This window comes from Mytilus edulis, chromosome 3 (genome assembly GCF_963676685.1).
Source record: "Mytilus edulis chromosome 3, xbMytEdul2.2, whole genome shotgun sequence".
Classification (NCBI taxonomy): Eukaryota; Metazoa; Mollusca; class Bivalvia; order Mytilida; family Mytilidae; genus Mytilus; species Mytilus edulis.
Window position 1 is genome coordinate 32,219,294 of NC_092346.1, and position 58,477 is coordinate 32,277,770.

The following is a 58,477-nucleotide window of genomic DNA, read 5'->3' on the forward strand; positions in this document are numbered from 1 at the left end:
CAACGGTGAAGTTTTATAAGTAGATATGGTAGAAAATGTCGAACAAAAAAGACAGACCGTGCGTGGCAGGGACATTGGTCATCCCAACAAAAAAAGAAACACACTAAGTACAGATCAATCTGAGTGTACCCGCAGTTACTGACCACTAGTTCAAAGCCAAACACAACTCTGACTGTTTATGACGTCTTACACTAAATCCACTGGATGTACTGATTGATAATTTTGTCTTAGATGCATGATTTTTTTATAAGTTGTTAGTGGGTCTGAATTAGCTGTCAGTAACTGCGACTGAGTACTCTCAGATCTGTATTTAGTGTCTTTTTGTTGTTTGGATGTACAAGTATCCGCGGCCACGTCCACTTATATTTGTAGTATTTGTATTTTTGTCTATCTGATGAGTAAAGTCCTTTTCAACTGATTTTTATAGTTCCGTCCTTGTGTTGTACTGTTACACCACTATTACAGGTTTAGGGAGAAAAGGGGCGTGTGTGCCTGCTATAACATGTTAAACCACCGCCACATTCTGTATGTATGTGCCTGTCCAAAATCAGGAGCCTGTAATTCAGTAGTTGTCGTTTGTTTATGTGTTACATATTTGTTTTTCGTTTATTTTTTGTACATAAATTAGGCCGCTAATTTTCTCGTTTGAATTGTTTTATATTGTTATTCCGATGCCTTTTATAGCTAATTATACGGTTTTGTTCATTGTTGAAGGCCGTACGGTGACCAATAGTTGTTAATTTCTGTGTCATTTGGTCTCTTATGGAGAGTTGTCTCATTGGCAATCATACCACATCTTCTTCTTTTTTTAAATAAAAAGTAATGCACCTAAGAATAATATGTAGATGTATGTTTTTGTATCTTTCAATAAATACATGGTTTTGTCTTCATTATCTTTATACAGTACTAAAATAAAGAAAAGTCAGCGGATAGTCTATGATAACATTGAACCCTTTTGAACCCTGGAAAAATCTGTGTTTTTTTTAATTTTTAAAACAATATGAATGTTGTTGTTTGAACAATTATATGAATGTTGTTGTTTGAACAATATGAATGTTGTTGTTTGAACAATATGAAAGTTGTTGTTTGAACAATATGAATGTTGTTGTCTACTAAAAAAAGTTGGACCTTTAATGAAAAAGATGACAATAAGTTAATGCTAATAAAATTTATTTAATTTTATACTTAAATTTCTGGATGAAGAAAAAAATGAAACCAGATAGGCAAGTGAGAAATTGTCCTATGAAATCAGTTCAATATAACAGACTTTCATTTCAAAAGGATGTTTTTTTTTTGTTCGTAAACAAATATGGCACCTTAGTTTTTGATAGTTTAACCTCTAAACTATCGGTTTTGGATATTTCTGTTGTACTCATGTCAAATGGTGCTTGGAAAATATTTTAAAACCAAACTGAAAAAGGTAATTTATTTAGAACAAGCCAAAACGAGATGCTCAGAGAGGCACCCAGTCATAGATCATGCAGTGCAATAAACATTTTTGCTTGCTTAACGAGTTGATAAAGGGATAAACTACCGTAATAAGACGCGACTTCGCCGTCTTTTTTTTTAATGAGGTAAGAGGTCGGGATTGGTTAGTAGTTTTTAGCTTCTCGTGTGGGTTTCCGGTTCCGATGAACTGATGATGAAACGTTAAAAATGTAAACAACTCATATTTTCAGTGCTATCGTATCCTGTAAGATAAAATGCCGTTGAAAGCAGTAGTATGCGAGTATAATAGGAGTCCGTGCTATTTATGAAATGGCAGACGACTCTCTTCTTCAGCGACAAGAAGAGGAATGGCAAGTTTTGCAAGCGGTTTACATGGACGATGTTGTCGATCTTAGAAAGAAGGTCGCATGGAAGGTATATTGTACACGACATGGGCTAAGCCTATGCATTATAATTCATAAAAGTATTTACTTATTGCAATTTAAAGTAGTTTACTTACACACAAGCCTCTCCTGTGTCTGTCTAGGTAATATATGCCGTTAAAGTATTAAAACTCCAAATTATAGAAAAATGCATATTAGTTCAAAAAATTATTATTGTAATACATGTATCTCTATGACATGATTGATAACTATGTAACTGTGACCTGTTGGTTATTATACAAGGCAATATGTGTCCTCAAGGTATTCTGTAATGTTTATCTTAACGCACAGGTTGCTGTGAATGGAATGGCTGAACAGGGTCTGCAGGCAAATCGTGTTGTCTTCTTTTTCCCGCAACAGATATTCGGGAAGAACCATCTATAAATAGCTCACTGAATCCCCAGATTAGTGTCCAATTTCACCACATTATGCATGATCTTCAAAATGACCACCAAACTGATTGAGTGAATATATACAATGTGAAGGATGGTTCATACATGTATTTGAAAATTTCAGCCAAAATATGAGTTATATAAATACATGAAGGTTGTCATAGATGTAACTGCTGGTTGGGTATATGTATGATATATGAATGTATGACGTAAGGAATATACGAAGGGGTATTTCAGAGTGAATCATCACAAAAAGAGTAAATTTTAACCAAATCAATGTACCGGTACTGTAACAGAAAGTTCCCTTTTGTTGTCCAGTATTGAATAAATATATTTATATGTTGTTCTGTATTTTAGGTTGAGAGACCTTTGCATATATGTTTGATACTGAAACAGCAGCAGTCTGAAAGTGTAGCAGGGACGACTGACAGTGATAGCATGATCCATATGGTTATTAAATGTCCAAATAAATATCCTGATTTGTAAGTTTAAAAAACAAAATGATACAGATAAATATATACATGTACATGTATTAGGACTATTAATTAAGACATGCATTTATATGATACAAATGTACCAAGGGGAGGACTCTTTCAAAATAGAGTGACCACACATACAAGCAATTTATGAGACTTTCACACATTTGATGGTGTTCAACATAATATTTCGTACCTATCTATCTTTGTAAATTATAGTTTCCTTTCATGAAAACAGCTGCAGATGTGACTGTGCCATCATTTAGACAGCAATGCAAAAACAAGCTAACCAATTTGTCCATAAAGTGTTCAGTATTCAAAATCATGAAAATCAAATTCAATTGCATATTTTGAGTCAAAAGGACAGCAACCCAACAAAGGAATTAATAAAAACAAAACATTGTATTGTATGGTCTTCAGTGTCAGAGCACAACTTTTTTCAGCACCTCCAAGTTAAAAATTTGACTAAGAGGATTAAATGATAAAGGTTAACACAGCAGGAGAGACAAAATAATAGCTCTACAAATTTTACACTTCAAAAGATTTGTTAAGTACATGTATTTGTTTTAATTTATTGTGCTATAGGTATTTTCATTACATGTGTATATAAGGGAGATAATTGCTTGAGTAATAAAATACATTTAAAGATTTAATACTGTTAAAGGTATTTTTTTAAAGGGTACCAGAAATAAGTCTAGAAAATGCCAAAGGACTGTCCAATGAACAAATAGCTGTGTTGAATACAGAACTTATAGAACTAGCCAAATCAATGGTTGGAGAGGTAATTTATGTGCAACCTAAAATAACTTACATTAAATGATTTTGTATAATAGATAGTCATGTGACTTTACTATTATTGAAATTTTATTAACTGAAGAGATAGAATATTTTTAAGTTTATACAATACTCAAACATACATCACAAGCAATCTACATTTAACATTACATACATTCTGAGAAAAAATTGAGAACAAGTATATAAATGTAGAAGAGGAGAGAACCAGTACAAAGAAGGATAACTCTGTTTGTTCACTTCAACGTTTATCTCTTTCTCCTTTCTCATCTAAATATTTTTATTTAGATACAGACTAAATACTGTACTAAATAAAATTGAGAATGGAAATGGGGAATGTGTCAAAGAGAAAACAACCCGACCACAGAGCAGACAACAGCCGAAGGCCACCAATGGGTCTTCAATGCACATCTTCCTATAACTTGAACCAGATACCAAGCTTTTATGAATGGATGTTTGCCAGGTTAAATTCTCTTAAATTCAAATCTAAGGGAAATATAAAAAGGCAAAAAAGGCAGTACATACTTTTTCTATTAAATCATGTAAATAGTGTTGACAGAGCCTTTCACATCTGTGTAGGAGATAAAGTTTTCTGAAATAATTTTTTTCTTGTTCCTGTCCCTTAATTTTTAAACTTAAACTTTCCTCAATGCCTGTCACAGGGGATATTTTAATGATTTTATCTTTAATACATGATTCTTTATTGAATTTTTCATATTCGTATTGTATGGCATAGAATTAATGTAAATTCCATGGTAGCTCTTTTGTATATATACATGTATTGTATGGCATAGAATTAATGTAAAATCCATGGTAGCTCTTTTGTATATATATTGTAGATAAACCGCAGGGAAATGTTGTTAATTTTCTTATATTCTGTAGCTGTTTACCATCAGTATAAAAAGATTATATGACCAATTGCAACAAATTCAAAACATCTTATTAATTCATATAAAAGCCTATTATTTCAACTTGGAACTATTTTTGGGATACGATTGCTTTTAAGCAATCTGTAGACTTATACCATTGACTCAGGGCCATGCCCTCACGTCAACCGTTTTATTCTAAACATCAAGGAACATTTCAGATTCTTGAGATTGTCTTGCTTTAAATGGTATAAAAACAAAAGGATTGAATTTAAACAACTGTCCTATAATGTTCTTCTCGTAATCTTCATGTTTCGATATTTCCCTTGACTTGTATGCATGTTTTTAACAACACGGAAAATAAGAATTAAGCAGTATTTATATTTAGTGTATAAATTTAGAAACACGTCAGAGGGAATTCCCCAGTTTTGAGTTCTCTGAATTTCGATCAGTAAATCTTATTTCTGTTATATAAGAACTGAAGTGGAGTTTTCTTATTTGTCACCGTTATGAAACTGATATTTGATATTGTACTTCCATAAAGAAATGTAGGTCGTTTAATTAACATTTAATATATACGTCCTTTCTACAAATCACAAGTCTAGGGTTTGTTTATGTAATTATGCGCATGCGTATAGTTTTCTTGACTTTAAGGGGTATCAGATTGAATGGTTGCTCTGGATTCCCCACTCCATTGATTAATTTGAAACTCACGAGATCCTTTCTATGTCTGTCTGCTATTGAGGGTTATTGTTGTTGCAATTTTAAATCATATGCATCATTTAAATTGAAATTAAAATAAATGTAGTCCACAACGTAAAGGTGTAAATAGAACACCACTTCAGCCAAAAAAGAGTCTTTCATATTATCGCTTCCGAACAACGAAACGTAAAAATAATTTAACTCGTTCTGTGGATAGACATCGTATTATATAAAAATCGATCGCAATTAAAACAGAGGAATGTGTACGGAAAGGAGTCATGTCCACTGACTCAAAGGAAATTAAATAGTTCAAGAGTTAGGAATGGGGTTCCACCTAGAATTCACATAGGAAAATAGGTGATAAGGTACAAAGTGAAATACCATCTCTCACTCTCAGTGACTGCTGTGGAAGTAAACTTGGAATTGATTGTACAAAATAAAACACAACAAGTACATTGTTCATACACTTGTATCGAGGATTGGCTATTTTTAAAGTTGAATAACTATTCAGATTACGTAAATTACATTTTACGAGTATTTTACACGTGCAGTTGAATTATTTTTGAAAATAATACTAATACATGTATCAATAAAAACAATGGCAATCCTATCCCTCAGAGCAATCTGCTCTTTGATTAATTATGGAATTTGCATAATTTCTTGTGCTTGAAATTTTTAAATAAATAATAAATTTAATATATTCCATGTTTGTTCTTTATTTTAATGTTCTGTGCGGCACACACCACTTTCTATTACAAAGAAGAATGCACATTTTCAATAGAATGTACTGTGCAGCGCACAACTGTGAACATTATCTACACGAAATACATTGTATGGAAGTGTTATGCAATGCTAAATGACAATATAATGCAAAATAAGTTGAAATACTAGCTTGTTACAGTGTATATACAAATATTTTAAAATGTTGCAGAATTTGTTTTTTATACCTTTTTCAGGTTATGGTTCTAGAACTAGCTCAACATGTACAGACATTTCTTATTTTATACCCTTTTCAGGTTATGGTTCTAGAACTAGCTCAACATGTACAGACATTTCTTATTTTATACCCTTTTCAGGTTATGGTTCTAGAACTAGCTCAACATGTACAGACATTTCTTCTTTATACCTTTTTCAGGTTATGGTTCTAGAACTAGCTCAACATGTACAGACATTTCTTCGTGATAACTACAAAGGTCCACAGAAATCTTTTTATGAAGAAATGTTAAGTAACCAATTGAAACAACAAGAAAAACTAAAACTAGAACAACAGAAAAGACTTGATTTTCTGAAACGAAAGGAAGAAAAAGAGGTATTCAGTGTTTTTGTCTGATTATTTCAGTGATTTGCCTTTGACCTTAAACCATATTATTTAAAACCATGAAGTTATTCTTAAATGAATTAGCACTAGGATTGTCAGTTTTCCTATCGAAGCTCAGTGGTTTTTTCTGGGCACTCAGGCTTCCTTCACAAATAAAAACTGGCTGCCATGAAATAGCCCAAAAGCAGTTATTAAAAGTTGGGTTCAAACACATAAAATCAAAACAAATCAAATGAATTAGCAATTGAAAAAAAGATTAAGTGACCAATTGCAACAAATTAAAACATCTATTTACTTTGTATTAAATTGTTTAAAATGATGTTACAAAATTGAGAACAACAGAAAAGACTTGATTTTCTGAAAAGAAAAGAAGAAAAAGATGTATTTGATGTTTTTGTTTGATTAAAACATTGATTTACCCTTGGCCTTTGACCTTACATCATGTATTTCAAACCATGGAGTTATCCTCTTTTCAAAAGAATCAGAAATTAATAATATACCGGTATTCTGGAAAGACAGTGTTATCAAATATCACAATGGGATCATGGAAATAGTGATATCACAATGGGATCATGGAAATAGCGATATTTCCCTTAAATCATAGTTGATTTTATTATTAATTTTGCTTTTAAATCTATACAGAAAACTGCATGGTACATGTATATGTACCATTTGAGTGATCTTTTAATTTCAACTATTATTATTACTTTATTTAGATAAATAAAGTATATAAAATTCAAGGGAAATAACTCTAGCACAAAACTACAATATTTGCATTGGTGAGATCTTTTCCCCACTGACCGTCTAGATAAGAGTTCCAAATGAACTAATTAATAAGTATTATCAAAACTGTAAATAATACTTACCGCTACAGCTTTAACTGTAAGGTACCCTGATATTGTAAGTATCTATAAGAACAGGGTTTCATATAGATAAGTATTATTTTCTTTTATTTCATGTTAGAATAGTATAATTAAATACAATGTTCAATAATAATATAATACACTGATCTGAAATTAATTATATACTTTTTTTTTACAATTAAATACAATGTTCAATAATACTTATTAACATAGACTTAATATCCCTTTTAGCATTTTATATTCTGCAATTTCTGCTAGACAACTGAGAATTTCATTGTGACATTCTAAGAATTTTTTCAATAACAACATTGTGCAACTCCTATAAATTTTGGATTGATTTAGTTAAATGTAGGACTTTTACATAAATTTGTTACAACTTCTAGATCAATAAAATAGATTTTAGATATAGTTGTGAAAGATATTTGAGATTAGGGAGGGGATGGTAGTAAGTATCAATTTGCTAAAAAATAGATTTTCATGTTCTTTTATTTTGAGTTAATGTGAACATAGAAGTTGTTTACATGATGTTCAAGTATCTTCTGTTTATTGTGAGAACAAAACTTTCCAGCAGTGTTGATTAAAGCAAGTTTGTAACATTTTGTGTACCTCATAAGATAAATAACTAACAAGACTTAGAAACAAAGATGAATTAATATATTATATGGGTATTCAATTGTTAAACTATTTGATCATTTAAGGAATGACTGTAATATTTTTTCTGTCTATGAAGAAATAACATGAAAAATTTGGTGCACACTGAATAACGCGTGTAGCGGGTTATTTAACAGTGTGCATCACATTTTTATGTTATTTCGAATAGACAGAAAAAATATTAGTCATTTCTTATAATTTAATTCTAAATTCCATTTTAAATCGTCGAAAACCATGAAAAAATGTTGATGACGTCACGGTCACATGACTAAATTATGTCTATGGGCTGATAACAAAATAACGTCAGCCAATCAAAAAACGCGTTACATCCAAAATTAAATTATTGCAAAATAATTGTAAAATAATGTGTAAAATACTGAAAGTTCTATATTAAGAATAAATCAAATATCTCAATGATATGTCATATATTTATTGAAAGTAAAAGAATGGTACTGTATAAAAATAAGAAGATGTGGTATGATTGCCAATGAGATAAATATCAAACAGAGTTCAAGTGAAGTGGATGTAAGCCATTATAGGCAACTGTAAGACCTTCAACAATTAGAAAATCACTGTACAGCTGGCTATAAAAAGCTTAGAGATGAAAAAATTTATGGAGAAAGTTAACAGCCTAATTTATTTATAAGAAAACAGTTTACAAAAACAAATATTACAGACATGAACTAACAACAACCACTAAAATACAAGCACCTGACATGGGACAGGTGCATAAAGCATGTGACAGGGTTAAAAAGGTTTGATGCACCAAATTCCATGTTCATTTTTAACCGGATTTTTGTGACAAAAATGTCGGTTATTGATTTGGGGATGTACGGCGGGCGGTCAGTCGGGCGGGCGGCAATCAAATGTTGTCCGTGCATTAACTCATGAACCGTTCAACCAAAGCTTTTAAAATTTTAATATGTTGTTACTGACAACTAAATGAAAGTCAAGTTCAATAATGGCGATTTTGACTTTTACCGTTCAGGAGTTATGGTTCTTGAAAGATTGAAAAATGGAGTTTCCAGTCGTGTCCGTGCATTAACTCATGAACCGTTGAACCAAAGCTTTTAAAATTTTAATATGTTGTTACTGACAACTAAATGAAGGTCAAGTTCAATAATGACGATTTTGACTTTTACCGTTCAGGAGTTATGGTTCTTAAAAGATTGAAAAATGATGTTTCCAGTCGTGTCCGTGCATTTTCTCATGAACCATTCAACCAAAGCTTTTGAAATTTTTATATGTTGTTACTGATGACAAAATAGAAGTCAAGTTGAATAATGACGATTTTGACTTTTACCGTTCTGGAGTTATGGTTCTTGAAAGATTGTAAAATGGTGTTTCCATTCACGTTGTTGCATTTACTCATGAACCATTCAATCTAAGCTTTTCAAATTTTAATATGTTGATACTGATGACAAAATGGAGGTCAAATTTGATATTGACAATTTTCACTTTCACATTCATCAGTAATGGTTCTTGTGATATTGCCAGGACACAAATAAATGTTAATAAATCCGGTTTGCTGTCGTTGTGACAGCCTCTTGTTTCTTTGAATTTAACTTCAGACACACACATGAATTTTATTCATGAACTAATAATCTTGTGCTTTGCCTGTTTCAGAGACAACTTCTAGAGGATGAAATACAGAAGAGACAACATGCTCTGAAAGAAGAAACAAAGAAAATAAAGGAAACTAAACAGGTACAATTCAAATGTTTATACTTTTTTAATATGTCTATCATAGAACTTCAGGGGCCGTTTTATGTTTTCTAATTTATGAATCTATCTGTTCTTCCCAATATGTTATCAAAGTACAAATAATATTCACCTGACAAAATTTTCATGTTAAATATTATTGAAATGTTTGCTGTTGGACATACAGTATAACAGCCATTTAACCATCAATGTGTTTTACACTTTATATGCTTGACTGCAGAAAATAAATATCTTGTGAAATAAATAAATATAGCTACCCAATTTTATTTGCATAAATTTAAAAAGTATGGTTCTGAAACAAATCTTTTAGTAGCACGATCTTCTTGATATGATCTATATATTAATCTATTTATTTCTATAATAAGATATCTGACGAGAAACCAACAGAACAAGAGAAAGCTGTACCTGCTACTCCTAATACTGAAGTACCAACATGTTCCCCAATTGGTACCCCAAGTACTCCTAGAAGACCAAGAATGTCTCATTCACCCTCTCCATTAATTGTTCTACCAAATAATGAGAATAAATATAACCAGGATAAAAGAAGAAGGTTTGTGATTGTTATGTTTTTATTTTATGTCCACTTAAGGGGGTTCGCGGGTCTAAATCATTTATATAGGATTTCTCTATATTTTTCTATAAATGGACTTTATCTAATAGTTAATAGAAAAATAAAATAAAAAAGTGGGGTCACCGTTCATTTGCGCTCACAATTCACTTCGAAAGAAGCATACATTTTTGTAAAAACGGTTTTTTTCTGTTGAGAAATAAAGGTAATATCGAAATAAAAAAATAGAAATTTATTACAAAAATCGCTAAAATTTTACAATAATTTAGTTTAAGTACAGCTTATATGGAAATTATATTAAAAAAGATAGGTCACCGATGAGTTGAAAAAGATATTTCAATTTTAGAGCAAAAAAAATGACATTTTTCCACCAAAGGGAGATAATTTGGAACTTTTTCAATGATGTATACATTTTGAAAGTCATCTGGGTCCAACACGAATTGATTGTTTTGCATGATTTTTGTACCATATGATAAAGTAACAACTACAAAAAGGAAAGAAATAAAATTTGTAATGAAAAACAAATGTTTGATTTTTTTCTGAAATTTTTATACCCTCGAGCCTCCTTAAGAATGAGAGTTAACCAATAAAATTTGCACCCTTTTTCTTCCTGTGTACAACGTTTAGTAACCATGTAACCTCAAGTTTCCAAAATATTCTTTAGAAACACAAAACAAAAAATAATGGTGCTTTGAAACACAGCAATTTTTTACTGAAATGTCAAATTTAAGGTAATATTTTTTTTCAACCCTTTTGTATGTAACCTGATGTGACATACTTTGATTTGGTGGTATTACACCTACATACACATACTTGATCCTATATTATCATATTTCATTTCTTAAATTTTTATTTGGTAGCTATAGACCAAACACACTTCATGGATGCAGATTCAAATATATTTGTTAAAAATATTCATATTTTTTCTATTTATGACAACTAGACTAGGAAAATATAGCTGTTTCACATACATGACGATGATGTAAGTCATGAACCTGGTGTTCAGAGGTTGTAGTTTGTTGATGTGGTTCATAAGTTTTTCTTGTTTCTAATTTTTGATATAGTTTAGACTGTTGGTTTTCCATTTCAATGATTTACACTAGTCATTTTTAGGGCCCTTTTTAGCCTGCTGTTCATTGTAAGCTAAGGCTCTGTGTTGAAGACTGTACTTTGAACTATAAGGGTTTACTTTTACAAATTATGACTTAGATGGAGAGTTGTGTCATTGGCACTCATACCACATCTTCTTATATCTATAAAAATCAATTTTATTAAATGCTTATTGTTTCCATTTAATAAGTATTAACAATGGAAGGTACACATATTTTGTAAGGAAATAATCTGAAACTATTTGCACAAGATTTGCATTTACACATTTAAATTGCTTCATATACATGTGAATTGCTTCATATAGATGTAAATTGCTTCATATAGATGTAAATAAAAAATACCAATCTTATTTACACATATATACAATGGGAGATAACTGCTATATTTTAGAAAAGTTTTCTGTTGTACTATTTTATAAGATTATATACAGATTGCTTTTAAACTTTTTAAAAATGGTAATAAATATATGAAAAAAACCTTAAAAACAGATGGACTGATGCATGTATCACATGATAAGGTATGAAACTATTTTTAAACTTTGAGGAAGTGAAATCTTTTGGAATCACCGACATTGAACATGAAAAAAAACATAAATGAGTCCTCAAAACCATTAGGGCTATTCCATTAAAATGTAGATGGGAGGTTAGTAAGGGACTTTTAAAATATCCCTACAACCAAGAACCATTTTGTAGATAATTTTGAATAATAGTAATAGAAGCATACTGAAAAAAGACCCATGACCCACATTCAATAATTAAACTTCCCTTCCTACCGTCCCACTAACATTTTAATGGATTAGCCCTTAATGGATATTTTATATGATATGGCCTCTAGAAATCCAAGATTTTCAACAGTTTATCATTGATCCATATGAGGAATACATGAAGTATATCCTGCTTGCACTATTTCAGTAACCATGCTTCTATCCAAGTGAGTAATTTTGGAGCCTCAAGTTTATTTTATTTTACATTTTCTATTTTGATATATTCAGGAGGACCAGTACCCCATTGAGAGATACCGATGATTCTGATCACCAATGTAAAGACCATACTGGAGGGATAGTGGTAATAGCCTTCAATACTAAATCAGAGAGAACAATACATAGAGGCACATGTTTAGGTAATGTTTTCACTTTATCCATCCCATTGTTTAGAAGTGTAAAGTGGGTAAATGCACAATTTTTCATAAACAAATGTACAGAATTTAACGAGTGTACAGAATTTGTCATCGAAATTTTTATGAGAAAATATGTTTGGATATTTATGCAGGAAATGGTCTGTATATCAGTTGGCAGAACTTGATACCTAACAGTTTGGTTTGGTTTCACTGCTTCACTAGGTTAAACATATTTATTTATAGTGGATTGGGAAACAAGTTTTGCAACTTATATTAATCCCTTTTCACTTTGCAGGTGCGAGTGCTGCCTTGTAGCGGCATTAGCTTGCTCTTTTTCGAAATCTACAAGGGTGTCTTTAAGGTGCATGAGATATGGCTCTCTCTTAACACTGGTCAGCCATTTATCATCCCCTTCCGACAGACTATCATCGTTTCCTCAAGACCATACTCGCAAATGGTGTTAAGGGAGAGCCGAAATTCAAATTTTCATCTTGGAAAGGGAATGAAACCAGAGACCTTTGTGTTAGAAGTCCGCTGCACTAACCACTACTACACGGCTTCACTGTTTTTCTGCAAAGCACAGGACAGGAAGGAGTGTTTGAAACTTCAACACTATTATTGTCTTTTGATGTTGAATGTTCATTCATCCATATTTATTTATTTTGTGTTAATGATTGGATTGTCAGTTTTCCTATCGAAGGTCAGTGGTTTTCTCTGGGCACTAGGCTTCCTCCATCAATAAGAACTGGCCACCATGAAATAGCCTAAATGCGGTGCTTAAAAGTGGCGTTAAAACACCAAAAATCAAATAAAAATCCATATTTATTTATTTTGTGTTAATGATTGGATTGATAATTGGCTCCTTGACAGTTAATATGCAAATTAATTTTAAGAGAACATATGTTTTTGTAGGTCATAGTTTCTTTGGTAGTACAGTGTATGCTGGGATAGATACAGCCAATGGAGAATTAGTAGCTTTATGCAAATGAATTTTAACAGAATATTTGTTTTTGTAGGTCATAGCGTCCATGGTAGTACAGTGTATGCTGGGATAGATACATCCAGCAGAGAATTAGTAGCTTTATGCAAATTAATTTTAACAGAATATATTTGTTTTTTTTAGGTCATAGCCTCCATGGAAGTACGGTGTATGCTGGGATAGATACAGCCAATGGAGAATTAGTAGCTATATCAGAATGGGTTTTAAAGTGGCGCCATATAAAACAGAAGAGAACTCAAAGAGTTGATTATGAAGATAAGGAGGGTGCTACTTACTTAAAACAGGTAAATGAAAAAATGCTTTCAAAACCTAATTGGTTAACGTCAAAAAATGAAATAAATAAGAATTTAAACATTCTATCAGTGTCTAAGTAGTTTGATTCATTCTAGTTTTTTCCAAGCAGCTATTTTCATGATCTTTCAAATAAAAAAACTACATTAATCTTACAATTTAGATAATCAAACCAGTGGTGTATCCAGAACTTTTTGTAAGGGGGGGGGGGGGGTGCTCGCTCCAGTCACGCTTCAGTGATTCCCTATATAATCAACCAAATTTTTCCCACAGGGCCCACCTGGATCCACCTATGCAAACACTGATTATTATGAGGAAAGGTTTTGTCAATTTCTCTTTCTCAATTACTCACTGACTATACATATAGTGAAAGATCGTCATAAAAATGTGAAAATTCAAAAATTTTGCATGCAAAAATTTTTTAAGATTTACCAAAAATGTCATCGTAATTTCCAACCTCAAAATCATCTGTCCACACACTGACAGTTTTAATTAAAGTTATGTAAAGAGAAATCTTATATATAAATATACAGTATAACCTGTGTTATCCAACATAGAGGAGGGATAGGAGGGGTCATGATCCCAAAATCCCAGGCTTAAAAACACGAAATCCCGAGGTCCCGAATTTAAATAAATAAAAATCCCGGATCCCGAAATTCGAAAAAAAGAATTCCCAGGTCCCGAAGGGGTATGTCCTGAAATCCCGAGCTTAAAAACACCCGATCCTGGAGTCCCGATAAAGGTCCTATCCCCCTCAACATACTGGGGAACCAAAAAAAAGTCTGATTAAGCATGGTGTCGCAATACTGTGGTTTTTTTCTGCAAAGATAGCCCTATTTTGGGACCCGAAAAATGTTTTGGTTAAAGCAGGATGTTGGAATACTCAGGTGTCGGATTAGGCAGGTTACTCTGTATTTGAAAACAAAGAAAGTGACAATTCAGCTATAATTAACTGAGGTTGTAGTCTTCTATCAGGTACCATACTATGCACCATAGGGTGTAGTCAGTTTAATAAGCATACACATTATACATGTCTCCCTTGTGGCTAATATACATTTAAAAGCTAGAGTTATTTCCCTTTGAATATAAAATTTTCGGTTTGCAATATCTTCTTGTGTAGTTGCCATTTACTTTGTATGGATGAGATTTATACATGTGAAAAATAGAAATGTGGGTATGTGTGAATGAGACAGCAACCCAATGACATAAATAACCAAAAAACCATCTAGAGGGCAGTTTACAATCTCCCAATTAGGCAGGTGTCTTAACAACAAATAAAGCTCTTAATTGTGCTGAGGGTAAAACAGCTGTCACTTGCATCTTATTAGATAATCTTGCGTTCTTTCCCCAATGGTGGTACAAAATCTTAATAATGTTAAAGAACTATTGATTTTTAACCTACTGTGTATTTATTTAATTTCGTGGGTTCCTATTTTTGTAGATTAAGAAAAACCTACATACTGGTGGATAGTTGATTCGTGAATTTGCGAAAGTCTGCATACAAGTCTATAGAAAATTTATCATTCCTTGAACATTTAATTTTGTGGTTCATATTTACCAAAGAAGTCCACAAAAATTGGTATTCAACAATTAATAATAAATCCACAGTATAAAGAGTGTATATTTGTAATATAAAAAAAGTTCTAGGCTTATTTACATATTGAATTTCTTGCTTTCTTTATTCTAGATTACAAGCATTGAACAAGAAATACACAGCTTGATTCGATTACGACATAAAAATCTAATTCACTACTTAGCTATAAAGTATATACAGGAAGCAGGGAAATGTACAGTTTATGTAAGTTAAAATTTTTATGGACATGATTTACATATTATCAAGAGATGAGAGAAATAAAGAATTTAGCAATTTTTTGAGAAATTCATACATGTCAAAATTTGGGTTGAAAATAAATTGGGTCTACGGTAAGCATGACACGGGATTAGCTGCTTTTTGTTTACAGCGTTGCACATGAAATTCGAATGATTAAGCGTGAAAATGGGAAAATAAGTCAGGTGGGACATGGGTAATAATTACATGCGCTATTATGGCAATGAGAAGCGGGATACAGGATTCTCACTAAACAATAAACGAGATCTGGGATCAGACCGCCCAAGGAGACCTCCTTAGAGATCATCATTACTAATGTAGATAAGAAGCAGATTCAGTATTTTTATATGCGCCACAAATGCCAAACACAACACTTTTTATGCCCCATTTATGGGCATTATGTTTTCTGGTCATTACGTCTGTTCATCTGCTTGTTTGTCTGTCTGGTCGTTCGTCCATCCGTCTGTCTTGCTTCAGGTTAAAGTTTTTGGTCAAGGTAGTTTTTGATGAAGTTAAAGTCCAATCAACTTGAAACTTAGTACACATGTTCCCTATGATATGATCTTTCTAATGTTGATTCCAAATTAGAGTTTTCACGCCATTTTCATGTTCCACTGAACATAGAAAATGATAGTGCGGATGGGGCATCCGTGTACTTGGGACACATTCTTGTTTCTTTATCTGTGAAACCATTAGTACCTTAATATGTAAAATGAGTGATCATTGTTTTTTTGGAGCCTAAAGTCTGTGTGTCAGCTCATTTTTTTATGGATTTTTTTTGCCTGGAGTCCGGTCCACTGTTTCTTTATCATGTTCATATTCGTTTTTTGGAGCCTTGAGTATGGGCGTCTGTTCATTTTTCATGAATCATATTCAAAGCAAAGATTTTAAATCTCAATCTGATCACTAATGCCTACATTTTACAGTTACCTCACTTGCTCAACATGCCTATTGAAGAATACTTGTGGTAATGAATGTCTTTCTAATCAATTCATGTTTCAATGACACAATTTTTTTGTGATAGTCAATTTTAAGTTATTTTAAAGAAGATATCTACTATATGTTGTCTATATATTTATTATTGTGTATCCTGACAACAAAACTGTAGCAACCTATAGAAATAAACTGACATTTTCTCTTATTCATATTAGTATGTTTGTCTGAAATCAATCATTAGTTAACGCATCAATGTAAATATAACAGAATTTGATGAGACTGTCATCAAAGTGAGAGGGTTAGCGCTATAAAACCAGGTTTAATCCACCATTTTCTACATTTGAAAATGCCTGTACCAAGTCAGGAATATGACAGTTCTTATCCATTCGTTTTTGATGCGTTTTGCTATTCGATTTTTCCATGTGATTATGGACTTTCCGAATTGATTTTCCTCTAAGTTCAGTATTTTTGCGATTTTACTTTTGAATATTATCTGAAGACTTTAAGCATGTTGTGATTTATTATGAAAAGATGATATGTTGGTAAGACACTTTCATGCTTCCACAGTTGTTGATTTCTCTATTATACAGTAAATATTGAATGTAATATGTACATTTATGAATATAAATCTTTGATCGTTAAGGTTTTTTCTCCATCAATTTTTTCATAGCTAATTTTCATTCTGGGTGGATGAGTTGTCTAAGTTGTTCATCTGCACTAGCCTGTCTACATTAAGGTGGTGAATTTCAACTCAATAAGGCATGGTGCTTTTGACTCTGATTCTAATTAACCAGAATCTGTATGGTGAGTCTATGTTGGTACTCCTACTTACACCACCAGTACAACTGATCACTAGATAGAGCCAAACGTGAAAGTGATGTTAAACACTAATAATCAATCAATCAAACAATCAGTAATTTGACGGATCTTTGATGCCTCTGCTTCCTCCTGCTTCCTCCACCAATAAAACTGATCACTATGAAATAGACAAGAGTAAATGTGGTGTTTAATACCAACAATCAATCAATCAAACAACCATTATTTCTGTTGATACTCCTGCTTCCTCAAAAAATATGAAGATTAATCTATTGATCAATATGAACTTTCATTTCTACCTGTGATAAATGCTCAACAATTAGTCAACTTATCAATCAACAAATCAATAAATCAATTATTCACACAACATACATATCCACTGTCCAAAACCAACCAACCAATATTTAGAAAATATCCTTATATCTTGATGGATGATGGAACATCCAACAAAATGCAATCACCAACCGATCAACCAACCAAACATTTATATTAGTAAAGACAGAGACGTCCATTGACAATTATTTCGACAATTGATTTTTATTTTTTGATAGATTTAATTATAATAATTCTGGTATATTCACTTATCATTGAAGACTGTTTGTTTGTTGATGCATATATTTCTCTTGTTTAGATCTCTTTTTTTTTTGTTTTTAAGTTGCTGTCTTATTGTCAATACACTATGTCCCCCTTTTATACATATTTGTCAGATATCAAACTAAAAATAATTTCACTATTAATTAAGGTAATTTTTATTATGATCTTTGGCTTTAGTTGGAATCCATGGTATGCTTGAAAAGTAACATTTTGAATAAAAAGGAAAATAACTGTTATACAAGATATTGGTCTAATCAGTTCTGGTAAGTTCACTCGTAAGCTATAAGTCCAGTTGTCATATGCATATGACATGAATATTGTTTGCCTTATACTATTTCACATATTTCTTTTTCATTAAAGTTTGAAAGTTTTAGAATCCTTCAATGTTTATTACATATAGCTTTGCATCTTTAGTTTGACTACCTGCAGCCATACGGCATCCTATATATAGTTGTCCAGTTGTGTTGAAGGCAAGAGAATATGGAAACTCTATTCCTATGTCCTTTGTATTGAAATATGAAATGAAATGACCATTGTCATTGAGGATGTGTAAGATTTGGGTAATCAGATCTGAAACAACTACATTGTCACTTGGTGTTGTCACAATGTGTACTGGTTTGAATGGTTCACTCTTATTGATAGTTGGATGACCTGTATACTGGTTTATTATATGTCCTTCTTGTCCTAAGACCATTACTTTACCACACCAATCATCTGAGATCTCATCCACTACATGTATATTTCCATTACATGTAGTGGTTATATATCCTGGGCTATTAAATATAGGTTGATTATGTTCATCATGTTCATACACAGTCTCCTTGTCTCCTTTCTTGTTCATTACGATCACAGCACGTCTTTTTAGTTTACTATTATAAGCTCCTACTATAAGTTTATTGTCACTGATAACATGGATAGCAATGGGAAGTAAAGGTGATACATCATAAACAGAATCAGTAAGTTCACCACTACTGCTAATGTGTTGTAACCTTGTTTCCTCAAAAACACCTAGAAGGAGTTGATTAGATGGAGTAACTGCCATTCCATACACTATAATGTTAAATTCAGACATCACCTTTAGGTTGGTTCCTTCAGGTTTGACTCTCTGTAACACTTTATAAGTACCAGAATTCATCCAAATTGACTGATCAAGGCATGGACTTACATGGAATATCAGATCAAGTTCAGTCTGGTACTCATTATTGATGACTAGGGAGATGTTTTTTTCTGATGATAAGTTCCCATCATCTTGTAGCGATCCAATGTTTGATTGGTTAATATTCCCTGGAACAAATTTCTGTGAAGAAGCATAGCTAGGCCTGGTTCGTGGTTCTTGGGTTTCTGTGAATTTCTCCATCTTCTTGACCTCTTTGAAGAATTCAGAAGCATTGGAAAGGTCAATACAGTTCTGGACTTCAGTGATTTTATCCTCTTTCTGGGTTGTGAATAATGATATAGCATTAAGATCAGATTTGACTGATGTTAAAACAGTTTCATGACTCTGCTCCAGTTTATTTTTGAGTTCTTTAAAATATTGTTCTACTTGCTCTTTTACGGTTTCCTCATGACTTCGAATATTTCTTTTTTCTTTGTTATACTTTATATTTTCAGCTGACACTAGTTTATTAAGCTGGTCTTTCTTTGCGTTGATTTTATAATTACTCTTCTGCATTTTACTTTGTCCTTTTTTTAATATGTTAACTTTGATATTGTATGCATCACTAATTTTGATTAAATCGTGCTTCTTATGAACTTTCATAATACAGGTTGGACACACAAGGATTTGACATTTACTGCAGTAAAGACATGAGACTTGTTCAGTGTGTTCTGCACATTTAATGTTAGTAAAATCCATCTCTTCTCTATACATGCCAACGTCTTTTAAACTGATGATCTTGTGATCCTTTGCATTTTTGAATTTTGAATGTACATTGTCAGTGCAATAACCACACATCAGCATACTGCAGTCCATGCATTTCCACTGAATTGTTCTATTTGTTTCACATAATTTACAATTAACAGGAACTTGACCTTTTCTAACCGACTGGGAGGACGCCATTTTTGTTAGATGTGTCTCTGATATTTCTTTTCCTTCTATGATTTTTTTTTCAACATGTTAAATGTTAAATACAAATGTTTACTTCCTTTAACAAGAAACTGAAACAAGATAACAGGAGTCATTAGATTTACTGATTGTGTGAAAGTAATTTCTATGATTGAGAAAAATATAATATTTTAAAAATTCTTATCAGGCTTATGATTTGGAAAGCCAGATGTATGATATATATCGGTAAAATAAAGAGGATGTGATATGATTGCGAATGAGACAACTCTCCATAAGAGACCAACTGACACATAAATTTAACAACTATAGGTCACCGTACGGCCTTCAACAATCAGTGAAACCCATACTCTATAGTCGGATATAATAGGCCCTTGAAATGACAAATGTAAACAACTTCAAACGAGAAAACCAATGGCCTCATTTATGTACAAAATAATGAATGAAAAACATAAGCGATATACAGCAACAAACTACAACCTCTGAATAACCTCATTTTCATGGTTCAGTGGTTATAGTCAAGTTTTTGTGTTTTTGTCTATTTTGCTTATACTGTATGCAACAGGTCTACTATATTTGGTGTATGGAATAATTGTATGTCTTACTGGCAGGTGTCATCTGACCTTGACCTCATTTTCATGGTTCAGTGGTCAAAGTTACGTTTTTGGGTTTTGGTCTTTTTATCTAATACTATATGCAATAAGTCATCTATATTTTATGATCTATATATCAGTTGCTCAGGTTTTATTTTACCTTGTCTCATTTACACGGTTCATTGCTCAGTATTAAGTTTTTGTGTTTTGGTCTGTTTTTCTTAAGCTATAAGCAATAGGTCAACTATATTTGATGTATGGAAGAATTGTAAACTGTTCATGTCTGCCAAGCATGGTTTATCTGACCTTGATCTCATTTTCATGGTTCATTGGTCAATTTTGACTTTTCTTGGTTAATGTTAAGTTTATGTGACAGTGTAATAAGACTTTATATTTAGGACTATCAACATCATGACATGATATCAATGATTAGTAAAGAAGGCGAGACATTTCAGCGTGTCCAATCTTGTTTACTGATAAATGGACTTCTAGTTAACATTAAATACAGTCTGCATTTAAAGTTTTTAAAACATTTGTAAGGTTCATAAATTTGCCTAGATTTTAACAAAACTTGGACTGAGGCTTCTAACAATCAAAAGATAGTATTGAGAGGAATATTTTTATTATTTTTTTCCTTATTTTTGTTGAGCTTACGATTAACAGCAAAAGAAGGCGAGACACTGGATTCTGCGGAACCCCTACAAATTTTTTTATTTGTATGCAACCAGATGTGATGTACTATGATTTGGTGGTATTACACCTGATAGGCTAACTTTTAAAGTACAAATAACTCAACTTTAAAATAAGTATTAACAATCTTTTATTCATGCTACTTGTCAGGCTCTGGAACAATTTAAACATAATAGCTATACAGAATTTAAATTCTATCCATACCTTTAAAGAGTCTTTGCAACAGAGGTTTAGATAGAATCATGATATACATATTGTTAACTTTTTTGACGCCCATCATGGCATGTGACTAAATGTTGTGGGGCATATAAATTTACCCCTGTCCATCCGTCTGTCTATTCGCACCTGTGCCCTTTCATCTGGATTTGGATACATTGTTTGTCTGGTATATCTTCTCATACAGTTTTGGAGGTACAACTTCAATATTTTGTAGGATGTTCATACACATACATTTTTTTTGGTATTTGAGATGTGCATTGCTACAGGATTTTGATTTCTTTTAAATATTCTGAAAATTACAGGTAGTTATGGACTTAATAGAGAGAGCACAAAGAGATCATAGTTTCTCCGCCTATCTCCTCCTACAGTTTTGGAGACACAGCTTTAATATTTTGTTGGAGCAGAGCATTTGCTGAAGGATTTTGATTTCTTTTTTTATATGCCAAAAATGACATTTTTTTGGTACAAGCTGCATATATAAAGAGTAACATTTTGTTGGATGTTTAAACACAAAATGCAGGTGTACATGGCTTTAGTATTTTAATTTTTCCCCAAACAATCTGAAAATGACAGGTAGTTCGACTTAGGCGTCTTTTTGGTACAAGCTGCATATATAAAGAGTAACATTTTGTTGGATGTTCAAACACACAATGGAGGTGTACATGGCTTTAGTATTTTGATTTTTTCCCCAAAAATTCTGAAAACGACAATTAGTTGGACTTAGGCGTATTTTTGGTACAAGCTGCATAAAGAGATCATGGTTTGTCCTCCTACACTTTGAGAGACACAGCTTTAATATTTTGTTGGATGTTCAAACACATAATGGATGTGTGCATGGCCATAGAATTTTGATTTATAGATAGCTTAACAATTTTAAGTTGTATGTATTCTCAAATCTAAAATATGATAACTATACTCATGCATATGGGTGAGCAGTAAAAGGGGATAGGGGGAGGGGGAGGGGGTAGCATGGTCCATATCTATTTTTTTTTTAGTTATGGAAGATTTTTGATTTAAAAGGAAGAATTTCAGTAAGATATAGATCATAAATATAATTTGTCTTTCGTTATATTATTTGAAAAATATTAACAAAAATCTTAATTTGCTTACGTTTGAAAATTTTCCTCTTTCCTGTTTTCAGAAATTTCTTGATAGAAATCTAAATTTTTGACTGCAGATAGTAATTTCTGTACATGAAAATTTTTCCGGTTTCCTGTTTTCAGAAATTTCTTGATAGAAATCTAAATTTTTCACTGTAGAAAGTATAAATTTCTGTACATGAAATTTTGTCAGTATCCGTATATTATGATAACTATCATCTTTGTGATGTTCCAAATATAGTTACATCTGACAAATTTTCCTGTTTCCTTTTTCGAGGGATTTATGATATTAAAATCTTTGTTTTTGCTTAAATGTACTAATTTCTTGTAAAGAAAATTGTTAGTTTCCGTATTCTATCATGTATGTGATGTTTCAAATAGAGTTACTTATGACAGATTTTTTGGTTTTCTATTTTCTTTTTTATAGTGGGTTACACTGAGTCATTGTTTTTAATGGAGATATTTTTATATTTTGCTATTACAGGAGCCCCTAAAATTGACAATATAACTCCATTTAAAACATCACAAATCTGATTAAGGATCTGACAAAATTTCACAACCCATAATAAGAATTTTGAGGCAAAGACTAAGATTTTATCCAATATTCTTGTTTAGACTTCTTTCTTTATTGTACATTTTGGTTTCATCTGCCTATCTCACTGTGTCTAAACCACACCGGCAAAATTTGCTCGGACTCGATGGTATCTAACATCCGGCACAATGACGGAACACCAATAGACAAAAGAAAGGTAGGTTTCTCCTTATTTTTTTATTTTTTTCATGATATCGAAAAATATATATATATATACAACTATTTTCTATTGTGAGATGCAATATTTTCTACAACCGTTCTATATTAACGGAGAAATAAGTCAAAATGCATGTCAAAATGACGAATTGAATGAACCTTGCCTCGAAATTGTTTAATTTCTCGTTAAATTGTTCACATTGTACGGAAAGAAAGGTACGGGAAGATAGATATTGACACGGAGATTGCAAATTTAGTTATTATGAGCATCTCAATAATTGTATTTCTGTGTATGGAACGAAAGAAAAGGGTCATGTCAAATTAAAATAAACCGGTTTCGTCAATGTTGTTACTACACAATCACCCGGTTTCGTCTATATATATCACCCGGTTTTTTTTTGTTTTTTTTAACAAACAATTTATGAAAAGAAACTTTGGCACGGATCTGAACATTGTCTTTCGAGAATTTAGATATATATTTATTGTAAAGTAAACTTGGCGTGTTAAAATCTATTTTAAACGGGCACTTTTGGACATAGTTAATTGTGATAATACACATTTTCCTAATGAAAGGCGTATCCCTTATTTCACTTAACTTCAAACTAATTTTAAATGGAATATAAATACTGAATAGCAAACACTGGTATCTAATTATTTTGTAACATTATTATATTTTCTTTGTTTATAATAGTAGTATGTAAAGATGAAAAATAGAAGGATGTGTTTTGATTGTGCCATAATTTTAATTTACTATACTATATTATATACTTAGTTTACAATATTTACTATCAATTATTAATACATTTATGCATTCAATCATTGACGAACAGTCCCAAACCGACTATAGTCTATACTGTTCTGCACAAATTAATCATCTATGCAGTCCTGCCAGATTTTTTGGTACTATATATACTGTGTTACTTGCGCACTAAAGCGAGTTTTCACACTTAAGCATCCATAACATAGCAGTGAGATATGTAACTTGCTCCCCGTTTCTGGAAGGCACATTTATTTTCATAGGCATGTTTTTCACATTATTTTTAAAGTTCAAATTCATTTTTTGTACAGTTCAAATTCAATTGAAACTTCAAGATAACTTTCGAAAACAATATCAGACAGTTTTGTATTTTCAATGTGAATAAAAGTTAGTTTGCAAAACATGACCGTCATTTATATCTAGGTCTTATTAAGAAGAAGTGACGGTAACCACTTATCCCATAAACATTGACAATAAGATAACTTTCTTTTAGACACAAAAATTATGTTGAATTAATCAAGTTTAGGTCAGCGTATGACTTAAACAATGAGAAAAACACACAAATTGCATGAAAGCAAGCTATAACAGCTAGGGCCCTAAATTATAAATGTAAAACAATTCAAACAAGAAAACTACCTGCCTATTTTATGTTCAAAACGCATTAGTATAAAGCAACCAAAGACAACCATGGAATTACAAGCGTGTGATTCGGGAATGGACTGAGTCAAAGTGTTGTCGCTGACATAAACAGTACAACAAAAGTACAAATAATAAAAAATGATGAAAAAACCTTAACTCGTCCGATGACAGAGCCTGTATAGTAAATGCGCGATGTGTGCCAAAACTTGTAGCATAGTTAAAATTATCCCTTAAATATAATAAATATACATGTATTCGCAGTTTACTATGAAGTCCACTATCACTGAACTAGTATAAATATTTATTAAGGGGCCAGCTAAAGGACGCCACCGGATGCGGGAGTTTCTCGCTTCATTGAAGACCCATTGTGGCCTTCGACTGTTTTCTGCTCTATGGTCGGGTTGTTGTCGCTTGGAATTTGTATGAACTTTTCATGTTGATAGACATTTTTAAATAATACGTCCACTTTGAAATAAACTGAATCCGTCTGTCCGTATATATTGTCAAAATATATTGACCAACGTCAGTGTACGATCATCAAAACACAACGGCGACAGTACAGACTCGTTTTTTTTAGTAATGTTAACAAAATAATTATTATTGAATTTTTTCGATGACCTGAGACTATTATACTATTATACTAATTTGTACATAGCAGTATAGTTACAATAAGGGATAAAAAAAAATATTTTGATGCATGATAGTTGTAATCCTACATTCATTTTCTATGTCGATTATGCATGCATATACAGTTGTCTTATTATCAACGTTTATCCTTAAGAAGATTTATTTTTAACGATTTTAGAAAATATAACATACATAGAATGATTAGATTACTTATAAAGGTGTCCATCCTTTTGTGCGAGAAAATCACATATCAATTGTGTGTTTCGATTTTTAAGACCGTAAACTTTTAATTTCAAGTTTAAACATGTTCAACATATTTTCCCATAACTCATATAGAAAACGAATATTAAGAGAGCTTTAATCTCAATATGCTGTTAAAAAAATTCGAAATGCAAAGTAAATTAAAATATTTGTGTTCTATAAGAGTAGGAATTCAAGTTTTTGCTTATTATTTATTTGAATCTGAGACTCATATAAATAATAAGCCGTTGTCCGGTGAACGAATTTGTTTTCCAACGACCCATAAAACTCCTTTTGAACGCTGAAGTTAAATAATCAATTATAATGTAATGCGATTATGATTTTTTTTATTTGACCAAACCGGGTTCTGCATTTTGAAATCTATGACGAAACCGGGTTGTATACATTGACGAAACCGGCCAGTTCCATTTTGACATGACCCATTTCTTTCGTTCCATACACAGAGATACAATTATGGAGATGATCATAATAACTAAATTTGCAATCTCCGTGTCAATATCTACCTTCCCGTACCTTTCTTACCGTACAATGTGAACAATTTAACGAGAAATTAAACAATTTCGAGGCAAGGTTCACTCAATTCGTCATTTTGACATGCATTTTGACTTATTTCTCTGTTAATATAGAACGGTTGTAGAAAATATTGCATCTCACAATAGAAAATAGTTGTATATGTATATATATTCTTCGATATCATAAAAAAAATAATAAAAATAAGGAGAAACCTACCTTTCTTTTGTCTATTGGTGTTCCATCATTGTGCCGGATGTTAGATACCATCGAGTCCGAGCAAATTTTGCCGGTGTGGTTTAGACACAGTGTATCTGGTTTTAGACCTTCATATTTTTTGGCTTTGAGCATCTTTGAAGTGTTGAGATATTTAAAAGTGCCAATCTTTGTAAGAATCAGGCATTTCAGTAGAATTTCAAAACATAGCCGAAAAAACACAACAGGAAAATAAACAAATGTTATATTAATCTCTCATTACAAATTTTAAACTAAAATCAATTCAAACTTCAGTGGGATTTTGTTTGTTATGTTTTCACCATGGTCTTATTCTTAGGCAGATTGGCCCTGAATTTCAAAAAGTGCCTCTGGTGCAGTAAAATTTGCACTGTTTTTGTTGTTACCAATTAAGATGGCAACAGAGCATTATAAAACTCATCATAAAAGACATTTACCATTGCAACAAATATTTGTCATGTAACTAATAATGGTCCCAGTCAATATTTTGAGTTACTTAAAAATATATATGTTGATGCATTTTTATCAGTTATACATATTAAAGTTTTTGGTTGAGGTAGTTTTTTATACAATTTTCTTTCTATATCTTACAATTTTTTTTATTTATATTTTCCAAACAGATTTTAATGGATTACTCTGGAGGTGCAAGTCTCAACATACATATAACAGAATCACGTCCATTGTCAGTAGATATCATCAAGGCTTACACAGAGGAGATTTTGTATGGATTAGAATATTTACACAAAAAAGATGTGGTACATAAGTATCTAAGGGTAGGTAACTGATGTTTTTCAAATTCTATTTAATGTGTATGCTTTTTCAATTAAATATGATTAATGGGGGGATGGGGGTGGGGTTAATTATCGTCTATTTGACAGCAATCTAACAGCACAATAGACAACAAAAGCAATATCTTTATGTTTGACAAGTGATTTTTAGGTGGAAATCAATGTGGAAAGGGATAAATATAAGTCGCAAAACTTGTTTCCCAATCCACTATGAATAAATATGTTTAAATTAACCAATTAGTTTTTATCTGGATCAATAAATGGTTAAATCATATTGAGACAAAACATACATTTTTAGATCCTTTCAGAGGCAATACGAAATAGATTAATGCTGTATGTATAGCAAACAATGCTGAACTCTGAGGAAAATTCAATAGGAAAGTCCCTAATCACATGGCAAAATCAAATGACAAAACACATAAAACGAATGGACAACAACTGTCATATTCCTGACTTGGTACATGCATTTTCAAATGTTTATGGTGGATTGAACCTGGTTTTATAGCGCTAAACCTCTGACTTTTACAAAAAGAGGGACGAAAGATACCAAAGGGAAGTCAAACTCATAAATCTAAAACAAACTGACAACGCCATGGTTAAAAATGAAAAAGACAAACAGAAAAACAATAGTACACATGACACAACATAGAAAACTAAAGAATAAACAACACGAACCCCCGTTATGTTTACAAGGATGCGTGAACAAAACAGACATAATAAATAAAATAGTAAAAAAATATGGGTACAGCAAGCAATCTTAAAGTATGCTATCAGCTATCAGCTGATATACTCAGAAAGCATACCTTGTTCATACTTCTGCAATTTTAAGAAAACATGATTTTGTGCCATACCTTAAATTTGTATCATTGAGAAAATTAGAATGAAACTGATGCTTAAAAAAAAAGACCCAGTGATTTTACAGCAATCTTATGTAAATAATTCTACTTGAAATAGATATGTGATAAGCTATAAAACAGCACAGAGACTATCTTGGTAAATCAAATTTCATCCAGGAAACTAATTTAATTTTAATGTCATCAAAATGAGTATATTTATATTATTTCCTGAAACTTGAGTTGCTGGTGAAAATTGGGTTAGTAATCACTTTCATCTTGGCAATATTGAATTAAGAACATAATGCTGATGATAAAAGGAAGTGACCACAACATAATTACATGTGAACTCATGCTGACCCAACATGATCATTGACCAATAAGAAAGAGGTAATCCAATCATACACTGGTCATAAGTAAAATTTCTCTGCACATGAAACATGTTATTAATTTCAACATTTTTTCATTTAAGTACAGAACACCTAAGAAAAGATAACTCTTACACATGGTCTGATTCATTGCTACGTTTTAAGAAAAATTAAACGACAGGATTTTTTTGGGGTATAGTGTTGGGTACCCCCTTAAATTGGTAGGACAACTCTGACCCTTTGACCAGAATGGAGACATCATTAATTTACAGTGTAAATATCTTACTCTTTATTTAAGTCTTAGTAATAAACAATTAAAACAGAATTATCTTCTCTGCTGTCTTTAATTATTTTATTCTGCTTAATTTTCAATTAGCAAATAAAATTGGTTTAATAAGACAGGTGTCAGCTAGATTTCTTGTGACTGGTAGAGTGTTTACTTTCAATTTTATGTAACCACCTAATTTTGTATGTATTAAAATAAATATTGCTTAGGTGAAATATTCCTTCCCTCCATCACTCACTCACTCACTGTCTATCTGTCTTTCTTTATGTCATACATTAACTTAGCCTAAAATTACTCCCAGTTTGTCTGGCAAAACAACCATTGGACATCAAGAGTATTCATGGATTAAAAATTACTATATCAAACCTAGATCCAATTTCAAAATATTTGAGTGAATATTTGAATTTGTTGAAGAAAAAAATCCTCTGTAATCTGTAATGGCACCAATCATTATGCTGTAGTTTTCTTTTAAAAGTATTACTCTCATTCATCTTTTACAGGCTTCCAGTATAGTTGTTGATAAGAATGGTAGAATAAGGATTGGTGATTATAGTATAGATAAGACGTAAGTGTTTATCTGATAATAGAGATACAAAATTCAGACATTGTTGCATGATTAAAGTAAGGTGTGGGTTATTACTTAATATAAATAAGAAGATGTGGTATGAGTGTCAATGATAGAACTCTCTATCCAAGTCAAAATGTATAAAAAGTTAAAGTAAGACCATCATCAGAATTATTATATATGGCATGTTTCTATGCCCTTTTCACTGAACAGCAAGCTATAAAGGGCCTCAAAATATCTAGTGTAAAACAATTCAAACAGGAACATTTAAGCGGATTTGTTATCAAACATGGCCAATATGGCTCTTCTTACCTGAAACTCCGAAAAATGTGTGAAGCACATGTTCATTTCTCTAGAGCTATAATTGTATAATACAAAATTCTGATTTAAAAAAATTTTGAGAAAAATTATAAAATGAGCTTAAATAAAAGCGTATATTGTGTACTAATTTCTTTTAAGTAGTTATGTGCAATTACCCCAGTTATGAACCTGAAACCACAAAGTTGAAGTATACACAACAAAAGTTGTTGCAAATTTTCCACTTTTTCCATTTCTGTTTTTCAGGCTGTCTGATCTATATTATGCTGTGGAGTCCTCCCGACCTGGTGTCCATTTTTCAGGAGATAGAGAACTGATACCAGTTAGGGGAGGAAAGAAAGGAGACGTTTATCAATTGGTGAGGATCTTGATTTAAAGAGAAAAAAGGCCTTTTTTATGTTTAATTTGTATACGGCCGCAAAAATTATAAAATTTCAATGGTATATATTTTAAAACTTTTATGATGCATTAAGTTGCAAACTCCATTAGAAATTTGAATTGAGATACTGACAATATCTTGAGGAAAGAATTTTTTTTTTAAAAAGGAGGGGGAGGTTAAAAAAATTGGAAGGGAGACAATTTTTCTTATTTCAGATTCCAGAAATTTAAAGAAAATTTGTTCAACTTTTTTTTTAGGGGGTGGGGAATGGGGGGTCAATTAGCAATAGCATAGTGTATTGCACAATAGCAAAAAAATGAATATAAATTCAATTCATATAACCAACTTGAAGTTCTTTAGCTACAGTTATTCTGTGTCAGAAATTTGATTACAATCCAATTTGGCCATTTGTCCATTTTGGCCCAAACTTTTCAGAGTTGGACATCTGCGGTCGTATCCAGCTGCGATCAGCAGTCAAATTTATTTTATTTATTTGAATTAATAGATGAAAACAAATGATTGTATATGGCATGTTTATATGACCTTTTCTTTTGTACTTTGTAGCTCAATGATATTTGTAAAATACCCCCTAATAATAAAAAAGTTCAAAAACCAAACAACCTAGAAAAAATCCAAGAAAACAGAAAATGGAAAATAGAAAAATTAAATTCCAAACAGAAATAGTTATATATAGGTGCTAAGTGTCCTTCAACTTAGGTAAGATAATGAAGACCTGTAAAAAAAAGGTTAAATAATGAAGACCTGTAAAAAAATATAAAAGATAAAGTCTCCGAAGTCATTTTTTTGAAAGTAGAAAATTAAAAAAAGATAAATTGTTAAAGCCTTTTATCATTCACTCTCTTGTTTTTTCCAGGGTTTGATCCTGTTATCTGTAGCTATTGGATTGGATGCTGATCCAGACAAGCCAGAAATACCACAAAATTTCCCTCCTGTGTTTCAAGATTTCTTAACTAAGTATGATTTGTGTTGTATGACCTAATATATTCATTAGTCTGACTAAGAAGTTATATAATACTTAAAAAAAAAAAAAAATTGTCTAAGCAGGTGATTATGTTTCCCCCCTTTTTTGTAGAAGAGGCATAACATACCAAAAAAGGGGTATTCAAACCCATAAGTCAAAAAGGGAATGAAAATGCTATGGCAAAATAAATGTACAACTTAAATTTAGTTTAAATAATTTAATTTTGCCTTTTCACCATATCAGAATTATTGGCTTGAAAGGAAATCAAGATTGTATAAGTGTGAGCCAAGGCTCCATGTTGAAGACTGTACCTTCACCTATAATGGTTTACTTTTTAAATTGTGACTTGTATGAAGAGTTGTCTCATTGGCACTCATACCACATCTTTCTATATATATATAAGTGTAAAGCTTTTGACAGATGAAATCTAAAATCAATTTTCTTAAATAATGTCATTTGCAATAGAAAACTTTCTTAAATAATGTTATTTGCAATAGGAAACTTTCTTAAATAATGTCATTTGCAATAGAAAATTTTCATACATATTTTTATTTTTTTATTTTAGATGTTTAATGAAAGATGAGAGACATCGTTGGTCAGTCTATCAATTATTGGACCATAGTTTTATCAAGGAAGAATTACCACACACCATTCATTATGCTCCTCACAAACCTGCTGCTACAGAAGAAAACGAGAAAAGTATGTTGTGTATTTGTTATATAAAAAAGAAGATGTGGTATGATTGCCAATGAGACAAATCTCCACAAGAGACCAAAATTACACAGAAATTAACAACTATAGGTCACCGTATGGCCTTCAACAATGAGCAATGCCCAAACCACATAGTCAGCTATAAAAGGCCGAAATGAGTAGTTTAGTTGTACAATGAGGAGATAACTGTATTGTATTTTATTTTATAAAGCTTGGACAGCATCAATTGGTGATTTGATGGTCGCAAATTAAGTTTACTGGAAACATGTTAGTTAACGTTGTTTTCTATCAGTTTCATTAGAATGGAGATAACAATATTGTATTTAAAGCTCAGACGGCATCAATTGGTGATTTGATGGTCGCGAATTAAGTTTACAGGGGACATGTTGGTAAACGGCTATTTGCAACCATCAAATTACAAATTGATGCTGTCTGAGCTTAAAATACAATACTGTTATCTCCATTCTAATCAAACTGATAGAAAACAACATTTAAACATACTTTTAAAACCTGTCATATGTTGTCTGTGCTTTAGCTTGTGTTTTCATAGCATCAGATGCTGTGAAAATTTATGATGTTATCAAATCAAAATGAACGTTACAAGCAATGTTGCATTAGAATATATAATGTCTCCTTTGAACCTATTCAAGGCTTGTAAAGATTTGAGAAATGAATTATGTCTTAATTAAATATTTTTGTTTTAAGCTTATGTGGCCCATTCAAATATGTACATTTCCCAAATGGCAAGAGAGATTACCCCAAAGTTTTATTTTTGTCAAATCTTATAATATTCTGTAGCATTCAAAAAGATTTAAATTGTCTGATGAAGTTTGACACAGGAACAGGACATATTATGTCATACTGGTATGTGCAAAAGACTAGCTATAGATCAACGAGTCACAAACTTTTCTGTTCAACATTATTAGAATTTTTACCATTTTAGAGAAATAGGTTGACCTACAATGGTTTACTTTTATAAATTGTTACTTGGATGGAGAGTTGTCTCATTGGCACTCATACCACATCTTCCTATATCTACAATGTATTAACAACTCATGAGAATTGGATATTGCTTGATATCAACTCTTGTCTTTTCATTTGAATAGTAATAATAAACTCACCTAAGATTCTGATTGTTTATAATTATTATACCCCACGCAACGAGGTTGCGGAGGGTATAATGTTTTTGACCCGTTCGTCCGTCCGTCAGTCCGTCCGTCAGTCCTGTTTCTTGTCATCGCAACTCCTCTCAAACCACACAACAGAATTTCACGAAACCTTTTCAGATAATAAGGACATACTATGAAGTTGTGCATATCGATGGGAAATTGCGATTCAATTTTTTTTCTAGGAGTTACGCCCCTTTGAACTTATTTACTTTAATGTACTACTGCAACAGTTTGTCATCGCAACTCCTCTCAAACCACACAACAGAATTTCACGAAACCTTTTCAGATAATAAGGACATACTATGTAGTTGTGCATATCGACGGGAAATTGGGATTCAATTTTTTTTCTAGGAGTTACACCCCTTTGAACTTATTTACTTTAATGTACTACTGCAACAGTTTGTCATCTCAACTCCTCTCAAACCACACAACAGAATTTCACGAAACCTTTTCAGATAATAAGGATATACTATGTAGTTGTGCATATCGACGGGAAATTGCGATTCAATTTTTTTTCTAGGAGTTACGCCCCTTTGAACTTATTTACTTTAATGTATTACTGCAACAGTTTGTCATCGCAACTCCTCTCAAACCACACAACAGAATTTCACGAAACCTTTTCAGATAATAAGGACATACTATGTAGTTGTGCATATCGACGGGAAATTGCGATTCAATTTTTTTTCTAGGAGTTACGCCCCTTTGAACTTATTTACTTTAATGTACTACTGCAACAGTTTGTCATCGCAACTCCTCTCAAACCACACAACAGAATTTCATGAAACTTTGTAGATAATAAGGACATACTATGTAGATGTGCATATCAACAGGAAATTACGGTTCAATTTTTTTTCTAGGAGTTATGCCCCTTTGAACTTATTTGCTTCAATGTACTTTTGCAACAGTTTGTCATCTCAACTCCTCTGAAAGCACACAACAGAATTTCATGAAATTTTGTAGATAATAAGGACATACTATGTATATTGACAGGAAATTATTATTCAATATTTTTTCTTATACAATTTTTTTTTCTTATACTTATTTAATTTCTCCAATGACAATGTGGGGACGTGGGGTATGTGAGCGTGCTCACTAAGGTTCTTTAATTTTGAATTAAATAGTTGTTTTAAACAAGCAGCATCAAATTCTCAATCATTATGAAACCAAAAAAATCCCAAATTCAAAAAAAAGGAAAGATAACTGGATGAGTAATAGTATTTTTCTAATTATAGAACAAGACGTAAACAAAGACAATGATTCAGAAGATGATGACTTAGCAGATTTACCCTTCATCACGGCCTTGGAGGCTAGTGGACAGTCCCGTCTAACAAATGAATTTGAAGTCCTTAGGTCCCTAGGGAAAGAAGGATTTGGTGATGTCATTGAGGTAATTACATCCAGAACTAGCATTGTCATGTGACCTTGACTCCATTTACTTGCTTCATTGAGCAGGTTTAATGGGAGGCAAATGGCTGTCAGGTATATATGTCTATCTGTCTGACTGTCTGTCCTCTCCTGTGTCAGTCACTATCAGGTTAAACCAGTCTGTGCTAAACTGTTCTAAGGTTTGTCTGACCAAAAAAGATGTTTTTCTACTATATTTTCAAAGAAAAAATATGAAAATTTCTGTGTGACAGAATGGTTTTTTTGTCTGACATTTTTTTGTTGGTCAGAGTTAGTTTGTGATACACTGAGGTTTTAGTATAAAGAATTTAGTATCGTGATTGAAACAAATATAAACTTAGCACATTTATTCGTTATGATATGAACTTTGGAAAATATATGCCAAATAGGAGTATTGACCCAGATTTTGTGATTTGTTTGCTTTTTGAAGCATGGTGTCTAATGGTTCATTATTCCTTTGAAATTTATAGTTTCAGATTATGTGTATGACAGTTGCATTCAGTACTGATACTGATGGTTTTGATTACCAATGAGTTTGCCATTTCAAAATCTTAAGCATTCTAAAAATATCGTCATAGATTTTCACCAAATGTTGTGATTGGTTAACAGCATCCTAAACTATGGATATTCAACCAATGATGTATCATTATTTTTAATTGCTTTACAAACATTGAAATAACCCATTAAGTTCTTAATTTGTGAATTTAAAAAAAAAGTACTTTTACAAAACAGTTAAATTGATGAAAATATAACGCTGCATAAACAAAAAACCTGACTAAAGTGAATTCATCAATCAGATATTCTATAAAAGTTTAAACTGTGTAAGCTGATCACTTGTCTAATCAGAACTTAATCATCAGTTTGAACAGGTTTCAATTAATATTTAGTTCGTATGTAAAGACATCTACATATATAAGTTTTGGTATCATGATTGTATCGTCATTTTATTCTCTTTTACAGGTTAGAAATAAACTAGATAGAAGAAAATATGCAATTAAAAGAATACCATTGAATCCTAAAAGTAAATACTTCTACAAGAAAATCACCAGGGAGGTCAAATTACTGTCTCATCTCAATCATGAAAATGTTGTCAGGTAACTAATTTTTTGGGTAACAATTTTTATAGAAAGCTTACATTTTTGTGGATATTTCTATCATTGTTTGATTGATATTACAAAAAATCTTTTAGAATTTTCATAAAGAAAATTAGCTATTTGTTGAAAAATGTAAGTTGTGGTTCCCCTGAAATCATGAAATCCAGGGAAAATTAGTATCCCAAAAATAGTAATGAATCCACAGTACATTGTGGAAGACAATAATCATGTAAGATGAATTTTTGGATGTTTGTTTACTAAATAGAAAAAAATATTTTTGAAAATGATCTGCAATGACCTAAAATATATGAAAATGTAATGCACAAACTGCAATTAATAAAATATCAAACTGAAGAGTCATTTGAACTTGCAGTAAAGTGTGATCTGTGCATCATGATGTTACTTTGAGATAAAGAACAGCAATTTAAGGGTTGTTCCTTACTTTAATTTCTTTTGGTGATTTTGCATCATGAATTACTAAACTATATCACTTCGTTTAGATTTTCAACTACTACCACTTATTTTATATGACAGGTATTATAATTCGTGGGTTGAAACTAGTGAGGATCCAGCACACAGTAATTCATCAACATCCTGCTCCACGACCACAGGTACTGGTACAACAGGTAAAACTCAATCAACCAGTGACAGCAGTTCCTTAATGAAGAAGGGCATTTTTATGCCCCACCTACGATAGTAGAGGGCCATTATGTTTTCTGGTCTGTGGCTCCGTTCGTCCGTGCGTCCGTCCGTCCGTTCAGGTTAAAGTTTTTGGTCAAGGTAGTTTTTGGTGAAGCTGAAGTCCAATCAACTTGAAACTAAGTAAACTTGTTGCTTATGATATAATCTTTTTAATTTTGAAGCCAAATTAGACTTTTGACCCCAATTTCACGGTCCATTAAACATAGAAAATGAAAGTGGGAGTTTCAGGTTTAAGTTTTTGGTCAAGGTAGTTTTTGATAAAATTGAAGTCCAATCAACTTGAAACTTAGTACATATGTTCCCTATAGTATAATCTTTCTAATTTTAATACCAAATTAGATTATTACCCAATTTCACGGTCCATGGAACATGGAAAGGATAGTGCGAGTGGGGCATCCGTGTACTTTGGACACATTCTTGGTTTTTTTAAATCGGTACTCGGAAAACTTTTACTCTTCTCAAATTATATACAGTATAAAATAAACAAGATATTTAGGAGGGCAATTTTTTTTTTGACTCATTTTAAATATCAATAAAGTGGAACTTCGTTAAGAAAACAAAGACCTAGAAGATTATATTGGGAGTTTGGACAAGATAATATTTAGATTAATCAGCTTCCTCAAATTCATTAAGGCATTCTCCTACAAGTGTTGACTCTGAATCTGATTGTGTAAACACACATTATTGACTTTGTTACAACCAGAAAGCAAGCAGTCTGTTTGCACATTAAGCAACGTTTAAATTGCCCTCTATGATACAATTAATCTGGAATGCAACATGCATAAGTTCAAAAGGCAAACTTTCACTGCTATTTCAGTAATTGCTTGATTTGTTTGATGTAATATGTATGGGTTATTAAACGAAGAAGATTCAACTTGTATCTGTGTAAAAGTTTTGAAGATTTCAAATCGTTGTAGCTATTTACAGCTAATACATTAATGCTAGCAAGACAAATCTTTGTTTGGCTTGCTTGCTTTGCTTGTATCAATGTTTGCTCAAGCATGGCAATTAAGATAGGCGGGGCTTCAGCTTGTATACGTCATACTTAAATTTTATTGGACGGTTATGTTTGAAGTTAAGGACACTAAATTTTAAACATCACAGGATGACAAATATAAAGCGACATCGTAGAAATGGAAGCCAAAAAATGTATTTGTTTTTTCTCGAAGATATGCATTTTCATCATCCAACTGAAAAGACTGTCGTCAAGTAATTTTAGAAAAGCAAAATAACTATTCGAACACACCTACTCTGAATTAGTGATTCATTACATAGGTATTTCATTTGACCCATATATTTCATCTTTTTGTACTGTGATTTTTTTTTATGTTATAAAGTCAACCTGTAGCTTTGCTATATAAAAATGATAGAATCTGAAGCGAGATGATGTATCAAATATTCTTTCTTTGTACGTTTTCAACACAAATTATTCATCTCAAACACACCCTAACATAAGGAGGTTCGCTCGATTTTCTCTTTTTGATACAATTGTTTCCAATTTTTTGATTTTTTTTCTTGAGTCACGTAAAGGAAGGACAGACACAGAAATAAGTAAACTTATAGATTGATATGTTCTCCGTCTGTATTAATTTTAAAAAAAAGGGAAGAATTTTCTTCATCCAACTTGATAGATAACCATGTCGTCGACATGATATCTAACTGTTCTACTTAACTATGTAATGGATAAATTAAAAACTTATGCAAATGGTTGTTTTTAACAATAAAACACTCGTATTTGAGAAGAAAATTGTTATTTTATTTGTTTCTATTCACTTTTAAAAAATTTCTTACTAAAGTAAACATAACAGAAAGCACTTATCGCCTTCTCTATAAACAAAGAATAATCAGTTTGAAGGTTTACAAGCAAAAATTAATCCAAAGTGCGCAATATTCAATAACAATAGACATAATAAATAAAATAATTAAGTCATCCCCCCTAATTGATTTATCCCTTTTATTAGAAAATCAAGTGCACCTTCTTATGTTAGGGTGTGTTTGAGATGAATATTTTGTGTTGAAAACGTACAAAGAAAGAATATTTGATACATCATCTCGCTTCAGATTCTATCATTTTTATATAGCAGAGCTACAGGTTGACGTTATAACATAAAAAAAATTCCCGTACTAAAAGATGAAATGAATGGGTCAAATGAAATACCTATGTAATGAATCACTCGAAATCAGAGTAGGTGTGTTCGAATAGCTTTTTTGTTTTAATAAAAGTACTTGACGAAAGTCTTTTCAGTTGGATGATAAAAAATGCATATCTTCGAGAAAAAAGCAAATACAATTGTTTGGCTTCCATTTCTACGATTGCGCTTTATATTTTTCATCTTGTGATGTTTTAAAATTTAGTGTGACTGTCCTTATCTTCAAACATAACGTCCAATAAAATTTAAGTATGATGTATACAAGCTGAAGCCCCGCCTATCTTAATTGCCATGCTTGAGCAAACATTGATACAAGCAAAGCAAGCAAGTCAAACAAAGATTTGTCTTGCTAGCATTAATGTAAAAGCTGTAAGTAATTGGAGTATCTGTTTGAAGTCTTTGATATCTATCACATACAAATGAGCAGAGAATCAACTTGGGTGTGAAAAATTTCAAATCAAGTTGGAAAATTTCAAAACATTTTGTAAACATGTGAGAAGGGTTTTTCTTCATAGTTAGACTAGATAGTTAAAATTTGTTTGCAGTTGGAAAAAATTGGAAGTGTAGGGACAATTTTTTTTTTTAACAATTTTATGTTTTTGTTGAAAAAGTTTTGGAATTTTTATGTGTTTGTTGTCTATTTGTTTTGAAATTTTAAGAATTTAGCATAAAAGTTTGGTGATTATTGAAAGTAGAACCATATGTGTAAATCAACCTTGCCTTATTACATATTAAAGTGACTAGTAGTGTATGCTTTTGTATACAACATGTTACTTAGCAGTTTGTTCCCCATGAATTCTATATTTACATCTGGGAATTGGAATAATTAGCAAAAATAAATAAAAATGAGAAGAATAATATCATTAGGGTTGTCTGCAGGGTGATGAGGAATTTAATGGCATAGGAATCCGAAAGGCTCATCAACTTGTAACTTAATCTCATGAAAAACTTTTAATGGCTCTAAAGAAGTAATTTAGGGCAAAAGATGTTTTCACCAGCCTTCTCCCCTGATCCATTTCATTTCTCAACAAACATTTATTATGAATTAAATGCATTTTTGAATGGTTTAAAGACTTTTGTCAACAATTTGAAGATAAACTGTGAAATTTGGCTAAGTTTCGGTTGTAATTTAGAAGTAAATATCTGTACTGAGGTTGATAGGGGAGGTCAGAGGTCACCTTAGTAATGAAAATTTGTCTAAATCTTGGCAAATGATGATCTAGACTCTGGTTTTTGTGTGGCGCCTCACTTGTATATCAGTCATTAATCTTTCCTTAGTGACAGTTTGTCCACAATTAGGCCAAAGTCAAATTATTTTGTTGATAATTAGAAAAGGCCAGTGCAAAAATAATATTGGTTAAAAAGTTAATTTTTATTTTTTTTTATTTCCAGGTTTATTAATGCAAGGCGAAGAATAGTGCAACCAATGATTGACCAATCAAATAGAGCAGGTAAGAATATGAATATTTTTGTAATATTTGCCACAGGACACTTCAGAGGACAGCAATTAGTATATATTAATTCCCTTATACAAAAAAATTGGTTTGTTTTTGCCAAAATTTTATACTAATAACCTAAAAAAAAATAAACTTGAAAAATTCATTTAAATTAAAACATAAAACTTTCCATGTATTTTTAACTATGCAAATTTACACTCCTCCCCCTTTCTGGATTTAAACCTTCTGGTATGGAAATACATCAAGCATTTCAATTTCAATCCAAATGGCCATTTAATTGCCTAAGCTTTAAGGATTATAAATTATTGTGACTTGCAGAATGCCAACCTGACAATAGAATACGAACAAAAAAATAAACACAAAAATTATGATTTCCTTTTCTTAATTAAAATCTAATGTATATTGTTTAGTAGGTATAAAAATGACGGAAATGAAATGAAGACATTTGTCATTATAACCACATTACCATTGGGTTTTCTCTATAAAATTCATGACACGGTCATTTTGGCATGTTGCAAGTGAAACAATAAACCATTGTAGTCTTACATAATATTAAACCCATAAACCCATCAACTGTCAAAAATATGCAAATAAGAGAAAAGTATTAACTAAATTTACTTCCTTCTGCATGTTCCAGTTATATTTATTTTAAAACCTTAAAGATTTTATACATAATTCATAAAGCATTTAGTGCCTTCTAGTATAGTGCAAGTTGATGCCTTTTATTGAGGAACAAAGTTTTTTATGTCGTAATAAAAATATTAATTTTTGTCGTCTTTGTTTCTGCGGAACTTCAACAATAAATTGCATAATAATAAGTAGCTGAGTGTTTTATAAATATATGCAAACTTGCTTTTTATTTTTCTTTCTATCATTTTCTCACTTGTACGCTGATATTTTTTTTTATCTACAAGGCTATTTTCGCCCTGGTATCCTGATATTTTAAAAAGCTATTTAACACAAAATTGGCATATATCATCAGCAATTTAGTTTTCATCTGCGGGTTGTTGTTAATTAGCTCTCTGTAAGCAGTCTAAAGGTAAAACTCTGAGATGAAACTTTTATCTTTGGTGGCATGGCTCTTATGCAAATTGCATTTCTTTTAAGCTTGTTATTCTTGACAGAATCTCACATCTCCTGAGGAGCGAAAATCTTTCCAATTGAAATTCCTCTTCCCTCATAACGAGGGTCTGTAAGTGGGTACTAAATGGTTTAAATGTGATCTAGATGTACCTCTAAGTGTTCCCTATCTGTTTTCAGTTTATACAAGGCCGTTCTTTGTTTCACATGCTGTTAGGAGTAAGATATTCTCTCAAAAAAACTATGTATATAAGCACTATTGTTCGGCAATAAAAGTGTTTTTTTGTTAATAGCACTTTAGTTTCAAAACAGTAATATTAATTTTGTCGAGATTTCAAATGTCGAAAAGTATTAATACAATCGGTGAAGTTTCTAACCACAAATATTTGATCTGAATACAAAATAATTATACTGCATGTAAAAACAGATGTTTTATCAAGATAAATACTAAGACAAACATAATCATTGTCTTAATCTTTTCAGCACCAGGAGGTCATGGATATAGTCCAGAGAGTATGGGTTGGGATAGCCAGGACATGGCACATATGAGTCCTCACAGTAAGTAGTTTAAACACCCCTGTACATATTTTGTGTTCTGATAAATTGAAAGATCAGATTAAGATGAATCTGTTAATCTCAGATTAGGCTTAATAGTTCATCAAAGGTTGAGTCAATTTGTTCACAGCTTAAGTGTAATTTGTTCACAATTTAAAAGTTAATGTGAAGCTTAATTGGTTCAAAGGATAAGCTCATAGAAAACAAACAATGTACAAATTGTTAAAGCACATGAAATCTTTCTGAATTAATATTGAGATTGAATGTGAAGGAGATATTGGGTATATACAAATGAGACAGCTACCTAATAACATGTAGAAGAAAAAATAAGACATTTTTTGAAGTTCTGTGTCATATTGGGCTTAAATAAGCAAAGCAAAAGTATATAGCAATGCATACTTATAAAGTGACAATTTAAGTTTTGAAAGAATTAATTACATGATAAAAAATTTAATATTATTTTTTTTTAATTCCAGTGTTCCAAGGAAGACATGATAGTGAAATGTATGATCAAATGAAGGGATATTCTCATATGGAAGGACAGAGATACGATATGCTTGGAGTTCAGGGTATGCATAGTAGTGACATGTTCGGAAGTACTGCTGTCACTGGCAGTAGTTCATACTCTCAGATGTCACAGTTACGACCACCAGTTCATTCGCAAGCAATGCTAATACCAGGGCATCCGCATCATATGATGATGGGACACGGAGCCCACGGCATGAGTCCCATGTCGATGGGATCTGCTCAAAGTCCTCCATTACATGGCAGCTTGGACAGTATGGGTGCACACATTCAGGATATTCATGCTGGATAAATATCAGGAGTAAAAACTTTGTGCTTTAAAAAGAACAAGGACATTTGGCTTGGCCTGCGAACATAATTAAGCCAAGGAATAAAGCGTGACTTACAAGTATTTGTGGGTACGGTAGTTTAAAACTACGGCCTATTTTATTACAATCACGGTGATCTCTCAATCATTTAGCAGTCACTCATTGTGTGGAATCTAATTCCTAACGGTTGCAGGCTAGCCAAGGGAAGTAACTGGTGTGCTAGTCAATCTAACAGAGTAAGGGAGTCGACAACTGACTGCAATTTTAAAACTAGTCTTCACAACTTGTTATAATGGGATATGGGGAAAACTACGCAAAAGTATTATTAAAAAAAAACCGCAGTTCATGTTGACAATGAGTTGCCAAGTATTATATATGTATTTTGTTGTCTCTGGACAAGAAACACGTCTTGGTCACATATATGCCGCATACCTCATGATGATCAAAATAAATGTACATTTGAATGGCCATGACTTTGTAAAGCATTCCACGTCAAAGTATGTTCTGTCAAACATCAACTCTTCAGTTGAAGGAATATGTTTTTGTGCCATGGAATATTTGAATTTTTTGTCACATGACATTGTTAAACCAATCAGAAGAGTTGCCCTGTAGTGGGGTGACCAATTAAATTAAAGCTTTAAGATTTACCTCATTATTATTCCTTTGTAATTATAGCCAGTTCCATTGTGTTGGAAGTGGACATTTTATTTAATGGTGCATGTTAAAAAAAGTATTTGGTGCAAATTATTTGTATAGTAAAGATGTTTGTTGAATGTATGTTTATATATGTTATTGTGTATGAAAGTGAAAAATCATTATTTGGAGAGTTCTTTCTTTGTGTGACATTTTTATACTTTCTGGCCAGGCTGTTTAGATCTACTTGCAGTTTAATTTGTAAATGTTTTGTTGTTTTTGTTGAAGTTTGTTTGAATATTTTTTTTAGATTGAACAAATTTTAAGCTTGATATTTATTCGATCTGCCAGATTTTATTTTTTTTGATAATTAACCAATTTGTTTTTGGTTTGTGATTTGTTACAGAATGATTTTTTTTTGTTTTTTTCTTTTATCTAAAAACAAGTACTAAGTTATTTCTAAGTGCTGACCATTTATTTATGATGTTTTTAAAAAAATGTTAAAGTGCAGATTTTAAACTGGCATGTAATTACTACATGTGTATTTAATTGTAAAGTAATATTAATGTCAGAGACTGCTGAAATCTTTCCTTTATCTTTTTGTACTGATTTTAACTAGAGAAAGACATATTAATATGTATATCTGTAGCAATTATTTTAGATTGTTTCAAGATGTCCGATATTACATTTCTTAACTATACTTCTTTTATGATTCCCCAATAAATATATATTTACATTTTTTATCATTTCAATGCCAGAATGAACAAAAAATAACTGAAAAAGATGTATCAAATTTTCAGAAAATCTTAGACAATCATGCACGAGGTTTACCAAAAATACACTGAAATTGATTATTGTCTGAATGTGTCTGACTATGAGGAAATGAAAGATTGCAATGATGTGTGTGGTGAAGTGTGGAGCTGAGCTTGATGCTTAGGGACTTGTGAAAAATTTTAGGGAATTTTAATACGAGATTGTCAAATATTTTGAGCAAAATTCCAGAGAAATAAAAATTGTTGTAATAAACTAATTGCTTGTGTTTTATTATATTTGTTTGTCCAATGTGTACCTGTTATTAAATGAGGTGGACGATATCAAAGGGCCATTCATTCAAAACTTGTAAGTCAAAGGAAGGATTTGTATCTTACTATCAAATCCTTGGTAGAAGAAAAGCTGACAACACCATGGCAAAAAAAAAAACAACAAGAAACAACTAGCTTAAATACAAACATGTCAATAAAAAACTGCATAGATATATTCATTGGCCTTTAGTATCAAAATCATACTTGGTCAAAATACAAAAATCTCAACAACAAAAATCATAGAAATATACATTGGCCTTTAGTATCAAAATCATACGTTTGTTAAAATACAAAAATGACAACAAAAAACTTCATAGAAAAATACATTGCCCTTAAGTATCAAAAACACTTGGTTGAAATGAAAAGGAAAAAGAATTCATATCTCAAATTTTCATTCAAAGATAAAATTTCAAATCATAAAAAAAAGATTCGCACTTGTTGAAACTGAAGATTGAAGATTTAAAAGATGATAAAAATGATCAGTCAAATATTTGATTTTTCCATGATTCATATGGTACCAAAACTAGTTCAGATAAAACCTTCTGATTAGATATAAGAAGATGTGTTATGAGACAAGTCTCCATCCAGATCAAGGTCTTCAACAAGGAGCCCTGGCTCACACCATACAGCAAGCTATAAAGAGCCCCCAAAATGACTAGTAAGTTTCATTTTTATGCCCCATCTACGATAGTAGAGGGGCATCATGTTTTTTGGTCTGTGTGTCTGCCCACCTACAATAGTAGAGGGGCATTATGTTCTGGTCTGTGTGTCTGTTCATCTGTTCGTTTGTCTGTCCTGCTTCAGGTTAAAGTTTTTGGTCAAGGTAGTTTTGGATTAAGTTGAAGTCCAATCAACTTGAAACTTTGTATAGCCTATGATACGATCTTTCTAATTTTAATGCCAAATTTGATTTTTTGACCCAAATTTCACTGTCCATTGAACATAGAAAGGATAGTGCAAGTTTAAGGTTAAAGTTTTTGGTCTAGGTAGTTTTTGATTGAGTTGAGGTCCAATCAACTTGAAACTTAGTACACATGTTTCCTATGACTTGATCTTTCTAATTTTAATGCCAGATTAGATTTTCCACCCAAATTTCACAGTCCACTAAACATTGAAAATGATAATGCAAGTGGGGCATCTGTGTACTATGGACACATTCTTGTTCTTCATGTCTTTTATCATATAGATATATAAAGCAGAAAATATGAAATAAAGTGTCCAAAATTTTTCTCCTACTGATTTTCATAGTCCATTTTCAGGAATCTTTTGCCTGAAATGCATGACAAATTTATTAAGATCTATTTCTTTAACAGTCATTCATAAATAAAGTATGTAAATTTATATATTCAAATTTTTTAGAATATGTTGACATGAATTCACCTTCATTTTCATTTCAACTAAGTTAGGTTTGATTTTTTTTATAATGAACAATTATACGTTGAGAAATTAAGATAGAAAAAGTACTGTGAAAGTTTTCTTATTTGTTTAGTATCAGTTTTTGTTGATTTAATTTTCCCTTCTATTAACGAAAATGAAATACATATTTTTATTGAGTCAAAAAGCGTTCATTTTACATCTACAAATTTAAAACATCACAAACCAACATTGATTACACATACCAAAAAATGTTATCAAAGAAGAAACGCCTCTACCTAGAAAGCTCCCAACAACAATTTTATATAGAAGAATATCTGAAATGCAACAAAATGAAGGAAAAAATAATATATAAATAGAAAAATAACAAAAAATCTTGATTGACCATTATGAACCAGCCACTTACTATCTAAGGAGGAATAATCAAGAACAAGATTGCAAATATCAAATATGAATAGAAGATCAAAAGAGCATTTCCCAAAAACCAACTGACATCAAATGTAAAACTACTAAATAGGTAGTAACCTAGTGTTATCAGGTTGTCAGTATTAACTATAGTGTTGTCAGTATCCACGATATTAATATCAGAGTTGTCAGTATCCACTGTAATGTTATCAGAGTTGTCATTATCCACTGTAATGATATCAGAGTTGTCAGTTTCCACTGTAATGTTATCAGAGTTGTCAGTTTCCACTCTAATGTTATCAGAGTTGTCAGTATCCACTCTAAGGTTATCAGAGTTGTCAGTATCCACTCTAATGTTATCAGAGTTGTCAGTATCCACTGTTATGTTATCAGAGTTGTCAGTATACACTGTAATGTATCAGAGTTGTCAATATCCATGGTAGTGGTCTCAGAGTTTTGAGTATCTACTTTTGTGTTATCATGGTTGTCAGTATCCACTATAGAGTTATCAGATTTGTCGGTATCAACTATAGTGTTATCAGAAATGTAAGTATCAACTTTCGTGTAATCAAAGTTGTCAGTATCCAGTAATATGTTATCAAAGTTGTCAGAATCCACTGTAGTGTTATCAAAGTTGTCAGAATCCACTCTAGTGTTATCAAAGTGGTCAGAATCCACTGTAGTGTTATCAAAGTTGTCAGAATCCACTAGTGTTATCATAGTTGTCAGCATCCACTGTTGTGTTATAAGAGGTATCAGTATCTACTGCAGTATTAACAGAGTTGTCAATATCCACGGTAATGTTATCAATGATGTTCGTATCTACTGTAGTGTTATCAGAGTTGTCAGTATCTAACGTCAGTTATCAAAGTTGTCCGTATCTACTGTAGTGTTATCAGAGTCGTTAGTATCTAACGTCATGATATCAAAGCTGTCCGTATTTACGGTACACAAAGTGTTATCAGAGTTGTTTGTATCTACTGTAGTGTTATCAGAGTCGTCAGTATCTATTGTAGTGTTATCAGAGTTGTTAGTATCTAACGTCATGATATCAAAGTTGTCCGTATCTACTGTAGTGTTATCAGAGTTGTTAGTATCTAACGTCATGATATCAAAGTTGTCCGTATCTACTGTAGTGTTATCAGAGTCGTTAGTATCTAACGTGATGATATCAAAGTTGTCCGTATCTACTGTACACAAAGCGTTATCAGAGTTGTTAGTATCTACTGTAGTGTTATCAAAGTCGTCAGTATCTACTGTAGTGTTATCATAGTTGTTAGTATCTAACGTCATGATATCAAAGTTATCCGTATCTACTGTAGTGGTATCAGAGCCGTTAGTATCTAACGTCATGATATCAAAGTTGTCCGTATCTACTGTAGTGTTATCAGAGTCGTTAGTATCTAACGTGATGATATCAAAGTTGTCCGTATCTACTGTACACAAAGCGTTATCAGAGTTGTTAGTATCTACTGTAGTGTTATCAAAGTCGTCAGTATCTACTGTAGTGTTATCATAGTTGTTAGTATCTAACGTCATGATATTAAAGTTATCCGTATCTACTGTAGTGTTATCAGAGTTGTTAGTATCTAACGTCATGATATCAAAGTTGTCCGTATCTACTGTAGTGTTATAAGAGTCGTTAGTATCTAACGTGATGATATCAAAGTTGTCCGTATATACTGTACACAAAGCGTTATCAGAGTTGTTAGTATCTACTGTAGTGTTATCAAAGTCGTCAGTATCTACTGTAGTGTTATCATAGTTGTTAGTATCTAACGTCATGATATCAAAGTTATCCGTATCTACTGTAGTGTTATCAGAGTTGTTAGTATCTAACGTCATGATATCAAAGTTATTCGTATCTACTGTAGTGTTATCAGAGCCGTTAGTATCTAACGTCATGATACCAAAGTTGTCCGTATCTACTGAACACAAAGTGTTATCAGAGTTGTAAGTATCTACTGTAGTGTTATCAGAGTCGTTAGTATCTAATGTCATGCCAAGAGAGTTGTCAGTATCTACAGTATTCACTGTATTGTAATAAGAGTTGTCAGTACCCACTGTAGTGTTACAAGAGTTGTCAGTATCCACTGTAGCGTTATCTTAGTTATCACTATATACTGTAGTGTTTTCAAGGTTGTCAGTATCTATTGAAGTGTTAACATAGTTGTCAGTATCCACTGTAGTGTTATCAGAGTTGTCAGTTTCCACTGTAATGTTATCAGAGTTGTAAGTTTCCACTGTAATGTTATCAGAGTTGTCAGTATCCACTGTAATGTTATCAGAGTTGTCAGTTTCCACTCTAATGTTATCAGAGTTGTCAGTATACACTGTAATGTATCAGAGTTGTCAGTATCCATGGTAGTGGTCTTAGAGTTTTGAGGATCTTCTGTAGTGTTATCATGGTTGTCAGTATCAACTACAGTGTTATCAGAAATGTAAGTATCAACTGTCGTATAATCAAAGTTGTCAGTATCCAGTAATATGTTATCAAAGTTATCAGAATCCACTGTGGTGTTATCAGAGTTGTCAGAATCCACTGTAGTGTTATCAAAGTTATCAGTGTCCACTGACTGTCGTATTATCAGAGTTGTCAGTTGTCTCTTAATTGATATCAGAGTTGTGTCCAGTCATATTATCAGATTTGTCACACGTTTAACCAACTTTTAAGTCTGAACGACTTTCTAATATGTATATATGTATATATCAAATATGAATAGCTACAAATAAACTCAAAGTGATAACCATAGAAAATAATAAATGTATCCACAGATAATATTCGTAGATAATAGTGTTCTTTTCTTTTATATTCAGCATTGTTTATTTTGTTATCACAATGAAATAAATCTTATATCTTTAATTATTGTATTGCTGTAATATTACATATTTGTAGGTATTTATTTTTGTCATACTAGTATCTTTATTTCGTCTTTTGTGTTATTTTCAGAAATAAAGTCGGTTGTATTTACTTTGTTAGCCAGATCTGTAATGAGTCAACCAGTTTTTGGTCAGATGTTTTGTTATCGTGTTATTGGGTTATTGTTATTACCTTGATATTTTGTTGAGTAAATGTTAAATCTTTCAAACCAGTGTTATTGACATATTTATCGCTTTTCATCATGATTCGTCACAGTGCTATTATCAGATATCTCGTTCGTCAAAACGTTATTGTTAAAATCATGATTAGTCGGTTTATAATTGTTAGAATCAATGTGTTATTGACAGAAGTATGTTTGATTTTAAGGCATTGTTATAATCTTAATAACAATAATTTTAATAACAATAATGTGTTAAATATTAGTCAATGTGTTATTGTTAGAATCATGATATTAGTCAATGTCTTATTGTTTGAATCATGATATTAGTCAATGTGTTATTGTTACAATCATGATATTAATCAATGAGTTATTGTTACAATCATGATATTAGTCAATGAGTTATTGTTACAATCATGATATAAGTCAATGTGTTATTGTTAGAATCATAATATTAGTCAACGTGTTATTGTTAGAATCATGATATTAGTCAATGTGTTATTGTTACAATCATGATATTAGTCAATGTGTTATTGTTACAATCATGATATTAATCAATGAGTTATTGATACAATCATGATATTAGTCAATGAGTTATTGTTAGAATCATGATATTAGTCAATGTGTTATTGTTACAATCATGATATTAATCAATGAGTTATTGATACAATCATGATATTAGTCAATGAGTTATTGTTAGAATCATGATATTAGTCAATTTGTTATTGTTACAATCATGATATTAGTCAATGTGTTATTGTTACAATCATGATATTAGTCAACGTGTTATTGTTAGAATCATGATATTAGTCAATGTGTTATTGTTACAATCATGATATTAGTCAATGTGTTATTGTTACAATCATGATATTTATCAATGAGTTAGTGTTACAATCATGATATTAGTCAATGAGTTATTGTTAGAATCATGATATTAGTCAATGAGTTATTGTTAGAATCATGATATTATTTTTTATCATATATTTAGTAGTAAATACAGTAGTTTTGAATATATGATAAATAGCCTGCTGTTTAATCCATATCGCGCAACAATGATACGCACCATTTATCGCACCCTTTATCACACCCTTTATCGCATGGCTACCCTTTATTGCACCCCTACTCGGATTTACAATGTGTTATTGTTAGAATCATGATATTATTAGGCAATATGTTATTGTTAGAACCATGATATTAGTCAATGTGTTATTGTTGCAACCATGATATTAGTCAATGTGTTATCATGATGTTAGTCAAATGTTATTGAAAGATATCGTGATATTAGTCGACGTGTTATTGATAGAATGAGGATGTTCTTCATAAAGTTTTTGTTAAAATCATGATAAGTCATTATGTTAGTATTTGAATCAAGATAAGGTTGTCATTTTGTCCCTGTCATAGTTATAGCTTCTCGATGTGCTTTCGTTAAAGTATTTGTTGTGTTACTTTATATATAATGAATTCGTATTCCATGTATCATTTGTCATTTTTTGTTGTTGCTCATAGTATTTCATTTCATTACATTTTGTACTATGAATTAATATGATTATCAAATTTCAATTATCGGTACACATTTTGTTCAAGTTAGTATCAGTGGTTATCGGATTTATCATTAGTCATTGGGTAACTGGAAGACAAATAGATAGCTGTCGCGTTTTTGTGACTATTCTGTTGTTGTTAGTACATCGATTGTCATTACACTTTGTTGTCAAATTAGTCATTTTGTTATTGTCAATTTAGTCGTTTTGTTATCGTCAAATTCGTCATTTTGTTATTATCAGATTTGTATCGCGCGGCAAAATGCAAGATGACTCGTTATTCGTGTTCTTATTAACAAATGTATATTGGTATAACCATATAATCAATCATTAAATATTGTTAGATTATCGCCAGCCATTTTATATATCTATCAATTATTATACATTCAACACACTGGTCATAGCATTATTTTAAAGTTATTAAAAAAATTAGTTGACCATTATAGATGAGGAAAGATTCATCGGTTATTGTCAGACTTGCTATTGATACTTATATATCAGATTTAGAATTAACGATGTGTTAACTACGGTAAATACAATGGTATTTTCATATTTTCGAATTTGTTATTATTGTGTTTTGTAACGTTATAATCATTATCGGCTAGGTTAAGATGTTACTGTTAGATCTACCGTTGACCATTCTGTTATTGTCATATTTATAACTGATTATAGCCCAAATGTCAGATTTGTAACTGATTATCGGCCCTTTTGTCAGATTAATAACTGATTATCGCCATGTTGTCAGATTTATAACTGATTATCGTCCCTTTTGTCAGATTTGTAACTGGTTATCATCTTATTGTCAGATTTATAACTTATCGTTGGTTAGTGTTATACTGTCAATATACTAGTAAAATTGTCAGAATAATAACTGCTCATTGTGCGTTTGTCCAATTTATAATCCCTCACTTTGTAAAGTTTACTCCGGTATGTCATTTCATTTTGGTCATTGTGTTGTTGTCAGATATATCGCTGGCAAATATGTGCTATTGCCACCTTAGTAGCAGGTTATTGTACTTTTATAAGAATTATAACCACTGCTGATGCTAATTGATTACTAGTATATATTCCTTTGTATTTTGATGCGTCCTTTGTCAGGTGGGTTCGTACTATTATTAGATATATCGATCATTGGTTATTTTAAAGTAGATTTAATATCAGTCATTATCGCATTGGCATATTTAAGTTAGTCATTGTTTTAATGTCAGCTTTACGTTAGTCATTGTGTGAATTCTCTGGGTTTGTCATTGTGTTAATGTCAGAAATAAGTTGGTCATTGTGTAAATGTCGGATTTGAAATGATAATTGTATTAATGTTTTGAGGTGATCATGGCGGTATGGCAGCTTTAAGTTGTTCATTGTGTTAATGTTTTAAGTTTGTCATTGTGTTAATGATAAACTTTGCTGATTGACATATAGTTGCATTTTGTTTTTGGCTGCTTCCATTTACAACTGCACCATTGTGTTGTTTGCAACTGTTCAATTGCCCGTTGTTTAATAGCAGCTTTAATGTTGCTCATTGTGTTGTTTGCAGCTGTGTCAGTGCCCATTTTTTGTTGGCTGAATTATCATTGATCTTTGTATTGTCTGCAGCTTACTATTGCCAGTTGTGTAATGGCATCAATTGCATTCCTCGTTGTGTTGTTTGAAGCTGTGTCAATTGTTCATTTTATGTTTGCCGCATTATCATTGCTTATTGTGTTGTTTGCAGCTGTACCATTGCTCACTATGTGTCGGCAGATTGAACATTGATCATGTTTTGTTCGTAGCTGTTCCATTGTTCATTATAAACATGAAGTTTTATCGTTCCTCATTGTGTTATGGACAGATCTACAATTGCTCAGTATGTGTCGGCAGATTGATCATTGCTGAATATGTTGTTTGCAGCAGTTCCATATCTCATTTTGTGTAGGCAACATTTTTGTTGTTCATTGTGTTGTTCGCAGCTGTACTATCGGCTGTTGTTTAATGGCAGCTTTTACATTGCTCATTGTTTTTGTAGCTGTACCATTGTTCATGTTACGTTGACAGAATTATCATTGCTTTTTGTGTTTTGCAGCTGTATCATTGCTCTTTATATGTTGGAAGATTTATTATTGCTTAAATGCAGTTTTTCCGTCGTTAATTTTGTGTTCACAGGTTCATCTTTATTCTTTGTTTTGTGTGCAGCAGTGTCATTGCTCGTTTTGTATAGGCCGTTGTTACATTGTTCGTTTCGTGTTCGCAGATGTATCGTTGCTCTTCATGTAATTGTATCTTTATCATTGCTCAATTTATTGATTGTTGCTATACCATTTTCGTCTTTGCTGGTGGTCTATTTTATTGGTGATCGTTCATTGTGTTGTTTACAGCTGTATCATTGCTCATTTTGAATTGGCAGTTTGTCATAGCTGATTGTGTTTTTGTGGCTTTACCATTGCCCACTGTGTGTTGGTACTTTTTTATTGTTCGTTGTGTTGTATGCAGTTGTACAATTGCTCATAAAGTAATGACAGATTAATCATTGCTCGTTGTATTTTGCCTGATCTACCATCGGTCATTTTATGTTGGCAGCCTTCTCATTGTGCAATGTGTTGTATGCAGCTATGTCAATTCTGATTATGAAATGGCAGCTTTATCATTGCTCAATGTGTTGTTTGCAGTTGTCATCTGTATCAAATCTCATCGTGTTGGAGACATCAATATAATTGATCATTGTGATGTTGGTAACTACAACAATGTTAATTGCTTTATAGCTGATTATTGGTTCGTTTATCTGCTATAATATTGTTCGTTGTGCTTTTTTGCAATTTTTCATTGCAAATGATAAATAAAGCCAACAGTAGTATACCGCTGTTAAATAGTCATAAATCGATTGAGAGAAAACAAATCCGGGTTACAAACTAAAACAGAGGGAAACACATCAACTATGAGAGGCAAACAACGAAACAACAGAAACACTGAAATGCAACAACAAACGAACGACAATGCAAAACACACAGAAACGAACTATAAGATAACAAATGTCATTTTCCTGACTTGGTACAGGACATTTTTATAACAAAATGGTGGGTTTAAACCTCGTTTTGTTGCTAGCCCAACCTGGCGCTTTTATGGCAATGTTAAATATACCACTACAATGACAGCATTACATGACAGGATTACAGTACAAATAAATGCAAAAACAATCAGGACAGAATAATACACAAATAAACAATATAATAGAACATTTCGACATGGTCCACAGATTAATAACGAATACGTAAAACAACATAGGACAGCACACGAAAAACAGAACCACGAACTGTCCGTCACACATCTGTATCAACACCACACAAGTGACCTTACACGATATTTAAAAAAAAAGGATATAAATCAAGATTAGGTTTGTAATTATGTTATTTGATGTATTTTATAACAATTGCAATGTACAAGAATATTTAATATAGAATTGTGTTAGTAATAAGTTAATTAACTGTATTAAATAGCTATGTTGGTATTTTTTCTAAATCAAACTGTAAAACAAATAACACCTTTATCATATATGCATGGCTCGTTGTTCTTTTTTTTATATAATTATAGTCGTGCTCATTGAGACGTCATTATGTTTCTAGCAAATATAACAAACATATCAAACTAATTTTGCTGATTTAGTGTACCATTATCTACCTTAGGAAATGTTTGTATCAAGTCAGAACTATGACAGTTGTTTTACATTAGTTTGATGAGTTTGAACTTTTGATCTTGCAATTTGATGAGGGTCTTTCATTTTTGAATTTTCCTTAGAGTTTGGTATTTTTGTTATTTACTTTTGTTAGTAGTTCTATGATTGGTCGTTGTGTTGAGTTTGCTTTGTTAGTAGTTCTATGATTGGTTGTTGTGTTATTTTTGTTATCTACTTTTGTTAGTAGTTCTATGATTGGTCGTTGTGTTATTTTTGTTATTTACTCTTGTTAGTAGTTCTATGATTGGTCGTTGTGTTATTTTTGTTATTTACTCTTGTAAGAAGTTCTATGATTGGTCGTTGTGTTATTTTTGTTATTTACTCTTGTTAGTAGTTCTATGATTGGTCGTTGTGTTATTTTTGTTATCTACTTTTGTTAGTAGTTCTATGATTGGTCGTTGTGTTGAGTTTGCTGCATCATTGAAGTGTTATTACTGCTTACAATTTCTTTAGCGTGTTGTTCTATCCTTCTTAGTGCAACATTTCCTAATAAAGTGTTGTCAGTTTTGTATTCACTGAAATCATGCATTGTATATTCGGTTTTAAGGGTACGCTGCATCTTTGAACGTTACTCGTCTGATATACAAATCGATTCCTTCTGTTTTAGAAGGTTAGTTATCATTCATCTTTTATTTTTCGACGTATCTTTGCTTATTGTATTGTTAGCAAATTTGTCTTTGTTCGTTTGATATTTTGGCAGATTCTGTTTTGTTCACTGAGTAATTAGAAAATTTATCTTTCTTCAGTAAGTTGTTAGCAGATTAATCACTGCTTCAATGATATTGGCAGAACTATGTGAGTTCATTGTTCATTGTGTTGCTTGTATGTTCACACATTAACCGTTGTTTTAAGGAGTTATCCATATTAAGATAGGATGATGTGGTATGATAGTCCATATGACAACTTTCCACTTGGGTTATACAGTGCACTCTAAAAGATAACAACACCACGCACTAACAGCCATTTTGACACAACTATCCACCATTTTGTTCCTTACTTGCCGATTGTTTTTTTTTTTACGAAATAATGAAATGAATAAAAGGAAAATGTGTTTGTTAAAGGGCCAGTTGAAGGCGCGGCATTTTCTCATTGGTGTCCTTCTGTCCTTGTGTTCTGTTCTTTGGTCGGGTTGTTGTCTCTTTTATACATTCCCTGTTTCCGTCCTCGTTTTTATTGGACTGCAAATAGAATCGTACATTATATTAGAAGATTCAATAACTGGGTTTTTGTTTGTTTTTGTAGAACCATTGTTTTCACGTTGCCATTAAAACATAATCTAAGCTTACGGATCCCGAGCAAATTTGCCATTTCTTGTGTTGCTATGCATATAGATCCGTTTTCTTTACATTTTTCCTCTTGTCATAGGCGGAGTGTATTTCATTGCTTTCAAATAGTTGAAATGATTTTAGTTTGATTAAGTTATTTATACAATCATAAGAATTACTTTTATTTGAGGGGTGGACGTAACTTGAAGCAAAACCTCTGTTATCCAGGGTTTTTGGTAGTGTGCTGATCGTTATTGAATATTTTTGTAGACTTCAATGATTCATATATTCATCAACCAAATTATACGGCATTGGAAGACTAGAATTTCTCAAACTAAATCAACAAATAAGACAGAAGACAAGAAATGCAAAAGCAAAATAATAAATAATAAACAGAAAGATTGCGAAATAAAAACCTCAGGTTCTTGTGAGACAAACTTCGCTTACTGAGACCAATGCGTCCACTTTATCAAAACTTCCCTATCAAACTAAGAACTTTGTCATGGCAATTAATTGGAATTTATTATTGGTTATTTTGATTTTTCTATATTATTTAAGCGGCTTTGACTTGTTCTTTCGCATTTGCTGTTGCCTGCAGATTTTTTGTAGCACTATATGTTGCTAGGAAGAGCTAATATGTATACTCAAAGTTTGTTTTTAACGGGCCTATTGTCCAACTGGGAGCTCTATATCTTGCTATCGTATTAAATCTTTAGATACGCACTTCCTTGTTCGTCTTTACCTAAGCTTTGGTTGATATGAGGTCAGACTTGTGCCTTGTCTAAAATGAGGTCGTCTACTAGAATTGGTTTAGTTTTTTTATGGATCAACGTTTTCACCTATAGTCAGTGATGCCAGTGATGTTGCTTCGCATCAAAAACAAGTCAGCTCCTTCTGTTCTGAAATTCATGTTTTTAGCATAAAAAAAATCAGAATGTGTAAATACATTTTGTGGCCTGTTTTATTTATCTATTTAAACAAATATTTATCTAATAAATTATTTATTTACTTATTGTCTTTTTCTTTAATTCTTTTTTTTTCTTCTACTAATTTTCTTGCTTTTTATCTAATTGTTTATTATTATTCATTTAGTTATTTTTATTCATTAATTTCACTTTCTTTAACGAATTCTTTATATATAATTTATATATTCATTTATTTATTTTCATGTTCAGTGGTTGGTCATAGACATTCTTGTATCATAAATTTTTGGACGTTAGCGTTAAACAATAAATTATCTTTGTTCAATATGTTGTAACCTCCGTTTAATTTAGACATCAAAGTGTTGTCTGTTCAATGGTGTTCAATTCTTAAACGTCAACAAATCTTTTTTTCAAATCTAAACCTTTTTTTAATTTGATGACGTGTATCATAAGTATTTAATTTAATGAGATAACTTGGAGTGATAAAAGAAACAAGAAAAGGACCGATTCAAATCGGAAGTTTATAAATACTACTTTGAATTTTGATATTTGGTCGGTTATAGTGTACAGTGGGTGCAGACGGGCTATAAAAATACCTAGGCGTTTATAATTAGTTATGCTGCATGGCGATGACTGAATGTGCTTAGCACCATTTTTAATTTTCAATGCAAATGACCACTTTCATAAAGAGATGTTTATCATATAACGATATGCGATAAGGTGTATCATTTTCAAAGCTTCGATTTAAAAACGTTATTAACGAAAGGTTTTAATTTTCACTGCTTCGGGTCCTTTTTTTTAATTATTTGATCAAATCTATAATGAGTTTTTGGGAAATAAAGTTTGTATATGATTTTGATAAGGGAGATCAATCATCGACGCTTGTTTTGGTTCTTTGAGATGGGTACCGAAAGTAAAGTAAATAAACATTCGGGACTGATCTACTCAGTAATCTTAGGCCAAACGTGTGGTTTTCTTAGTTTTGCATCAGGTTTTTAATGATCTCCAAAAAGGAAAAAAAAGGAAATTGAGTAAAAGTAAAATGCAGGGTTTTTTAAGAACATATTTGAAATTTAGTGATATGTTTATGTCCTGGACTGATTTTAAAGTGCACGAAAAAGGAAAAATAACAAAAATACCGAACCTCAAGGAAATCCAAATCTGAAAGTCCCTTATCAAATGGTAAAATCCATAGCTCAAACAGTCAAACGAAACTTGGAAAAAAAACTCATATTCCTGACTTGATATGTAGAAACTTTTAGATTAGGTTTTATAGCTAGCTAAACCTCTCACTTCTATGACATTCGCTCAAGGTAGATCATAAGTATATACTTTTGGAGACCGATTTTTCTTATAATTATCAAAAATGAAGATTTCAATAAAGGCTTTTTTTTCTCAAAAATATGATAAAAAAGAATGAGTCGCCGCGCTATTTTTCAAGCTATGAGTCGTAGAAAATTGCCTAAATTTGGTTAGATTGTTCATGTAAAAACCCATTTATGTGCATAAAAAAATTGAATGATGTCGTCAGAACTGTTCGCTATTGACGACAAAATATTACGGAATCATCTGCAAAGTCCAGCAATGTGGGACATATATAAATAAGTTCTGTAAAACCCGTTTCTCGATCACGTCCAATTTTATTCAAATTGATTTAACATAACTCGTAAACAAAACTAAACAAAATACTGAAATATTTTATATAGGTAGGTTACTTACTAAAGAGTATATAATTTACTTATGTTAATACTCGCTGATCATTTATAGGGCTGGAAATGTACTATTAATAAAAGCAACAGTAGTATACCGCGGTTCGAAAGTCATAAATCGATTGAAAGAAAAAACAAATCCGGGTTACAAACGGCTTAAACCGAGAGAAACACATCAAATATAAGATGAAAATAACGAAACAACAGAAACACTGAAGTGTACAAAAAACAAACGACAATGCAACATACACAGAAACGAACTATAAGATAACAACTGCTCTTTTCCTTGATATAGGACATTTTAAGAAAAAAATGTTGGATTGAACCTAGTTTTGTGGCTAGCTCGCACTTTTATGAAAACTGGTCAATTTATTTAATGTTATTGATAGACATCATCAGTATAGGTCCATAGAAACAGAACAATATAGAAACAATTTCCAGTTTAACACAGATAGTTTACTGATAGAGCTGCGATGAGGTGGAAGATATACATCATGTTTTTCTTCATTGTCATTTCAATGAACAATCAGCAGAACGAAAAGATATTTTTAGAGAACTTATAAATAGAATGATAATAATAAATAATTTTGACGCAAGTTGTCCCGATACACAAAATCTAAAACTATTAACCCGAAATAAAACCCTTCTTATAGGCTAGCTGTCTCTGATTTTATAAATCAATTATTCACGTCATTCGGACTTTGGTAGATATTTGTGTCATTGCAATTACTGTAAAATCAACCTTTTTTCGCGATTAGAAATATAACGCGCATATAAATCG

The 58,477-nt window shown here is 31.7% G+C and overlaps 3 protein-coding genes across 6 annotated transcripts; 1 reads left to right on the forward strand and 2 right to left on the reverse strand.

The window, feature by feature from the left end:
* Positions 1-1,610: 1,610 nt before the first annotated feature.
* LOC139516240 (eIF-2-alpha kinase GCN2-like) lies at positions 1,611-43,689 on the forward strand. Of its 4 annotated transcripts, none has more exons than XR_011662928.1 (20): positions 1,611-1,863; positions 2,621-2,745; positions 3,418-3,520; positions 6,235-6,408; positions 9,558-9,638; positions 10,019-10,203; positions 12,323-12,455; positions 13,513-13,731; positions 15,426-15,536; positions 26,973-27,125; positions 29,128-29,192; positions 29,757-29,868; positions 30,764-30,864; positions 31,437-31,570; positions 33,984-34,138; positions 35,116-35,249; positions 35,784-35,875; positions 39,494-39,552; positions 41,122-41,196; positions 41,670-43,689. XR_011662928.1 is itself a non-coding variant. In XM_071306233.1 (19 exons), the coding sequence occupies exons 1-19, from the start codon at positions 1,759-1,761 to the stop codon at positions 42,008-42,010; spliced, it is 2,502 nt and encodes an 833-aa protein (XP_071162334.1). In that variant the 5' UTR covers positions 1,617-1,758; the 3' UTR covers positions 42,011-43,689. The 4 variants fall into 4 exon arrangements, 1 of the variants encoding a protein (XP_071162334.1); XR_011662929.1 differs by having other exon boundaries at positions 1,617-1,863; positions 12,323-12,450; positions 13,571-13,731; XR_011662930.1 differs by having other exon boundaries at positions 1,617-1,863; positions 12,323-12,450; positions 13,571-13,731; positions 35,784-35,860.
* LOC139516244 (uncharacterized) lies at positions 18,052-19,992 on the reverse strand. Its single transcript, XM_071306238.1, has one exon. The coding sequence runs from the start codon at positions 19,969-19,971 to the stop codon at positions 18,283-18,285; it is 1,689 nt and encodes a 562-aa protein (XP_071162339.1). The 5' UTR covers positions 19,972-19,992; the 3' UTR covers positions 18,052-18,282.
* A 2,689-nt stretch (positions 43,690-46,378) lies between the features above and the next one.
* LOC139515189 (mucin-22-like) lies at positions 46,379-47,305 on the reverse strand. Its single transcript, XM_071304752.1, has one exon. It carries the CDS (start codon positions 47,303-47,305, stop codon positions 46,379-46,381), a length of 927 nt encoding a protein of 308 aa, XP_071160853.1.
* Between the last annotated feature and the right edge of the window lie 11,172 nt (positions 47,306-58,477).

Excerpts from the sequence above, each read along its gene's own strand:
- LOC139516240 (XM_071306233.1), top strand. The coding sequence starts at position 1,759 with ATGGCAGACGACTCTCTTCTTCAGCGACAAGAAGAGGAATGGCAAGTT. Across the intron at positions 12,451-13,570 it reads ACATAGAGGCACATGTTTAG|GTCATAGCCTCCATGGAAGT; the intron begins GTAATGTTTTCA and ends TGTTTTTTTTAG. Across the intron at positions 13,732-15,425 it reads GTGCTACTTACTTAAAACAG|ATTACAAGCATTGAACAAGA; the intron begins GTAAATGAAAAA and ends TCTTTATTCTAG.
- LOC139516244 (XM_071306238.1), bottom strand. The coding sequence starts at position 19,971 with ATGGCGTCCTCCCAGTCGGTTAGAAAAGGTCAAGTTCCTGTTAATTGT.
- LOC139515189 (XM_071304752.1), bottom strand. The coding sequence starts at position 47,305 with ATGACGTTAGATACTAACAACTATGATAACACTACAGTAGATACTGAC.